Genomic DNA, 72,089 nt, shown 5'->3' with positions numbered 1-72,089 from the left:
TAGAAAAGAAGAAGGAACAATACGGGTCCATGCTAGAAAGAGACAGGTTAATCGCTTTGGGAATATATGGTCTCGTGTTATTTCCAAGCTTAAAAGGGGTTATAAGTCTAGAAGCTGCTGCTGCATTTGTGGAATATGAAAATACTCATATCAACCCTACAACCGCCATATTGGCTGAGACCTTTTTGACCCTCAACCATTTTAGGAAGACGGGGAAAGGCGTAGCGAGATGTTGTATTCAGTTATTATACATCTGGATGGTAAGCCATGTTGAAACAAAGAAGCCGATCTTTAATAATTTTTGGTGGTTTAACCAAAAACCCTTGAAGATAGTGGAGAAAGAAGAATGGGGAAACCTAGGTGATCAAGGTTGGATGAAAAAACTGCAAGAGTTACCTAATAGCAACTTTAATTGGAAGGCCCCTTGGGTTAAGTCGGTTGATGTCATAGTAAGTTGTGGACAAAAATGTTGGGTACCTTTAATTGGGATTACAGGTTATGTCAGCTATGCTCCGGCTCTGGTGATAAGACAATTGGGCGGCATACAACACATCCCAAGAACTGTGGGACTTGCTGAATTTTTCGGGTTTTTTAAGGATCAATCCATGCGAGAAGTGCTCAAGACTATCAAACAAGATTGGAACCATTTGACTGTAATTCAAAAGGAGTCTGAAAGGATGAGAGACCCTAGCTCAAGTGAAGGATATGAAAAGTGGAGGAATGTGACCCCAGCTGCTGCTCCTAAAAAGCCATGTTCTGAAGATAGGCCTTCGCAAATTATAGATGGGTCGTTGAAAAGGAAAAAGGTCAGCAATGAGGAAGACCTTATGAAGCAATTAGAAAGGCTCCAAATAGAATTGAAAAAAAGTAAGGGAGATAAAGCAGCATTAGAAAGTATGATGATGGAAGGAGACAAAATCAGAGTGGGTCTAAATGAACAACTTGAATCTAGAGATGCGAAGATAGTGATGTTGGAGCTGCAGTTGAGCAAAGCAAAGGATGTAATAGAAGAGTCCGAGAAAGAAAGAGGAAGACTAATTTTGGATTCGATGCAAAACAGCTCTGAATTGGAAGCATTGAAATCCGACTTCAACGACTATCAAGAGAATGTTGGGTTCAATCAGGACAGATTCTTGCATGTTCAAGCAGAGTTGTTAGACCGAAATGAGAGGTATGATGAGTTAAACAAGAAATATGTGATGATGGAAAGTAGGCTAGTTGAGCTGCAAGAGTTTGAAAGAAAGGGGAAAGAAGAGGAGCTTGATAAGGCAGATTTGGTAGCTAAGAAAAATGAAATTAGGATGTTGAAGGTGAAGTTTGACAAAGAACGAGAAAAGGTAAAGCAGTTGACCGAAAGGTTGAAAGCTTTAGAAAAACATAAAGAACAGATCGACACCAACAACAATACATTGAATCGGAACAACATGTTGCTTATGGAGAAGATGGCCAAAGTAGACGAGCAAATGGATGAAGCTGCTATTCATGCACGGATCATTAGAGCCAATGCTCGAAGGGTGGGGAGAGACATCTTTCGTTATCGACAAAGCTTGGCTGAGACAGATGCATTCTTAGAAAAAATTGAGAATCGAGGCCTTGCTTTCCTACCAGTGGCTAGAGATATGGATGAAGATGAAGATTGATGTATTTTGGTCCTTTTTGTTTATCCTCTTTCAAGAGAATGTATTAGCCAATATTATGAATGAAAAAGGGGCCTTGACCCATCTTTTTGTGGAAGAAAATCTCCTATAGAGTAAGGATAAGCCTACCAAAGCAGCAACATGAGCAAAACTACTCCTGATAATAAATGTGACAAAAAGAGTCCATGCCCATTACACAAGAAGAAATGCCGGCCATCAATCGATTTTTTTGAAAAAAGCAAACTCATTACATATGCATCATGCATTGTTCTTTACCATACATTCATTACATTTTACCGTTCCAGATCGTGAAACATAGGTCCCCCTTCCAAAGTCCACCACACTAGGCTAAGATCAAGAATGGAGAATGAAGAGAGGGCCATCCTAGAATCCCGCTACCAAAGTGAATTGGAATCCGTAAGGAATGAAGTTGCTCGAATGACCAATCTGCTTGAACAGCTTTTAAGAGCCAAGAACGGGGAGGGAACGTCTACCCAACCACCTATAGGAGCACCACCAGCTCATGCCCCAGGGTTATCTCAGAACTTGGGGGCAGATTCAGTAACGGGGCAGCACTTTGCACCTGCCATTCCCATTCAGCCCCCTCAAGCTCACATCACTGTAGATTTAACCGCAGATGGGCCTTCCGAGAATAGGTCCACTGGTTTTATGAACGATGACAAGATATCAGCTTTGGAAGAAAGGTTGAGAGCAGTCGAAGGAAATGACTGGTTTGACCCCATGCGAGCATCTGAAGTATGTTTGGTACCAAACATCACGGTACCAAAAGACTTTAGGATACCGGAGTTCATAAGGTACACTGGGTTGGAATGCCCAAACACTCACCTTCGATCGTATTGCAATAAAATGGCTGAGGTAATTCATGACGATAAGCTGCTGATCTACTTTTTCCAAGACAGCCTCTCAGGCTCCGCACTAAGCTGGTACATGAGGCTGGATAATGCCAGGATTAAGAAATGGAAAGATTTAGTGGAGGCTTTCCTTAAGCAATACAAGTTCAATTTGGAAATTGCTCCAGATCGAACAAGCCTTATGTCAATGGAAAAGAGAAGCCAGGAGTCAGTAAGGGCTTATGCGCAAAGATGGAGAGACGAGGCCACACATGTGCAACCCCCTTTGATAGAAACGGAGATGGTGACTTTGTTCGCCAATACATTTAAGGCACCCTACTATGAGCATTTAATGGGTAGCTCATCTCAACATTTCTACGATGCTGTACGTGTGGCAGAAAGAATAGAGCAAGGAATTAAGGCTGGGCGCATAGCGGAGCCTTTAGAGAAGAAAGGTTTTATGGGAAGGAAAAGAGAAGGTGACATCAACAATTTGGAAGGCGGGTACAAAGACAAAAAAGTGAATCACCAAAACCCACAAATGCCTACCCATCACATAAACCTTACCAAACCTTTTAACCCCAATCATCAATCAAACAACCAAAACAACCACCAAAGGCCATTTACAAGATACACTTCAGAACAGTTACCTCCATTACCCATGCCATTAAAAGACTTGTATGCTAAATTGTTGAGCATTGGACAGATAGCTCCGGTCCTTCTACCGCCAATCCAACCACCTTTTCCTATATGGTATAAACCCGAACTAACTTGCGAATACCATGCCGGCAATCCAGGGCATGGAATTGAAACCTGCTACGCCTTTAAAAGGAGATTGTTAGAGCTTATCAAAAGGGGGTGGGTATCCTTCGAAGACATGCCCAGCATCAATTCAAATCCATTACCTAATCATGCCGCAAGTAATAGTGGAGTGGGCATGATAGAGGTTGGGAATCAAAGCAAGGTGTTAAAGGTATCCATGAAGGGGTTATATGATATGTTGTTAAAGTCAGGATTTCTCGAGATAAATGTCGAGGGCCATTTGAAGGGATGTGACTATTGTGGTTTCCATGGGACAGAGGGACATCATATTGAAGACTGCACCGAGTTTCGCAAGAAGGTTGCGAAAATGATGACGTTGGGAGAATTGAGGATCGAACCCATGGAAGACAGTCGTGGGGTGAGTATGTTGGAGGGTCAAGATAAGCTGTCCAGAGTATGTAGGGTCCAACCAACGGCTAATGGACCACCAAAATTAATTTTGGCTAAACCTTCCTACACCAAAGGAAACCATAATGCCATGCCTTATAATTATGGTTTTGCTGCCAACATTCAAGCCCCTCTTCCTTTGTTCCAAACTGAAATCAGTGGGTTAACTCGGAGTGGCCGGTGCTTCACTCCCGAAGAGTTGAGGAAGGCAAAAGGCAAGGAAGTGGTAGATCTTGACAAAGCAACAGAAGTTAATAAGCCAGTAACCGAAGAGGAGTCAAATGAATTTTTGAAGTTGATAAAACATAGTGAATACTGTATAGTGGATCAACTAAAAAAGACTCCGGCTAGGATCTCTCTTATGTCTTTGATACTCAGCTCTGAGCCACATCGGAACGCTTTGCAAAAAGTTTTGAATGAGGCGTATGTACCCCAAGACATTGCACAGAAAACCATGGAGCATTTGGTGGAGAGAATCCACGCAACTAATTACCTCTACTTCACGTCTGATGAGCTTGATGCTGAAGGTACCGGACACAACAAGCCTTTATACATTACTGTTAGGTGTAAAGACTGCCTAATAGGGAAGGTGCTCGTCGATAATGGCTCGGCTCTTAATGTGTTGCCAAAGCATATTTTGAAGGAAATGCCGATCGATGCATCTCATATAAAGCCAAGTACCATGGTGGTCAGAGCATATGACGGCTCACCTCGACCAGTAATGGGGATTTTAGAAGTGGAGCTATATGTGGGGCCGCAAATGTTCTTAATAACCTTTCAAGTTATGGATATCCACCCTTCCTATAGTATGTTGTTAGGAAGACCTTGGATCCATGCGGCTGGGGCAGTAACTTCATCATTACACCAATGCTTGAAGTATATCATGAACGGGATGCTGGTGACTGTCAAAGCTGAGGAAACAATCTCCATGATAAAGAATGTAGCCATACCTTTCATTGAAGTGGAAGATTGTAAGGATGATAATATCCATACTTTTGAGATTGTAAATACTGACTGGGTACCTGAAAATACAGTACTAAAAAAGCCAAAGATCTCAGAAGCAGCAAGGATGGCAGCTCATTGTTTCTTGGAACGTGGGATCCCCTTTCTGTGTAATCTTATAACTAAGGTACCAAAATGGGCTAACCTGAAAAAGATGAATTGTGCTGATCAAAGATTTGGGCTGGGATATAAACCTACAAAAGAGGATCATCGATGGGCTGCTAGTCGGAGAAGGGAAAGAAGAATGGCTAGGATTGAAGGGAGAGAGCCTGAAGAAGAGAAGCTTGAAATCCCTCCCCTTAGAGTGACATTCCCAAAAGTTGCATATATAATGCAACCCGATAAAGGAGCAGAAAGCCTTGGTCAACAACTATCAAATATGAGCATAAACACTTTGGAGGAGGATGAAGGGGAAGGAGATGACATGAAGACGGTAGCGGGAGGAAAGGATGAGGCACTGCCACAACTGACTATCCACACCCTGGAAGAAGTCTCTGCTAAAACCTTCATTCGAAAGCTAGCCGATGGCGAGAAGTTTCAAAACTGGGTGACTCAAGAAGCCCCAGTGGTGTTTAAAATGTAAACCAACTTTGTCTGCTTTAACATGCTTTTGTCATTGCTTTTGTTTGCTTTATTTTCCCTAGTTGACAATCAAGGCTCATGATGTCAATTAGATTTTGCCGTTGTCTTTGAGCCCATCTTTTGTTTGAAGTAATGAGATCATGTGTTTTCCAAATTTGTCCCTTTATCTGTGCATTTACACCAAACACTTTCCGCTTTTAGGAACCCTGAAAGCGGATCTTCCCCAACATCACATACACTTAGCATCGAGAATGAATGGCCAAACTTTAACGAACATGTTATCACCATGGAAGGAGAAGAATGGGATGAAAGCAATGTTAAAGAATTTACAAAGTTAGTAGAGCAACATGAACAAACCTGGGAACCAGCTGCGGAAGAACTAGAAACCATAAACGTGGGTAATGATCAGATTAAAAAAGAATTGAAAATAGGGACCTTAATCACTCGTGAGGAAAGAATAAAAATAAAGGCCCTCTTACAAGAATATGTAGATGTTTTCGCTTGGTCCTACGAGGATATGCCTGGTTTGGATAGAAATATCGTCGTGCATAAGATACCGCTGGAGGAAGGTTGCAAGCCAGTCAAGCAGAAGTTGAGGAGAGCTCACCCGGATGTTTGGATCAAAGTTAAGACAGAACTCGAGAAACAATGGAATGCAGGATTTCTGGAAGTAGTCAAGTATCCACAATGGGTATCCAACATTGTTGTCGTACCAAAGAAGGAGGGAAAGATTAGAGTATGTGTGGATTTCCGAAATTTGAATAAAGCTAGCCCCAAGGATGATTTTCCGTTGCCACATATAGATGTTTTGGTGGACAATGCTGCACGTAGTTCCACATATTCCTTTATGGATGGTTTCTCGGGATACAACCAGATAAAGATGGCTCTAGAAGATAAGGCAAAAACGACTTTTGTTACACCATGGGGAACCTTTTGCTACAAGGTTATGCCTTTTGGTTTGAAGAATGCAGGAGCCACTTATCAGAGAGCCATGGTGACTTTATTCCATGATATGATGCATAAGGAAATTGAGGTGTATGTAGATGATATGATTGCCAAATCCAAGAGGGAAGACGACCATGTAAAGGTTTTGAGGAAGTTATTCGAGCGTTTGAGAAAATATGAACTGAAGCTCAACCCTGCCAAATGTTCGTTTGGAGTTAAGTCAGGAAAGTTGCTCGGATTCGTAGTAAGTGATAAAGGTATAGAGGTGGATCCTGATAAGGTGAAAGCCATCCAATCCATGCCATCCCCAAAGACGGAGAAGGAGGTGAGAGGATTCTTGGGAAGATTGAACTATATTGCCAGATTTATAGCTCAGCTAACCACAACGTGTGAACCTGTCTTTCGGCTATTGAGGAAAAAGAATCCTGGGATTTGGAATGAGGAGTGCGAGGAGGCATTCAATAAAATCAAGCAATACTTACAAAATCCGCCTTTGCTTGTTCCTCCTGTATCAGGAAGGCCTTTAATACTGTATTTGACAGTAACTGAAACAGCTATGGGGTGTGTATTGGGTCAGCATGATGAAACTGGAAGGAAAGAGAGGGCCATTTATTACCTTAGTAAGAAGTTCACCGAATGTGAGTCTAGATACACGGTGATAGAGAAACTCTGTTGTGCATTGGTATGGGCGACAAAAAGATTGCGACATTACATGTTGTACCACACCACTTTGTTGATTTCAAAGGTGGATCCACTAAGGTACATCTGTGACAAGCCCTATCTCTCAAGTCGAATTGCCAGGTGGCAAGTTCTGTTGTCAGAATATGACATAGTTTATACAACAAGGAAAGCCGTGAAAGGAAGCGCCATTGCAGACCACTTGGCTGATAATGCGGTGGAAGATTATGAGCCATTAGATTTTGATTTCCCTGATGAAAATGTATTATCAGTAGTGGGAGAAGAGAAGACAGATTGGTGGACCATGTTTTTTGACGGAGCAGTAAATGTTTATGGTAATGGGGCCGGTGCGGTGATCATCTCTCCTGACCAGAAACAATATCCAGTTTCAGTTAAATTGTGTTTTGAATGTACCAATAATACTGCAGAATATGAGGCTTGTATCTTGGGTTTAGAAGCTGCATTAGAGTTGAAGATCAGAAAGATAGATGTATATGGGGACTCAATGTTGATTATCTGTCAGGTGAAAGGAGAGTGGCAAACAAAGGAAGAAAAGTTGAGGCCATACCAGGAATATTTATCCACACTGTCAGAAGAATTCGAAGAGATAAGGTTCACCCATTTAGGAAGAGAAGGGAACCATTTTGCGGATGCTTTGGCCACGTTAGCTGCTATGGCAACAATGGATCTCGGGCATAAGGTACATCCCGTACACATAGACATCAGAAATAACCCAGCTCATTGCTACTCAGTTGAAGGAGAGGTAGATGGAAAGCCTTGGTACTACGATATCAAGAATTTGTTGCAAAATCAGGAATATCCAGTAGGAGCTTCGAAGATGGATAAGAAAACCCTAAGAAGGCTGGCCATGGATTTTTACCTGGACGGGGAGATTCTATATAAAAGATCATTTGACGGAACTTTGCTAAGGTGTTTGAATGAGACAGATGCTAAAAATGCTTTACGGGAGGTGCATGAAGGGATTTGTTCAACTCATGCTAACGGGCATATGGTAGCAAGGAAGATACAAAGGGCCGGTTACTTCTGGATGACATTAGAAAAAGACTGCATCGACTATGTCAGGAAATGTCACAAGTGTCAGGTACATAGTGATAAGGTCAATGCACCTCCAACCCCTCTGATTAACCTAACATCTCCTTGGCCATTTGCGATGTGGGGAATTGATGTGATTGGACCAGTTAACCCAAAAGCCAGCAATGGGCATAGATTCATCCTCGTAGCTATTGACTACTTCACGAAATGGGTAGAAGCCAGTTCGTATGCTCATGTAACACAGAAAGTGGTGAAGAAGTTTATAGAAAAAGATTTGATTTGTCGTTATGGTCCACCAGAAAAGATAGTGACCGATAATGCACAGAATTTCAATAGCAAAATGATCGTGGAGCTTTGCACCAAGTGGAAAATCAAGCATTCAAATTCCTCACCATATAGGCCCAAGATGAATGGTGCCGTGGAAGCAGCCAACAAGAACATCAAGAAAATTATTCAGAAGATGGTAATCACTTACAAGGATTGGCATGAGATGTTGCCGTTCGCTCTCCATGCATATCGCACTGCCGTAAGGACCTCGACAGGAACTACTCCGTATGCTCTGGTATATGGAATGGAGGCGGTGATGCCTTTGGAAGTAGAAATACCTTCGTTGAGGGTTTTAATGGATTCAGGATTAGAAGAAGCTGAATGGGCCAAAGTAAGATATGAACAGTTAAACTTGATCAGTGAAAAGAGGTTGGCTGCAATCTGTCATCACCAACTTTACCAGAAGAGGATGGCCAAGGCATATGACAAGAAGGTCCGACCTCGCATATTCCAGGAAGGAGATCTAGTGCTAAAGAAACTATTGGCCTTACCAGGAGAAGATCGAAGCAAATGGGCCCCAAATTATGAAGGTCCCTATATAGTGAAGAAGGCTTTCTCAGGAGGAGCTTTGAAGTTGTCTAGAATGGATGGAGAAGATCTAGTCAGACCTGTGAATTCTGATTCTGTAAAGAGATATTATGTCTAATGTGTTCAGCTTTCTCCTAAAATTAATAAAGCAAGTTTGGCCATGATTTCTTTGTGTAAAGAACCTTTTTTTTTTCATTGCATGGATCTCACAATGCGTAATTTGTTTCTCTCCGAAAAAATCTCTCGAAAGAATCGGTTTTGTGCATGATTACAAGGAATATATCATAAAACGCTCAAAAATGAAATTTAAGCTCTTCCTAGTAAAAAGGTGACTGAACCAAGCAAACCCTAAAGCTAACCATATGATGAAACCCTACCCCTGATAGCATGTTTCCTTCCAAGATAAGAACAAGGTTTATTAATCCTAATAATGTGCATTTTGAAATGAGGAAAGGCCATCTTTGTCATCCCTTCACTTTCTAAAAATTTTATCCTTTGTAGTCCCCATTTGAGCCGGATTGAGTTTCTTCTTTATAAAAACCCGACTAAGACCACACCCTACACTGGGGGCAATAAGAGATCTTTTGTTAAGGATGAAAACAATGGTGAAAAAAAAAAGAGAAAAAGAAAGGGGTTGACAAAACACAGAAAAAGGAGAGAAAGAAACGAGGACTTAGATATTTGAAAGTTAGAACCCCACAATTGGGGGCAATCCCATGAAAAGAAAAAGAAAAAAAGATGATGGTTTGATAATGCTTGAAGACCAAGAGGAGGATCCTTAAGCGGGCTTCTCCAAATGCAACCTATGAGTCAATTTCAAAAAGAGTGGTCTTAAGTCCTTAAACCCTCAAACACTGTTGAGCCTTAAAGCGTCCTTTTCTTTCATATCCCATAGACATAACCTACATCACAAGCATTCAGAAGTCCTTTCTAATCAAGTGCACATAATTTGGGTTAATAAACGTTGGTCTCATATCTCACAGGATTTGACAAATGAATGATAATCCGTTTTTAGGAAACATTTCCCTTTTCTACACGGTTTCTTCACATAGATACAGATACTTAAAGCTTAAACAGAAGGCCACCTTGGATAAAAGCCTTGGCTTAAAGACAAACCGCAGTCCAGAAACCAAAATAGGATTTGCTTAAAAGAGTTTTTGATGCATATTTTGAAGGTTCCGGTTGTCATGTACAAATTCAAGTCTTTTGAAGGATTTTTTGGAAAAGATTTTGTTGCGTGTTGGAACGAAAACCAAAAAGCCTTTAATTCGAGAAAAACAAATTAAAGCACTGATAAGAGCATGTAAGAAGCAGCGACAAAGCATGCATTTTAGAAAAAGGGTCACCTAATGACAAGGTTGGGGATTTTCTTCCCTGGGATGAGATGGAAAGAAGAGACTTGATGAGAAAGGAATCCAGCATGCCATTGCGAGCACATGAACAAGGTCGTATCAAGAGAGAGTGTCAGAAATTGAAGGAAGTGAGGGGACCTATGCTTCCAAAACAGGTAAGGATGCATGCATGGCATCCAACCACAAAGCATTGCATCAAACATTTTTGTTGACTTGGTAAAAAAAAAAAAAAAAAAAAAAAAAAAAATCCTCAATAGTCCAGCAAGATTAGGGTCAAAGAAAGAATTGTTGATTTGGAGAAACAACAAAGATTCATGGTTTTGACCCTGGAATGGGAAGAAGATGAGATAAACTCTAACATTAGGGAAATCTCAAAGGAATAGGAAGATCAATCAAGAAGAATTTTCAATTCAAACCTTATCATCTTGAAGAAGGAACATATTTATGGTTAAAGGAGATTGCCAGAAGGAATCGCAGGATTAACCACAACAGGATTTTGGTTCTGGTTGAAGGGGATTAGCGAAAGGATCTCAGTTCAACCCAACCACACAGACCTTGGTTATGGTTAAAGGGGATCGACGAAGAGATCTCAGTTTAACCTAATTGGAAAGGATTTGATTTTGGTTCTGGTTGAAGGGGATCAGCGAAGGGATCTCAGTTCAGCCCAACCACACACACCTTGGTTATGGTTAAAGGGGATCGACGAAGAGATCTCAGTTTAACCTAATTGGGAAGGATTTGATTTTGGTTCTGGTTGAAGGGGATCAGCGAAGGGATCTCAGTTCAACCCAACCACACACACCTTGGTTATGGTTAAAGGGGATCGACGAAGAGATCTCAGTTTAACCTAATTGGAAAGGATTTGATTTTGGTTCTGGTTGAAGGGGATCAGCGAAGGGATCTCAGTTCAGCCCAACCACACACACCTTGGTTATGGTTAAAGGGGATCGACGAAGAGATCTCAGTTTAACCTAATTGGAAAGGATTTGATTTTGGTTCCGGTTGAAGGGGATCGGCGAAGGGATCTCAGTTCAGCCCAACCCTACACACACCTTGGTTATGGTTAAAGGGGATCGACGAAAAGATCTCAGTTTAACCTAATTGGAAAGGATTTGATTTTGGTTCTGGTTGAAGGGGATCGACGAAGGGATCTCAGTTCAGCCCAACCACACAGGATTTTGGTTCTGGTTGAAGGGGATCAGCGAAAGGATCTCAGTTCAACCCAACCACACAGACCTTGGTTATGGTTAAAGGGGATTGGCGAAGAGATCTCAGTTTAACCTAATTGGAAAGGATTTGATTTTGGTTCTGGTTGAAGGGGATCGACGAAGGGATCTCAGTTCAGCCCAACCACACAGGATTTTGGTTCTGGTTGAAGGGGATCAGCGAAAGGATCTCAGTTCAACCCAACCACACAGACCTTGGTTATGGTTAAAGGGGATCGGCGAAGGGATCTCAGTTTAACCTAATTGGAAAGGATTTGATTTTGGTTCTGGTTGAAGGGGATCGACGAAGGGATCTCAGTTCAGCCCAACCACACAGGATTTTGGTTCTGGTTGAAGGGGATCAGCGAAAGGATCTCAGTTCAACCCAACCACACAGACCTTGGTTATGGTTAAAGGGGATCGGCGAAGGGATCTCAGTTTAACCTAATTGGAAAGGATTTTGGTTCTGGTTGAAGGGGATCAGCGAAAGGATCTCAGTTCAGCCCAACCACACAGACCTTGGTTATGGTTAAAAGGGATCGGCGAAGAGCTCTCAGTTTAACCTGATTGGAAAGGATTTTTTCGGTTCTGGTTGAAGGGGATCGACGAAGGGATCTCAGTTTAGCCTAGCCACACAAAGATTTTAGTTCTGGTTGGAGAGAATTGCTATAAATGAAGGGTTTCGGATCAACAAAGTTATGAGAAGATCAGTTTCGGAAGTTTACTTTTGTTTATCTTTACAACACTTACTTTGCAAAGTCCTTGCTTCGTAAGCATTGTAAAGAGGGGGCATCTGTTGTAACCCATTTTTGGGTCCCCGCAAAAAAATAAATAAATAGCCAAGGGAGGTTAGAAAAATAACAAAGGGGGGAAGCGCTTAGAAAATGGTCAGAAAATTGGTCCAGGAGGTTAAAAATACAAAGATTGGATTTTTGGCAGTATATTCTTGAAGGATGAGAGCCCTATTTAGAAGGAAAATTTGAATTTTGAGGAAAAAGCCTAAATTTGGAGGTTTATGGACATGATTGATTTTTTAATGGGATTTTTAGGGGTTTGGATTGCGAGAAAAATTGATTTTTAAATCAATTTGGGCTTTAATTAGAAGAAATTTAAGTTCTGGGGCCAAAATATTTTTTTATAAATTTATTAGGCCAAATCAGGGGCTTAATTGCATGAATTTTGAAGTTTAAGGGCCAATTAGGGGCTTAATTGCGAAAATCCGAAACCAGGGACCAATTTGGAAAAGGCGCGAATATAGAGGGAGCTGTATTGAATCGATTCAGGGGCCTAATTGAAGAAATTAGAAGTTTATTGATCAATTAAGGGCTGAATTGCATAAATCAAAGGCCAAGGACCAAAGTGAAAAACGCGGGCAACTATGGGGGCAGGGACCGAAATTGGCAGGGACGCAATTGAAAAGAAAAAGATGATTGAGGGCTGATTTGGAATTTGGCGCGTTCTGGCGCCATTTTTAAATGAAACGGCGCGTTTTATCCAAAACGACGCCGTTTCATACTTAAAAAAAAAAAAAAAAAAAAAAAAAAAAAAAAAAAAAGAGAAAGGCTAAACGGTGCCGTTTTGAACGGCACTGTTCCCCTTTCTTCCCGCCTAACATACAGCAGTAAAGAAGGAAAAAGAATGTATAATTAATGGTGTTGGTCCCTCCAGCCCACCGACCGAAGACATTGGCCGACCACCTACCGCACCGCCGAAACTGAGGGAGGCACGCCTGGACAGCCGCGCCCGACCAGCCGCTGCATGACCCCACGATGAAAAAAAAAACACATGCTCACGGGCTATAAATGGAGGAAGAACAGCAGCACGCAAGGGAGAGAAGGAGGAGAAAAAAAAACAGAGGGGAGGGCTGGCAGTATTGTTGAAAGAAAACCGTGAGGGAGAGAGAGAACTAAGCTTTTTGAAGAGGGACCGAAAGGGAGAAGAAAAAGCTGAGAACAACGTGAGAGAGGGGTTGTAGAAAAGAGGAGGGAAACTGAAGAAGAAGACAGAGGAAGAAAGGGAAAACCAGCCACTGAAACAGAGAAGAGAAAGGGAAGGGACAAGAAAGGAGTACTGGAGAAGAAGAGCAACAGCAGCTGCCACCGCCATCCTGCACCATCGACACTGCCACCGCCACAGCAGAACCGAAGAGGAAGAAGAGGAGCAGAACAGAGAGAGGGAATAACGGAGAAAAACTGACCAAGGTGACGGTGAACAGAAACAGAGGAGAGAAAGAAAGAGGACAGCCGCCGACTACTACACCGCCTCCGCCGCCTCCGCTGCCGCCAGCGTCGCCACCGTTCCAGGTAACTTTCTCCACTGCCATTTTTTTTTGCTTCGGCTTCGGCTTCATCTGCATGCAGAACGTTTACGTTCTGCACCAGATGAAGATTAATTAGCTAGTTACTGTGCTGTGCACAGTAACTGGCTAATTAATTCACGGGTTACTGTGTGCACAGTAACCCCGGTTACTATACACGCTAATTAATTCTCTGGTTACTGTGCGCACAGTAACCCGGTTACTATGTGCACAGTAACCAGCCCATGCATTTGGGCCAGGTTCGGCCCAACCCATGTATTCGGGCCTGACCCGGCCCATTTCAAAAAAAAATCAAAAATATTTGTTTCAGCATTTTTATAATTTTTCCGCGTAATTTTTATGGCATTTTGATTAATATTGGGTGATATTTGTTTTTATGTTGTTAAAAATACAAAAATCTGATTTTCAAATACCCGGTTTTCGTCAAAAACTTCCACAAAAAAATACAAAAAAAAAAAAAAAAAAAAAAAAAAATGTTTTTTGTGCATACGGCCAAGTGTCTCAAAGCTAAAAATTCATATTGTATTTTTCATACAAAAAAAAAATATATATATTTTAGCATGCATTTTGGCTTTAATAACCAGTTTATTAAAGTCAAGAGAATATTGGCCAATATTTCAAAAACAGCAAAAATTTTATTTTTGGACAATAAAACCTGGGGTATGACATTACACGTAATGCATATTCCGGATATTTAATTCTTTTTTTTTTTGGACAATAAAACCTGGGGTATGACATTACACGTAATGCGTATTCCGAATATTTAATTTTTTTTTTGTTTGGACAATAGAACCCGGGGTATGACATTACATGTAATGCATATCCTGGACAATAGGAAACCACCACGTGACTTGGATTTTATTAGACAAAACAATGCAGCCTACCTTAGGTAGGGCGTAGTTGGGGTGCTAACACCTTCCCTTTACGCAACCAGTCTCCGTACCCCATCTCTGAGACCAGTTAGGGTTCCTAGTAACCAGAATACTAGGTGGCGACTCCCAGTCCATTTTTTAGCTTAGAGACAAAGAACTCCTTGTCTCACCATTTTTTCCACGCCAAATAGACACACCACACCATCATGAAGGGTTGGTAGTGGACGATCGCCGCGCCGCCGCACACGTGCGACAACAATGATAATTACTTTCATCTTCTAATATATATAATAAGTTGATACCACTAAATAAAAACATAATAAATAAATTCAACTATAATTAGTTTTGCATTATTTTCCTTCTAATATCAATGGCAAGAAAATACAAATTTCATCTTTTATTTTCAATCCAAATAAACTTTTGGATTATTATTTCCTTAAAATTATAAAATTTTAAGTTTTATACTATTCAAATTATAATTTAAAATTATCGAGTTTATGAAAAAAAAAATTTAACTGAAATTTTTGTTTGGCCGAAATCTACCACTAAACTCTCTCTTTTCTTCGATCGTGTCTCGTATAAGATTTTATAAGGAACAACAATAAAAGAAAATCAAATAAAGATCAATTTGTAAATGAAAATTAAATATAGAAACATCCACTCTCTATAGTGGACTTGTTGCGTGTCCCCTCTCAGCAATCCATTTATTTATTTATTTACACATGACATGGCATTATTTTAATATATATTTTTTAAAAAATATTTAAAACCGCCAAAACATTAATTCATTACAGAAACAAGCAGAAAAGGAGAGACCTCGAGTTCATGTCCTTAAAGTAGCACCTAAGCCTCAAATTAAAACCAAGCTATGAGATGTTCAACTCCTTGCTTTGACAATTGACCAGTAACGAGAGACGTTTCTCTAGCTGAATGAATAATTAATGAAGATGACTGCACTAAATAAGAAGTCAGCATGCTAATAGAACTCATAGTATAGCTACACTAGCTAGATCTCCACAGCATGAGAAGTTTTTACAAGAATGCAGTAAATAAAGCAACTGGCAGTGATCCAACTCTGGATCTCCTGCGGGAAGCAACGAAAGAGTTGCTTCCTCATGTGAAGAATCTGTTCCTTTTTAATATTGCATCAATTACGTAGTCTTTCCAGTCCAGAACTTAGAATGCCTTTTCATTTGGTGCAGCCATTAAGGGTTTTTATATATATATATAAACTTGTTTCATTTCTTCATCTTCCACAGATTTGTATGTTGGGGAATATTGTTAAGAGATTGAGTTTCGTAGGCATCAGCAAGGCAACAGCAAATTTTAGCCAAGCCAACAAAATTGGATTGGGACGAATGGGAACCATGTATATGGCTACCTTTCCTGATGGTAGGTTCCTTGCAGTGAAGAGGATAGTTGACTCTCAGCAGTTTGAGGAACAGATAGTTTCTGAATTGAAAACATTGGGTACATTAAAGCATAAGAACTTACTGCCCCTGTTCGGATTCTGCGTAGAATCAAATACAAGGCTTCTGGTGTACAAGTATATGTCTAATGGAAACCTTTTTGATTGGATACATTCAGTGAAACACCGGAGGAAGACTCTGCAATGGCCTTTGAGGTTGAAAGTTGCGGTTGGGGTAGCAAGAGGCCTGGCAAGGCTCCACCATGGCTGCAGAGGTCAAGTGGTGCATCTCAACATAAGCTCAAAGTGTATTTTGCTTGATAAGAATTTCGAACCCAAGTTATCGAATTTCGGAAAGGCGATGCTGATCACGAGTATGAGCAACACTCCAGGAGTGCATGATGAGTTTTGTGAGCAGCACTGGGATGGATTGTAGCAGAAAGAATTTTTCCTCAAACAGTATTCTTAATGAATGGATTGGTAATCTCTTGAGCACTTCTTATTTTAACGATACCATGGATAGGTTTCTGATTGGGCAAGGATTTGACGATGAGATCTTTCAGCTGCTTAAAGTTGCATGTAACTGTCTTGATTGCATTCCAGATCGAAGGCCGTCAATGTTTCAAGTGTACAAGGACATAAAGGCAATAACCAAGAGAAGTGAAGTGGTTGATGATTCAGAGATCCAAATGCTACTTCTCAAGACTAATCTGTTGCCAGCAAAAACAGGACCGAAGTTAGCAGATCTATATTTTCCTGTTTCTATCATGTTCATAAACCATCATGTAAGAAGCAATAGAATATAATTGTGTCCGGGAATAAGTTGCCAGCATTTTACACTGTAATTCAAACAGAAGATCAATCTGATCAAAATACGCCGATGAGTGAAAATGGTTTGGATAATACTTCCTGATCTTGTGTTGCAATTTTATACTGATAAAATTAGTGTTTTTACGCCGATAAAATATTCTCTGTTTTATGCTATTTTTTGTGGTGGAAGTTGTGAAAACCTCAGATTGAATTTAGGCTTTCCATGACAGTGACCTCGGCTGAAGGTGACTATCCTGCAAAAGGTTAACCGGAGATAGTATAAGAAATGTTTATCGGAGAGAGAGGGTGGTGTAGATGCAGGGTTCGGTTGGACCGAAGCTAGAGAGGGTTCAGTTTGACTTGCCCTGGAGCGGGTTCGGTGATTGAATTTTCTCCCCTCTCCTTTTATTTCCTACCTTCGGTTGTGTTTGGCCAAGAGAGGATGAGGTTGGAAGATGAGGTTTTGGTCAGTTGGGCCATTAACAAGCACTCTCAGTTGGGCTTTTCTTACCTTGTTTAGGCATCAGTTGGGCCATTAACAAGCACTCTCAGTTGGGCTTTTTAGAATTTTTTTCTTGGTGCACCCTCGTAGATTTGTAAATTAATAGCTTCTATGGTTTTGTTATCCCTTGGTTAATTACAACCTGAATTTACTTTAATATGCAAATATATTTTGGTGATTATTCCCTCCATAATAGTTTTTGATAGCTATCTCATTTGGCTGTTGTTAATTGTTGTAGATACACAACTTTTGAAATTATAGCTTAACTAGTTCATGATCAAGACAAAAAAAACAACAGAGTATTAATAATACTTGCCAAAAATCATCTTTTCTCCTTTCTTGAAATAAATGACATTGGTCGAATTGGTGTTGTATAAAAAAGATTTAAGTAAATTAATAAGGAAGTTTGAGACTGAAAATGAGAAAAAAATTGATTGGAAAAAACCTTTAAAGCTGACTTATTCTCTAGCTTGGATTTAAAATTAAATATGTAGAGGTTGTCTTGTTATGATTTAGTTGATTTTGCTTGTCCAGAGGCAACACAAATGATTGTTTAAAAAAAATCTAAAAAGATGAAATTGAAAGGAAAAAAAAGAGAAGAAAAAATAAATAATAATAATAATAATAATGAGAGCTGAATTGTAGGGAAAAAAGAAGAAGAGGAGGAGGAGGAGGAGCTTATAATTTTTCCCAAGTTATTTAGTATAGAAGATGACATTGAGCCAGCTAACTCTAATATATATATTTTTTTGAACGATAATGGGAATCCTCAGTTATATTTATTAATCAATCGAGAATATATTTTTTTCCTTTTTATCATTTTAAGAATACACCCCCATAAACTAATTAAATATGTTCAATCTATGTATGTATGTATATGTGGTAACGACCAAATATATATAATGTGGGCATAAATAATTCAAGTTGTGAACTTAAATAAATTCAGCATAGTTTAATTTGGAGTCATTAACTATAATTACAGTGAAAGTCGTTGTGTCATGGCATGTACTCAACATTCAACTCTCTTCTCACCTGAATGCGAAATTGCAAGTACAGCACAAACAAATAGAATGTTATCCAAAAAATAAAAAACAAATAGAATGTTAAATAACTATTCCAAGCATACACTACATACAGCCGCATAATTTCCCTGTAGCATATGATGGCAAATATCTATGTAGGTCCATTAAAATAATCATTAATTCAAGTTCGCCACATGGGGATTTCTTCTTCAAATGTGTAGTAAAAATGAGATTCATGCATAAGGTATTTCATTTACACACACATATTGACGAGGCGCCATGCATTTTTTATATGGAAAGAACATGCACGAGCAATTTAATTTCAACAGCAACCGATCCTTGAAAGTTTTTTTTGGTGAGCATTTATACTGTTTAAGTTTATTTAACTGTTCAATTATAGACTTTTTCTGTATGAATCGACGTTCGATCCTTGAAACATGCGTGAGCCATTTCAATTTTTCACGATGTAATTAAGACGGAGTCCTCGAAAATTGCCTGACTTTGTGCCCGAAGCCTAACTGATTTCACTCTTCATTGATTTTGGTTTAGCTAATCAGTTACCCACAGCTGGATGGATCATTGTTCTAAATCCATTGATCATTTCTACTATGCTATATCTATTGCATTTTAAAAGGCAAATACACACACACTTTTTTATTTGTTTAATGGATTACCATACTTTTTAGCATGGTTAGTGTAAAATAATCATTTTAATCTAATAGCTTAAGCTGTTAGATGAGCTCCAAGATATAATTTATATTATTCTTTAACACACCCCCTCAAGTGAAAACTCTTTGAACTTAAAACTTTCTCAAGCCCATATTACTTTATGCTTGATTTTTATCAAATAAATAGAGATGATGAGATTTGAACTTGTGACCATTTGATTATCAAGGCTCTGATACTATATCAAATAATTATCCTAACTTAATAGCTTAAACTGTTAGATATTGTCTAAGATATATTTTATATTATTTTCTAACTATTAGAAAACCCAATTCATCACGACTTAATTGTTCAAGAATTAGATCAGGCTAGATTAGTTAGTCTAAGAGTTTGCATGTTAGTATCCATTCAAGATTGTTTTTTAGAAGAATGAAAATATTTCAAATGAAAAAACAACATTAATAAAAAAATTGATTAAAATAAAATCTAATTTAGTTTTATAACTATGCTTTTTAGTATTTCAAGTCTTATCACTCTACAAATCACATAAAACTAATGAAGTAAGCTAATATCTTTTAAAGTTTGAACAAGATTGATTTGACAGTTATGGGAACAAATATAAGTGGTGTCAAGATAAGATGCAAACTTATATATGGGCCTTCCTTTTTTTCTTTAAATTCTGGTTGCGGATCCTAAGGAAACTGGATTGTTTCCCAGATAACTCTATTTCTAGAAAGGAGAAGAATCATCAAGCTATACAGAGGCAATTCCAGCTGGTCAGTTCTTTGTATTTTGTGAAACTTCTTGGTAGCAGATTCTGATAGTGCACCTGGTGTGGCTCCAAATCTGCATCCTTTAGCTGCTTCTTTGATATCTTGGCAACAAATCTGTATATTATAGTTGCAATTTGTTCTTTTCGTTTCTTGGTTTGTTGTTCTTTTCATTGCATAGTTCTGTTTAGGTGAGCTGTAAACAAAATCTCTATGTTCCCGTCATCTATTGGCGTCTTCTAATGCAATATTATGCTTCTTACAAAAAAAGATACGATGCAAACTTTGATTTCTCTTTTTTTACCGTCTTCGATATTGGAAACACAAGACAAGAAACCCATGCGGAAAACTTATTACATGGGCTGGCCTGCTCCGGTCCATGGGGAGGTTACTTGTCACTCTGAGTTACATGAAAACAGTTTCAAGTCTGAATCAGCTATATTAATTTGACGAGAGAAATTGACATAAACATGATAATCACGATACTTATCTCTTGACCCCCTAGGTTAAGTCATTTCGGATTGATTTATTAAAGTTAGGCAAGAATAGGGACCAAATTAAAAGTGGCTACGCACATGCTTTACAAGTGGTTAGTCTTCAAAAAAAGTTGATACATGAACATCAAGTAAGCTACGTCCAGCGCCTTTCACACATCAAGCATTGTTGTGAACGCATGTGTTTGTGTGTGTTTTGAAGACACGCACTAAAAACACACCAAAAGGCCATTCCTTGTCCGTCTATTGTTCAGGCTGATCAGACAGGAATTTTGGTTTTCAAACTATGCATATGGGAATTGAGATTGCATAGTAAATCTTGAATTCGAGTTAAAATATATATATTTTTTATAAAAATCTGGAATAATAAGAGTTTTATTCATTTATCTAGATTCATAAAATATACTTTTTAAAAGACAGAGTTTTCTCCAATAAAAAAAAATATATATTGCACATCCAAAATTTAAATGTAGTATATATATATGATCTCATCTTCTAAGGGTATGATAGAATTAATTTGGTAAGACAAGAAGAAGAAGAATAACAGAGTGGAAAGAATGTTTAAATGCTTGATTGATTCCTTTATTCCTCTTGTTTGCTGCCTAAATAGGCCAACAACCTTACAACTAACAAAGCACGAAAATAGCAATAAAACAGGAAATCCTAACAGATTGGCTCCTAACAGAATAGCTCTGAAGACATGGAGCACCCACTAACAGCCTTTTATTTAGTTGACCAATTCTAGTGCAACAGACACCTTACTCACAATTACTGAAATAATCCTCCTGACTTGGTCCACTTCACTTGTAGCTCCAGGTGTGATTCAACATGTACTCCACGTGTGATTCATATCATTCCCCCTCCCTTGGAGTGACCTTGTCCTCAAGGTCAAAATCTGGATAGGATTTGGACAGTCGCCATAAGTTCTCCCATGTTGCATCTTCACGGCCAGCACCCTTCCATTGAACCAATACTTCAGTTTTTGGTCTATACTTGCCTTTATGAACCACCCTTCGATCCAAAATAACTTCAGGTTCTGGTAAAATGTGGACATCATCTGAAACAGGAGGTAATGACACGATAGGTAATTCGAGCGAACCAAAATGTTTCCTTAGTAAACTCATATGGAACACGTTGTGAATTTGTGCGTCCGCGGGCAAGTCCAACTGATATGCCACAGTCCCTATCTTGGCCATAATTTGGAAGGGACCAAAAAATCGAGGAGACAATTTCAACGAACTCCGAAACGCAACAGATGTTTGACGATACGGCTGAAGACGTAAATAAACATAGTCTCCTACCTCAAAGGAAACCTCTCGTTTGTGACGATCAGCCTGACACTTCATCCGAACTTGGGCAGCAACCAAATTCTTTCGAAGATCACGAAGAATGTCGTCCCTTGAACGCAACATATCATCCATGTCCTGAACCTTGGCAGTACCTGGTATATACGAAACCATAGAAGGCAGGGACACACCATATACAGCTCGAAAAGAGACATTTTTGTTGATGAATGGACTGATGTATTGTAACTGTACTCAGCCCATGGCAGCCACTCCAACCATTTTTTAGGATTATCATATGTGTAGCAGCGAAGATACTGCTCAAGGATACGATTTATTACCTCGGTCTGGCCATCCGACTGAGGATGATAGCTAGAGCTGTAACAAAGAGCAGTGTTGTGCAACTGGAAAAGGGACCGCCAGAAATTGCTGAGAAAGACTCGGTCACGATCACTGACAATTGAGAGAGGCATACCATGTAACCGCACAATGTTAGCAACGAAGGCCTTGGCAATCGATAATGCTGTGTAAGGATGCTTGAGAGGCACAAAATGAGCATATTTTGATAATCGATCGACTACCACCATAATTGTATCGTGGCCTTGGGAGGACGGTAGTCCGTCGATGGAATCCATAGAAATGTCAGACCAAATATGATCCGGAATAGCAAGGGGTTGCAGCAACCCTGCTGGCTTAAGAGTGTCATACTTGCAACGTTGGCAGACCATGCAATTTCGGATGAATTCCTTCACAGTTGTGCGTAACCCTGGCCATATAAAACTTGAGCTGACCCTGTTGATGGTTTTAAGATAGCCAAAATGTCCTCCAACCGGCGAGGAGTGTGCGTCTGCTAATACTGCAAGCAGTAAGGAGGAGTTTGGGCTCAAGTGGACTCTACCATGTTCCATCCAAACTCCATCTCTGAGAAAACAATTGGAGGAACCCTTCGTACTCAAGGTGGCATAGTAAGGATTAACAATTACCTCTTGTTGCAAGGAAGACCACCAGTCTGCGGAGGATAATGTGATGGCCTGAAACTGAAGCAAGGTGACACGAGATAGAGCATCCGGACCTTGATTATCTCTGCCACGTTTGTACAGTATTGTGTAGTCATATCCCATAAGTTTGGGCAGCCATCTAGCTTGAGAAGGAGTAGAAATACGTTGCTCCAGTAAGTATTTTAAGCTTTGGTGATCGGTTTTGATGACGAACGGTTTGCCCAACAAATACGGTCGCCACTTGCGCACAACCTTCACTACTGCCAACATTTCCTTATCGTAAGTTGAGAGTGCCCTTGCCGACCCTTTCAAGGCTTCACTAAAGAACGCAATTGGTTGATCATTTTGTGATAGTATAGCTCCCAGACCTGTCTCGCTTGCATCACATTCAACAACAAAGGGCTGCTCAAAATCTGGAAGTCGTAAAACCGGAGGAGTAATAAGCGTTGTCTTCAATTTCAGAAATGCTTCCTGAGATTCAGTTGTCCACCGAAATCCATCCTTGGTTAAGAGCTGTGTCAGAGGTGCAGCAATTGAACCAAAATCACGGACGAATTTCCTGTAGTATCCTGCCATCCCGAGGAATCCGCGAACCCCTTTTGCTGAAGTCGGCACAGGCCATTGTTGGACTGAATTGATCTTATTGGGGTCTACCGCAACCCCCTCCCATGAAATTCGGTGGCCTAAGTAGTCAACCATTAAAACCCCAAATTGGCACTTGGATGCTTTGACAAACAACTGATGAGTGGTCAGGAGTTGGAGGACCACTTTAAGATGTTGTAAATGCTCGTCCCAAGACTTGCTGTACACCAGAATATCATAAAAAAAAAAAAACCAAGACAAACCTCCGTAAATGAGGTCGAAAAATGTCATTCATTAAATTCTGGAATGTGGCGGGAGCGTTAGTCAAACCGAAAGGCATCACAAGGAACTCGTAATGACCGTCATGAGTGCCGAAGGCAGTTTTAGAGATGTCGTCGTCACAAACCCTTATTTGATGATAGCCAGACCTCAAATCTAACTTCGAAAAATATTTTGCACCTTGCAATTCATCCAATAACTCGTCAATAACTGGAATTGGAAACTTATCTTTAATTGTGATGTCGTTGAGAGCACGATAATCCACGCAAAACCGCCACGAGCCATCAGATTTTTTTATCAACAGAACTGGTGACGAAAATGGACTCCTGCTAGGACGGATGATGCCGGATTCAAGGAATTCACTCACCAATTTTTCTATCTCATTTTTCTGATAATGGGGGTACCGATAGGGCCGCGTGCTGACCGGTGGGTACCCCTGGCCCAATACCATTTAATCCCTCTCTTTTAGCTGAAAATTAGGGACTTAGCCCCCCACCCATGGTCTTCTTTTCCTTGTTTCCAGCCGACATGGAGGCCCCTCCTGATGAGGAGAGCCCCTATTTCTTCTCGTCCCCAGCGATGTCAGAGAAGGGGGATTTGTCAATTTTTGAGGGGGGTCCGAGAGCAGTGGGCAGAGACCCACGGAGTCCCTCACCTTTTGAATTTTCTTCTTCCCCCTCAGCCGGTTAATTCACCTCCCCACGAGCAGCCTCTCGAAATTTTTTTTTTTCCTTTTTCTCACCAGCCTCAGCCGCTCATAGCCTCGGTCAAAAAAAAAAATTAAAGAGAAAACAGGGGCGGCCGCAGCCTCCCTTTCCCTGATCACAAAGGCCGGCCGCCCCCCCCCCCCTTTTACTTTCAAATCCCCAAACAGTCCCCCCTCATTTTCTTCTTCTCAGCTCCTTCACAGCCGCCCCCCTCCTGGGGTTTTGGTTCTGAATTTGTTTTCTCCCTAATTCTTTTCTGTTGAAGCCGCTGGCCAGCCCCCATCCCTTTGATTTTTTTTTTTTTTTTTTCTCTTCTTCCTTCCCCTCCGGCGATCCCACTGCCAGCCTTTCCTCCAACACCGGACAAGTTCGCCTCCGTCAGCAGCAACAACGCCCACAACACCGATCTTCCCTCAACCAACCGCAGATCTGCTCTCCTCCATTCGACCCCCAGCGGCGGCAACAGCAGCGCCGTCCCTCTACTCTCTCAGCCGACAACACAGGCGCCTCTACCACCGACCGCCTCTCCTTCATCCCCGATCTCTTCATCTCCATCAGCACCGAAGCTTTCCCGTGGCAGCTCCGGCCTCCAACACTCCTACCTCAGCCGCCAGAGCTGCCGCTCGAAGAAGAAGGAAAGAACATGCAACAGCTCCACCGGCCACTTATTGCACAGGAGAAGGCAACGAAAACCAAAAAAATAGAGGCCGATCTGCAGATCTAAAAGAGAAGAGAGGCAGATCCGAAAACCATGAAAAAACGAAAATTAAAACAGACTGTTGCGTTTTTTTCGTTTTGCAGGTCATGATCCTCACCACCGGCGAGAAGGTGAAGAGGGGAGCAAGCTGTGGCTGACCCCTTCCTATTCAGTGTTTCTCAGGCGGCGCGTGGACCCACGCTCCGCCAGTGACGGAGGCGCGTGGGAGGACGCGCCGCCGTTGTCCTTGCAGTGGCAGAGGTGTTTCCTTGCAATTTCTGGAGTTTAGGGACTATTTTGTAATTTTGTAAATTATGTAATGTAATTTTTATTTAGTTTGATTTGTTTTTATAATTTGTAATGTGATGTATAAAAAGAACAAAAAAAAAAAAGATGTCAAAGAAAAGAGGAAGTGATAAATAATAATAATAAAAAAAAGAGAAATGTTTGTGTGTGTGTGTTTGTATTTTTTTTTTATATATGTTATTGAATAAAAAAGAAAAAAGGAATTTAAATGTTTATTTTGTTTTGGGCGGGCTGGAACATCAGCCCAGCCCATGCGGCTGGGCTGAGTCCAGCCCTGTTGCATTTTTGGCCGGAACATCAGCCTAGCCCATGCGGCTGGGCTGAGTCCAGCCCTGTTACCAGAGGGCTGGAACACCAGCCCAGCCCATGCGGCCGGGCTGAGTCCAGCCCAAGCTATTTATTATATGTGTATATATATATATTTACACAAGACCAGTATATCAGGTTTCCTAGTAGCCCTCAATGAATTACTAGGTGGCGACTCTAACGAACCAAATCAGCAAAACATAACGAAAAATCGCCAGGCCGATGCCGCGCGCCAGGATTTTTTTTTGGGGTGCGACAGAATGGCGACTCCACTGGGGAAGGTATTGTTTTCAACATTATTGGACTAAGCTTTGCATATTTGATGTGTTTATGTCTTTGCATTTTTTGCTTATTTTATTTTTGTTTTACCCATGCATTTTGTAGAATTGTCTCATGCATCACATAGTGTAATTTTTTAAAGCACACACAAGCTTCAGGTTAGGAGGGGGACTAGCAGCTTACCTTACGACTTTTAGTCAAGGTTTAAGTTTGTGTAAACCCCAACTCTTCGTTGAGTGCTTAGACTGGTAATGGTTGGTACACGTGCCATCTCATTGCCTACAAGCCCCCATATTGCCTCCACGAGGGCGATCACTGGGACAACGAGAGTCCTTTTTTAGAGACCAAGTAGCAAACCTACCCTGTCTCACGTAAAAAGATTAGAACCTGTCTTTAGGATGTATGCTCCGTAGACATTGTTTTGCATCCGAGCAAACCCTTCTTGAAGCATCTTGAACTCCAGACTTATGGGTGACACATTGGTCGTCACTCCGAAAATTTTCATTGTAGAGTTTGAGCAAAAATCATGATTCTTGTTCCATCATACAAGAGTTACGACCATATTGTCACCCCTCGAAGGGCGAGTTCGTCATATAAAGTACATATTCATACATTTATCATGCATGTACCGGGTCGAAAAGTAGGTTCCCCCGCACAAGTTGTGCTGCAAGTGATTGAAGAAAGGATGGAAGTGAAGAAAGATGCTAGATAGAGGCTCATTATCATATTGAGTTTGAGAGCATCAAAGGTGAAGTAGCTGAACTCAGATCTGCTCGAACAAGTGTTGAGCATCAAATGGAAAGATAATGTCTGCACAGTCTTCTGTGGGAACACTGCTTGTCCACGTCCAAGAGAAGTTGTATCTCTCATCTTCCGTCATGAACAATAACAACAATGCCTTCAGTCATCAACTAATGACAACTCTGATTCTTGTCCAGTTACACTGTTAAGTGTTCATCGCCTCCACATCATCTAATGGAACCAAATGACTATTAGCCTCTTGTATATGGTGCATTAGTCTGCTTTGAGGTTACCCCAATTATGAGCTCAATTCAAGTTCAGCAGCATAAGATGGTCTGAAAAACCAGGATCAGACACTGAACTTCTACGTGGTAGAGCTCTCTCTGTAGAGATTTATTTGTGGATCTGCTAATGGGAAATGCAAAAGGAGATGTATTAATTACATATGCTTTGAAACTTTTTCCCACCAGTGGTACGAGCAAAACATTGTACTAGGCAGAGGAGTCAGGCCTGGTCTGAAAATATGAGTAGTCGTCGAACTTCAACGTGGCAGAGCTCTCTCTACAAAAATCTATTTATGATGCTGCAAGTTGAGAGTGCAAGAGAGGATTTACTAATTGCATATGCTACAAATATTTCTCATCAGTTTCAGCACGAAGAAACTGTAGCAGGTTGAAGAGCCAGATTTGGTTTGAAAAAACATTGAGCAGATATCAAACTTCAACATTGCCGAGATCTCTCGGCAGGAATCTATTTGTGGATCTGTAAATGGGAAATCTAAGAAGAGATGCAGTGGTTTCAGATTGTCCACAATTTTCTCCTACCAGTATTGGCATTAAAACGCAAAAGTGGCTGTTTGCTGCACCGTCAATGAGGAATCAAAGAGGAAATAAAGGAGTTGTGGATTCATCAGTTTCTCTTCCAATTTTGACAACATATGATTCCATACATGTTTGTTTTTGCGCACTGTCAGGATTACCTAGACATTGAGAGGTTTCCAACAGTCCTCAACCAACCACAACAACATTGGAAGATTGAAATGATGCTGTGAGGATTTGCTGAAAAACAAGCTATGAAGAGAGGAAAGATTGAAGGATCTGCCATGGATTCCAGAACAATGATGAGAGGTGAATCAGGAGATGACTTTGACAGTGTGAAACTTTAATTATGTGGTCTAGCCAGGTCCCACGGTAGCATCAATTGCTCAAATGTCTTTGCCAAGATGGGACATTCCTCTACCACTTAAGTTTGTCGACCAACATCTGCCAGATTCCAGAATTTTGCTTGACTCCGACAAATCCCATGCAACTACCATTTTCTAGGTGGTATAATCCAAACAAGAGATGCGATGTCATGGTGGGGTCCTCGGCCATTTCAATGGAATAGTTGCAAGAATTCAATTGAATAGTTGTCATGTGAGTTTATGTGCCAGCATCTGCTAGATTCCAGACTTTTGCTAGACTCCGACAAATCCCATGCAACCACCGTTTTCTAGGTGGTATAATCCAGACAAGAGATGTGATGTCATGGTGGGGTCCTCAACCATTTGAAGTGAACAATTGCAAGGATTGCAAGAATTGAGTCTGAAAGTTGGTGAGCAAGAGACAAATGGAGCTTGCAAAGGAGGGTGTCATTGGCTATATTGTCCCCCGAACATCTTCAAAATGACATGTGATCGAAAGTGCTTGGCAAAACACAGATATTGCTAGAAAAGTTGATTTAAGAATGGTGATGAACTTTCAATCATGTGTTATGGAATTCTGCATTTTGTTTTGGGCTCACATCTCATCCTTCAACGAAACATGCCTTGCTTGTCTCTTTGTTGTTTTGAAATCAACAGATGTTTAGCATTTTATTTCTGATAAAATATTTTGATCAAACTCCAACATGTGATAAAGGCTAATCAATCCTGAAGATTAAAAGTGTTTTGATTGCAGAAATGACTCGATGCTTGAAAATGACATGAGGTGACTAAACAATTTTGAACTCATACCTCTTGAAACTGAACCACACATCATATAGCTAAGTTTTAGCAGTATGCATAATGACATGTAGTGGATTCGGTAGTTATGGACTCGTGAATCATGATTCTTACAAGTCCAAATCTTTACACTGGATGGGGTCAAAATTTATCGTTTCTAACCGACCTTGCTTGAAATGAGAAAAGGCCATCTTTGATATCCCTTCACTTTCTAAAAATTATATCCTTTGCAATCCCATTTTGAGCCTGGTGAAATATTTTTCTTTCAAAAAGAAACCCTGACTAGGATCACACCCCACATTGGGGGCAGATGAGAGATATGTTGGAGACATTGATATAATTAATGGATAAAGGGGAAGGCTTAGAACAAAAGTCCAATGATTGAGAGAGAGCTCGAAGAAGACACATAGACTGGGGGCATATAAGAAAGTTTTGAGGAAGGCTGTAAAAAAAAACAGAGAATGAACAAAGGAAGTTGAATTTGCCTTCACTTAAATGCAAGTCAAAGATAAAGGAAGGAGCACGCCTATCAAGTCTATGAAGAGCAAAAGAAATTTCAATCAAGGAAAGGCACAACAAAAGTCAATACTAAAAAAAAGATTAAGCTATAAGCGTTGACTTTTGGTATCCATTATAAAGCCTATGATGTTATCAGATGATTAGGTTGGTTATTCCTCAAGGAAAGGGGGATTTGCATTATGACTTTTGTTAATAGAAGTCTGATCTTTGAGGTTAACAAGGTTATATGTCGTCTCCTCTACAAAGACAACAATAGAAAACAGAGTTGATGAATAGTTGATGTTGATCCTAGGTCTTTGAAACCCTCAAACACCTTTTGAGCCTGTGAAATTCCTTTCTTTCATAGCCATGAACCATAGCCTGCATTACGTGCTTTTAAAAGCCCTTTTTAATCAAGCAAGAAATTTGAACCGATAAATGGCGCTCTCAAAACTTAAAGAGCTTTTCCATAAGGGTCGTGACTTCATGAATTAAGCTACTACTTATTCTGCATGCTGATAAAATAAATGCTAAGAAAAGAAACAACTTTTCTTGATAAAGCCTGAGCATCTTGTTTTTAAAATTCATAAAAATGTCACCTCATCATAGACCATCAAATGATATACCCAATATCAAGGATTCAAATTGATACAAAGAACCATGGAAAAAGCCATTTTAATCCTACAACGGGTCGATTTCTGTTTTCAAAATACAAGACAATCAAAGGACTGTGTATTTCGAATAACGTGTGTTGGGTCTTTGATCAAAAAGCTTGATTTTCAAAAGATTTTCAAAAAGGACATCTCTGATTTCATTTCAACAAACTAGACTTTGAATAGACATGATCTTTGAAATATGAGAGTTGATTCCAGAACAAGAAAGATTATCAAACACAGAAGAACAATGATTGAGTATGCAAAATTGTTGATAGAAATGACATTGAAGTCCTCGACACTCCTTGAAAAGTTGAGCAGCTGGGGGCAATACAGTGGACCTTAAGAAGGAAAACAAACAGTATCCAGATCAGCTGGGGGTAAAGAAAGAATCACATGATGAGTCATCAAAGTCCATCAAAGTCATCCCTGGCATTCACAAAAGCCATTTGGTTGTAAACAAAAGAATGAGCATGTTCAGATCAACTAGGGGCAATGTTGTTCAAAGACAATCCATGATTTAGTAAACTTCAGCAGCAATTGATGAGCAACACTGCACTTGAAGGATATTTTCATATCTTCATCTTGGGTCACCCTCTGAAACATGGCTATGACTCTTGACAGATGTTATCGGGTGAGTGCATTTGAATGAACATCAAACATATGCACACCACCAAGACTGACTGTGGAACAATGCTACACTTGAAGGACAATCTCATATTGTCATCCTTTGAAACATGGTTATCGACAGACGTTACCACGCAACTGCATTGAATGAATGTCAGAAAGGCACCCACCCCGAAGACTGACTGTGTGGGACAATTTGTTTTGAAGCCAGATGAGCACTTCACCGCATGAGTATGGGTGATAGAAGTAGCATCATTGATGAGGCCGAGGCATTTCTTTTCACAATCTGATTAGAAGAGTTGAAAGGAATCTATTGAGAAAACACTGAGCATACAACCATGAGCCTTTGTACTGCAAGCTATGAGATGCATGACTGAATGAGTTCCAAGAAGGCTGATGATAACATGTACTTGAAGAGTACTGTTTCAACTAGAGGCAAGTTCATGACTGATTAACAATCTTGATGGGTATTGGCATGATGCACATAATCAATCAGAGGATAATTCTCAGAAGAAGCCAGGAGAGAAAATCCTTCATGATAAATCAAGCAGTACCACACTTGGGGGCAGGGTCAAGCTTGATAAATGATGCAAGCAGTAATTGTCGAAGACAACCCGGGATGGGCACTGCATTTACAGCTGAGTGGATGGCTAGCACATGAATGAGCCAATACATCGGAAGAACAAAGAAAGCTTTGGGATACAAACAAAGGCACCCTATGATGATGGAGCATCAAAGAGGGGGGGGCCTATATTTCAAATCAGGTAAGGATGCATGCATATCATCTAACCTCAAAAAAAAAAAAAAAAACCATTTGCACATATTTTTGAATTGTTACAGGAAAATCCTTAATGAGGTCCAGCAAGATGGTGGAAAGAGAAAGAAGCATTGTGGTGATGATAATAAAGAATCGGTTTTGATCATGGAATAAAAGGGAATATGGGATGAACCCTACCATTAGAAAATCCCAAAGAAATGAATAGATCAACCTTGCAACCGGGAAGCCTTGAGTTTTCAACCCTTGCAGTCAGGAAACACCGAGTTTTCAAACCCTATGATCGGGAATTATCAGGAAGCACCAAGTTTTCCAGCCCTTCTTCTGTCATCCCCTCAGGACTTCGCCAGGTAAGTCCTATTTTTTACACTTGTCATATCACATTCTTTCCATTTGGGTTGGTCACCCATGACAATGAGACCACACTTTTCATATTTTTTCCATCCGGGTAGGTCACCCATGACAATGAGACCGCACTTCATCTTATTTTTTCCATCTGGGTAGGTCACCCATTACAATGAGACCACACTTCATATTTTTTCCCCCTGGGTAGGTCACCCATAAGAATGAGACCACTCTTCCTCTTTTCCATGTGGGTAGGTCACCCATTATAATGAGACCACTTTTTACATATTCTGTTGTTCCAGTTGAATGAGGTCGTCAGATGGGATCTCATGTAGCTTTGGTTAAAGGGAATCGCCAGATGGGGTTTCAGGTTGACCGAGTTACACACACACCTTGGTTATGGTTAAAGGGGATCGACGAAGGAATCTCAGTCTATCCCAACCACACACAGGATTTTGGTTCTGGTTAAAGGGGATCGACGAAGGAATCTCAGTCTATCCCAACCACACACAGGATTTTGGTTCTGGTTAGAGGGGATTGCCGAAACGAATCTTAGTCTAGCCCAACCCTACACATTCCTTGGTTATGGTTAAAGGGGATCGACGAAGGGATCTCAGTTTAACCTAATTGGAAAGGATTTTGGTTCTGGTTAGAGGGGATTGCCGAAAGGAATCTCAGTCTAGCCCAACCCTACAACATTCCTTGGTTATGGTTAAAGGGGATTCGACGAAGGATCTCAGTTTAACCTAATTGGAAAGGATTTTGGTTCTGGTTAGAGGGGATTGCCGAAAGGAATCTCAGTCTAGCCCAACCCTACACATTCCTTGGTTATGGTTAAAGGGGATCGACGAAGGGATCTCAGTTTAACCTAATTGGAAAGGATTTTGGTTCTGGTTAGAGGGGATTGCCGAAATGAATCTTAGTCTAGCCCAACCCTACACATTCCTTGATTATGGTTAAAGGGGATCGACGAAGGGATCTCAGTTTAACCTAATTGGAAAGGATTTTGGTTCTGGTTAGAGGGGATTGCCGAAAGGAATCTCAGTCTAGCCCAACCCTACACATTCCTTGGTTATGGTTAAAGGGGATCGACAAAGGGATCTCAGTTTAACCTAATTGGAAAGGATTTTGGTTCTGGTTAGAGGGGATTGCCGAAAGGAATCTCAGTCTAGCCCACCCCACACATTCCTGGTTATGGTTAAAGGGGATCGACGAAGGGATTCTCAGTTTAACCTAATTGAAAAGGATTTTTGGTTCTGGTTAGAGGGGATTGCGAAAGGAATCTCAGTCTAGCCCAACCCCACACATTCTTGGTTATGGTTAAAGGGGATCGACGAAGGGATCTCAGTTTAAACCTAATTTGAAAAAGGATTTTGGTTCTGGTTAGAGGGGATTGCCGAAAGGAATCTCAGTCTAGCCCAACCCCACACATTCCTTGGTTATGGTTAAAGGGGATCGACGAAGGGATCTCAGTTTAACCTAATTGGAAAGGATTTTGGTTCTGGTTGAAGGGGATCGGCGAAGGGATCTCAATTCAGCCCAACCACACACACCTTGGTTATGGTTAAAGGGGATCGACAAAGGGATCTCAGTTTAACCTAATTGGACAGGATTTTGGTTCTGGTTGAATGGGATCGGTGAAGGGATCTCAGTTCAGTCTAACCACACAGACCTTGGTTATGGTTAAAGGGGATCGGCGAAGGGAGCCTAATCACGCAGAATCACTAGATGGGATTTCAGGTTCATCGAGCTACACACCGATTTTTGTTCTTGTTAGATCACCAGATGGGATCTCAGGTAAACCCAATCAAAAGGGCAGGTCGCCCGTGAAAACAGACCAATGTGAGTGTATGGGCCGGTCGCCCCTGAAAATAGACCACTTTGAGTATGTGTGGGCAGGTCGCCCGTGAAAACAGACCAGTGTGAGAGTGTGGGACCGGTCCGCCCCTGAAAAATAGACCACTTTGAGAGCATGGGGGCAGGTCGCCCGTGAAAATAGACAAGTGTGGGTGTGTGGGCAAGTCGCCCAAGATATTGAAATCATTTTCCTTTTGTTTTCTTTACAAAGCTTACTATGCAAAATTTTGAGGAATTTTGCTTCGTAAGCATTGTAAAGAGGGGGCAACTGTTGCTACCCAATTTTTGACCCATCTTTTTAATAAATTTTTCGAAAAATCCAAAAATAGTGAAAAACAACAAAAATCCAAAAATATGTTTTTAATATATTTGCAATGTTTTTAGCATTTTCAACCGTCATTTAAAAAAGAATTTAATTTTTTCAAAAGATTTTCAAACGCGTTCGACTTTTCACGCGTCGTTTTTAAAATCATTGATTTTCCTCATCGAGTCGACGTTGATATTGCTCGTTTTCAAAAAAATACAAAAAAACAAGAAAAATCAAATTTTACAAATAAAAAAGAAAAAAAGAAAAAAAAGTTAAGTGACCAATTTTGAGACCCAAATAATATTTTGCAGGGAGTTTTGAATATTGGAGGGGGAGGCAACCTAAGAACTTTTTTTCTCTTCACCCGAAAGCAGCCGCTCCCCCTGGCCCAATACCATTTAATCCCTCTCTTTTAGCTGAAAATTAGGGACTTAGCCCCCCACCCATGGTCTTCTTATCCTTGTTTCCAGCCGACATGGAGGCCCCTCCTGATGAGGAGAGCCCCTATTTCTTCTCGTCCCCAGCGATGTCAGAGAAGGGGGATTTGTCAATTTTTGAGGGGGGTCCGAGAGTAGTGGGCAGAGACCCACGGAGTCCCTCACCTTTTGAATTTTCTTCTTCCCCCTCAGCCGGTTAATTCACCTCCCCACGAGCAGCCTCTCGAAATTTTTTTTTTTCCTTTTTCTCACCAGCCTCAGCCGCTCATAGCCTCGGTCAAAAAAAAAAATTAAAGAGAAAACAGGGGCGGTCGCAGCCTCCCTTTCCCTGATCACAAAGGCCGGCCGCCCCCCCCTTTTACTTTCAAATCCCCAAACAGTCCCCCCTCATTTTCTTCTTCTCAGCTCCTTCACAGCCGCCCCCCTCCTGGGGTTTTGGTTCTGAATTTGTTTTCTCCCTAATTCTTTTCTGTTGAAGCCGCTGGCCAGCCCCATCCTTTGATTTTTTTTATTTTTTTTTCTCTTCTTCCTTCCCCTCCGGCGATCCCACTGCCAGCCTTTCCTCCAACACCGGACAAGTTCGCCTCCATCAGCAGCAACAACGCCCACAGCACCAATCTTCCCTCAGCCAACCGCAGATCTGCTCTCCTCCATTCGACCCCCAGCGGCGGCAACAGCAGCGTCGTCCCTCTACTCTCTCAGCCGACAACACAGGCGCCTCTACCACCGACCGCCTCTCCTTCATCCCCGATCTCTTCATCTCCATCAGCACCGAAGCTTTCCCGTGGCAGCTCCGGCCTCCAACACTCCTACCTCAGCCGCCAGAGCTGCCGCTCGAAGAAGAAGGAAAGAACATGCAACAGCTCCACCGGCCACTTATTGCACAGGAGAAGGCAACGAAAACCAAAAAAATAGAGGCCGATCTGCAGATCTAAAAGAGAAGAGAGGCAGATCCGAAAACCATGAAAAAACGAAAATTAAAACAGACTGTTGCGTTTTTTTCGTTTTGCAGGTCATGATCCTCACCACCGGCGAGAAGGTGAAGAGGGGAGCAAGTTGTGGCTGACCCCTTCCTATTCGGTGTTTCTCAGGCGGCGCGTGACCCACGCTCCGCCAGTGACGGAGGCGCGTGGAGGACGCGCCGCCGTTGTCCTTTGCAGTGGCAGAGGTGTTTCCTTGCAATTTCTGGAGTTTAGGACTATTTTGTAATTTTGTAAATTATGTAATGTAATTTTTATTTAGTTTGATTTGTTTTTATAATTTTGTAATGTGATGTATAAAAAGAACAAAAAAAAAAGATGTCAAAGAAAAGAGGAAGTGATAAATAATAATAAAAAAAAAAAGAGAAATGTTTGTGTGTGTGTGTTTGTATTTTTTTTTTTTATATATGTTATTGAATAATAAAAAAAAAAAGGAATTTAAATGTTTATTTTGTTTTGGGCGGGCTGGAACATCAGCCCAGCCCATGCGCTGGGCTGAGTCCAGCCCTGTTGCATTTTTGGCCGGAACATCAGCCCAGCCCATGCGCTGGGCTGATCCAGCCCTGTTACCAGAGGGCTGGAACACCAGCCAGCCCATGCGGCGCCGGGCTGAGTCCAGCCCAAGCTATTTATTATATGTGTATATATATATATATTTATTATTTTGTTTTTTATGTACATATAATTTAATTTATATGCACAAATATCTAAAGGACAGATAAAAATCATGTTGAATTTTTCATGGAAATGTAGAACATGTATCTACATATAGTCTGGAAAAGTAATAACTGATTTATCAAAGCCTTAGAATTGTGTATTTTTGTTGATGAATGTTTTTTTTATTATGATAAAATTGCAAGAATAAAGAAGAATTTAATATTTTGATTTGATCACGGATAAAGAATCATGAACTTACATGTAAGTTGTATTTTCTAAAATTCGATGAAAGAACAGAATTTTTAAAACTTCTTTAACACATCAAGTCCACAAAGCAGCTTACCTCAGGTAGGGTGCGTTAGGGGTGCTAATACCTTCCCTAACCACAACCAGTCCCTTACCCGCGATCTCTGACAAGACCAGTATATCAGGTTTCCTAGTAGCCCTCAATGAATTACTAGGTGGCGACTCTAACGAACCAAATCAGCAAAACATAACGAAAAATCGCCAGGCCGATGCCGCGGGCCAGGATTTTTTTTTGGGGTGCGACAGAATGTTATCTGTAATAAAATGTTATCTGTAATAAAATACAAGTGGCCTGATTAGATCATCACTCGGTTCTGCGCATGCTGTCAATTTTCCATTTTGTAAGGTTCCCTTGAATGCTTCAGCTTCCATGCTTTGAATTTCTTGACTGGGGACTCTCAAACAGATCGAAATCAAGAAGATTGTTTATGTTCTAATTTTAGGAAAAGATTAATTATAATTACAGTGATAGCAAGTTAAATTCATTAGGTTCTGATGGAGATGAGAAGATTTGCAAAGGTGCTGATTGTGAAGGGATGAGCTTACATCTGTAGAAATGTAAATAGCTATAAAAGAACTGCCCTGCATTTACTTATGAGGAAAGAACAATGTACTTAGTTCACGATTGAGAAGAACAAAGGCTTAAGAAACAAAGAGCTTTGATGATTAAATATAAAGAACAAAGAGCAGAATTGAGTTGTTGGTTAATGCCATCCCAAGTCTTTATTTATAAGGAAAAAGAGAAACATAATTTGAATGGAAAACAATAACAAGAAACGTGCCTGCCTTCTTCTCCTTTATTTAAGGAGATGATTACAAGTTAATTCAATCCTAGATAATCTTAACAAAGAAATCAAAAACATATCCTACACTAGATAATAGTCTCAGCTAAAACAAAGAAATAATACAGCAGTGAATTACTGCTAAGTCTTCTGCTAGCTTAGGTACCAAGCTTCAACACTCCTCCTTGGTTCCAAAGCTAGTCATTCCAATTCTTGCCCTTAGATCTTCAAACCTGGTTTTACCCAACGGTTTGGTGAAAAGATCTGCTAGTTGATCTTCAGAAGTGCAGTAGCATAGTTCCAGTTCTCCTTCTTGTTGAAACTGCCTGATTGCATGAAACTTGATCTTCATGTGCTTGGTTTTATCATGGAAGACAGAATTTTTAGAAATGACTATAGCTGATGTATTGTCACAAAACAATGTTGTGGGATTGTGTTGATTGCAGTCTAAGTCACTTAGCATCTTCCTCAGCCATATTAGTTGTTTTGCTGCTACATAAGCAGCTACATATTCGGCTTCTGCAGTAGAATGTGCCACCACCGATTGTTTCTTTGAATTCCAGCAAAACATACTCTTTCCCACAGCAAAACAGTAGCCTAACGTGCTCATCATTCCTTCATCACTTCCTCCCCAATCACTGTCTGAAAATCCAATAAGATTGATTGAGCTGGACTTCACAAAGTGTATGCCAAAACCTACAGTCCCTCTTAGATATCTTAATACTCTCTTAGCTGCCACAAAGTGATTTTGACTTGGCTCTTGCATGAACCTGGAAAGATAATTCATAGCAAATTGAATGTCAGGACGTGTGGCTGCTAAATACAGCAAACTCCCAATTAGACTCCTGTAGATTTTCCCATCAGCTTTTGGTGAGCCATCCTCTTTCATTAGCTTCTGCCCCTGTATCATAGGAGTGCTTACTGGCTTGCAATTGTTCATTGCAAAACTGTCCAGTATTTTCAAAGAAAAAACCTTTTTGACAAAGAAAGTAATCTTGATCAGTTTTGGGTTTACTTCCATTCCTAAAAAATAAGTCAACAAACCAAGTTCATTCATCTCAAACATGTCTTTCATATTGGTTTTGAATTCCTCTACAAGCTGCTCCTTATCCCCTGTGATTAGTAAATCATCAACATAAACTGATACAATTAGTTTATGTCCAGCAGCATGCTTCACATATAAAGTTACCTCATTCATGCTCCTGTTAAATCCCAAGCTTAAGAGATGATTATCCAACCTGCTATACCAAGCTCTAGGAGCTTGTTTCAATCCATACAATGCTTTCTTCAGTAAATAAACCTTGTTTGTTGAATTAGATTTTTCAAAACCAGCAGGCTGCTCAACATAAATCTCTTCATCTAGCACACCACTCAAAAATGCAGATTTAACATCCAATTGAAATATATACCAACTGTTTTGTGCTGCTAGAGCAAGCAGGAGTTTCATTGTTTCATGTCTGGAAACTGGAGCAAAGGTTTCTGTGAAATCGATCCCTGCCTCTTGTGAATATCCTTTCACTACAAGTCTGGCCTTATGCTTGTTGATCTTTCCATTTGCATTTACTTTTGTTTTGAAAATCCATTTCACTCCAATCATCTTCTTATGAGCTGGTCTGTCAACTAGCATCCATGTTTGATTCTTGTCTATCATTGCAAGCTCCTCCTTCATTGCTGCTATCCAAACTTGAGAGTTCATAGCTTCTTCAACATTTACTGGTTCTGCCTCGGCTACATTGCACCTGCTATAGATATCTGATAGAGATCTTGTCCCTCTTACTGGTTGATCATCACTGTTTTCTGCAGCATCCAAGTCAGTTTGTGGCTCAATATTCCCAGCAACATCTGTTTGTTGATTAATCATGTTTGCATCATCCAACTCATCTTGTTGCATCGGTTTTGATTCTTCATTTGATGAATTTTTCCAGTTCCAAGCTGCATTTTCTACAACTTTGACATCTCTAACAACCACCACTTTGTTAACATTCAAATCATAGATTTTATAAGCTTTAGAATTTGTACTATAACCTATAAGAATCCCTATATCAGCCTTTTTATCAAGTTTCCTTCTTCTGACTTCAGGTTTCAGAACATAACAAATACTTCCAAACACCTTTAAATGATCAATACTGGGTTTAAAACCATACCAGAGTTCATAAGGAGTTTTATCTGCCAAAACTCTTGAAGCCATTCGGTTTATAAGGTATGCTGCTGTGTTTACTGCTTCTGCCCAGAAGTTCAATGGCAACTTCTTCTCATAGAGCAAGCATCTAGCCATCTCCATCAATGTTCGGTTTCTTCTTTCACTTACACCATTCTGCTGTGGTGTGTAGGGAACAGTCAGCTGGTGTTTAATCCCTTCTTTAGCAAGGTATGCTTCAAATTGTCGAGAGGTATACTCTCCTCCATTGTCAGATCTCAAAGTCTTCAATTTGCTTCCTGTTTCTAGTTCAACTGCTGCCTTGAACTTAACAAACTCAGCAAACACATCAGCTTTGGATTTTAGAAAATAAACCCAGCAATACCTGCTAAAATCATCAATAAACAGAAAAAAGTACTTTGAACCATTTAATGATTCATTATGCATAGGTCCACACACATCTGTGTGTACAAGCTGAAGTTTAGATACTGGTCTGTATGCATTTTCTGGAAAAACAGTTCTGGTTTGTTTTCCCAGCTGACAAGCCTCACATATAGTTTGCTGCTCCTGAATATTTGGCAACCCGTGAGCCATCTGCTGGTCAGCCATTCTTTTTAAAGTAGCATAATTGAAGTGTCCCAGCCGTTTGTGCCAAAGAACAGATTCCTTGCACTCATAAGTATTAGCACTTAAACACACTTCATTCCAATTAACATTGAAGCTTCGGTTCATCATTTTTGCAGACAGTAAAAGCATTCCATTTCTATCTTTAATGTCACACACTCCATCATTAAAAACTATTGAATATCCAGATTCAATCAATTGACCCACACTAACTAGATTTTGGTTGATCTTAGGCACATAAAGAACATTTTTAAGAATTTTTGTACCTGACAGTGTTTCTACTACAATTTCTCCTTTTCCTTCAACTTTCACACAGTCTCCATTGCCAATTCTGACTTTAGACAAGTAGCTTCTATCCAAGTCTCTGAATAAGCTTAAGTTTGTTGTCATATGATTAGTGCAGCCACTATCAATGAGCCATGATGAGTCCTTTGTCTCTGCTGAATTACATATGTCCTGAACTGTGACCATGAATAGAAGTTCTTCTTTGACTTCTGAACAATCAGCTACTTGTGCTTGTTGTTCAGTTTCTGTTCTATTTTTGCAGAATCTTTGAATGTGACCAAATTGCTTGCATTTTCGGCATTGAGCATTCTTGAGCCAACCACCATGCTTTACAAGATGATTGGTTTTCTAACAGTATTGCAAGCAGGAAAATGTTCTTTCTTCTCTTTCCCCTTCATCAAACTGTTATTGTTGTTCTGTTGCCAGTTAGCAGATTTCCAGTCTCTCCCTTTTTCTCTTTTTCCCTTCTTGATTATTCTTCTGAAGCATGTTCTTAGCCCGACCCTTATCCTTGTAAACTGCAACAAGAGCTCCTTCACTTGATCCTTCTTGTCTATATGCTTGCCTTTGCTCAACAGCTTGCAACACATTCACCAATTCTTGCAGGCTTATCTCAGAAAAATCTTTAGAATCTTCTAAAGAACAAATTTTATGTTCAAAACTTTTCTGGCAAAACTCACCAGGACCTTTCTCTACAATTCTAGAGTCTGGAAACTCTTCTCCCAAGAGTCTTACTTGATTCCCAAGTTTTGAAATTTGAGAAGAGAAATCTTTGATGCTCTCATTTTCTTTCATCTTCAGACCTTCGAATTGTCTTCTCAGATTCAGAATCTGCATCCTTCTTGATTTCTCATCACCATGGAACTCTGCTTTTAATTTATCCCATGTTTCCTTGGCAGATTCACATGCCATGATCCTCGTGAAGATGTCTTTACTTACAGCATTATGAAGACAAGAAAGAGCTTTGAATCTCTTTGCCTTTTCTTCATTAAAGAACTTCATCTGTGCAATTGTGGGATTGTTACCTAGAGGAGTAGGTTGCCTATCACTTTCCACTATCTCCCATAAATCAAGAGCTTTGAGATAGGTTTCCATTTTTACAGCCCACACACCAAAATTCTGCCCTGCAAACAATGGTGTTTTTGCTGGAAAATTTGCAGAATCGATTGCTTAAAAAAAAACTCACTCAATCTCTCGTGTATCACTCACCAGCCCTCAAAGTAAAAACTTTGATTTATCCTCACAGTACTCTCGTGTTTCTCACTTACAAAGAATCCCTTCAAAGATCAAAAAAACGGCTCTGATACCAATTCTAGAAATGTAAATAGCTATAAAGAACTGCCCTGCATTTACTTATGAGGGAAAAGAACAATGTACTTAGTTCACGATTGAGAAGAACAAAGGCTTAAGAAAACAAAGAGCTTTGATGATTAAATATAAAGAACAAAGAGCAGAATTGAGTTATTGGTTACTGCCATCCCAAGTCTTTATTTATAAGGAAAAAGAGAAACAGAATTTGAATGGAAAACAATAACAAGAAACGTGCCTGCCTTCTTCTCCTTTATTTAAGGAGATGATTACAAGTTAATTCAATCCTAGATAATCTTAACAAAGAAATCAAAAACATATCCTACACTAGATAATAGTCTCAGCTAAAACAAAGAAATAATACAGCAGTGAATTACTGCTAAGTCTTCTGCTAGCTTAGGTACCAAGCTTCAACAACATCAACTTATGAGTTGATTTGAAAAATTATATGATTTTATATTTATTATTCCGAATAACTTTAAAAACCCAAAAACTAATAAAATCAAAATAAAATTGATCTAACTTGGTAATATCAATTAAAATAAAGTTAGATCATGATTTTAATAAATATAAATATTACCACCAAAAAATATTTATTATTGTTAGTTCAAAAATTCAATCTAGCTTGTAGAATAATTAAAATTAAAATTAAACTAACACATTGATAATTATCTGTTTAATTAATATCACTAAACATTCGAGTAATTAAAGCTTTAAATAATTTAATTCTATATAATTCACAAAATTATATCCAATACTCTAAATGCAAAAGAAAAAAAATAGGAAATATAAAAAGATTTATTTTATTTTTTATTTACTATTCTGCCCAATTGAATTTCACGGAAAAAGAATTTGCTCTTTTATCTTGTTTTCCAAACACCAAAAATTAAAACTACCTTAAATTCTTGAATAGTTGTGTAGTTGTTAAGAAAATAAAGACTATATCTTTTCTTCGTAGATACAAAAGAACAAATCAAAGCATTTACAAAGGTACAAATCCACAACACCGTACAGCCCCTCTAATTGCTGTCGTGAGAGAGAAATAGAGTATTTGAAGGCAACAAAGAGATATTCTTATGAATTCTTCACGAAAGCAGGCAATGTCATGTTGAATTCTACGAAGAATTGAATGTACTAACAGAAAACTATACGTTGGGAATATGCATTTTACATGACAGAAATGCAGCTTAGACAGCTTTTTGAACCATTTGGTATTGTGGAGCTTGTGCAGCTGCCTCTTAACCTTGAGACAGGACACTGCAAAGGTTTTGGATTTGTTCAGTACTTTACTCAGCTTTTTTATGGATATTTTCCATTTTATCGAATATCCTTTATGGCGCCTTAGCAAGTCTAAAGTTTAAGGGGTGTAGCGTGGTGGCAAAGGGCTTGAGATCTGCATAGCAGATTTTGAGTTCGAGTCAGGGCGTGCACTTCTTGTAAGAGCCTGAGACAGCCGGGGTTTTACTCGCTTATCTGGGCCCACAAAGTACGCTTTCTGGAGGGTGGGGTTTCCTCGAATCAAAAAAAAAAAAAAAAAAAAAAAAAAAAACCTTAGCAAGTCTAACACTGAAAGTTGTCCTTCAGAAACACGATCGTTCTTTTTATGATGGATTGCTACGTTTCTATCATAATTTGTCTCCTATTTGGAAAGACATTGTTTCTTCTTGTTTTTTCGAACTCATTAGTAGCTGGCAATATTGCTCTCAAGGAAAGTATCTGTTTCGCTGCTGGTAATGGTACTGTTCGAGTTCATTTTTGGAGTGATATTTGGGTGGAAAATCAGAGCATGAGGAGCTTATTCCCTAGGCTGCTTAGTCTTTCTAGCAAGAAGGATGGCTGGATTGCTGATATGGGTGATTTGGAACTTACCATGGAGGAGAGAACTTCATACTGATGAAGTAGACCTGTACGTGCTATTTTTTTTTGGTTAATAGTCAAAATTTTATTAAGAAAAAGGCTACAAAGATAGTAGCCTAACCTACATCAGATGAACAAGCAAAGAAAAGAAAAGCACAAAAATTGTTGCATGAAACAGGGGATAGCAACAAAAAAGAAATAAACAAATCAAAAGAAACTAACTCCTCCCGACTAAACATTCTCTATATTAAGCTCTAAAGAGTTGGAGTCAAGCCTCAGCCATAAAACAATACTTTGGCGCACCATGGAGAAACAGATTTGAAGGTTAGGGGCAACGACATTACAAATAACATCATTTCAATGAAGCTAAAGATTCCAAACAACGCATGAGAAAAGAAGTTGCCATGAGAGATTTTGTTGCTTGCATTTAACCATAGAAAACCATTGGTAGCACATATCATCAACAAATTTTGGAAAAACAATGCAAAAACCTCGATTAGAAAGCAGTTTCATCCATATATTTCAAGAGAAGTGACAGTGAATGAAGAGATAACTTGAAGATTGCAAGCTTTTATTGCAGAAAGCACATCTTGACTCCTGAAAGAAGAGGTAGTCGTGTTGAAATAGAAAATCTCTTGTGGTTACTTTATCTTGGACAAGGAGTCGAAGAAAAAGCTTTATTTTTTGTGGGGTTAATTTTATCTAAGCAGAAGATTGAAATGGGGTTAGTTTTATCCAAACCTGTACGCACTATGATCATCTTATAAAAACACTTTCCCAGGTTCATCTTTTCCCAACATCTGAGGACAGAATGGTGTGAAGACATGAATGCTGATATGGGGTTTGTTTTCTGTTCAATATTCTAGGGAACTGATCCACTCTTATCATGCTGCCAATGCAGCTTTATTTATTCGGAAAGTAGGGAACTTACCCTTCTGTGTCGTGAAATGGAAAGTAAACCAGGGAGGGAGGGCTTGTAAGAGATACAGCTAACAGCTTGTTGTTTTTGTCACTTGTTTCCTTGGCACTAACGACCCTAATGAAGCATAGGTACTAGCTATCTTTTGAGTCTATAAAAAATTGAAATTATTGATTTTTAGATATTTCATCTTATTTTTAAACTACAGTCTTCAAACTTTATCCGGGGTGTTCATGTCTCCACGGGTCAAGTAAATTAACTACATAGGATAATTTATTTTTTTATTTTATAAAAAATATTAAAAATAATATCATTTAAAAAAAAAATTAACAGGTTTTAATTAGATTTTTTTGAACTGACCAGGTAACCAAGATTTTTAATTATGTCACACCGAATCAATTCACCCACTATATATTTCTTTTTTTGAAATTAACTCAGTCCACCCTAGATCTTGGATCACCTGTTAATCTTTTAGGTTGGGCTGGGTTGGATTTTAAAATAATTATTTAAACTTCTTAATTTAAATAAGGATGGAACAAGGTTATTATTTAATCAAAGTTACTAATTTATCTAGGTTATATTGTATATAATAAAGTAGAGAATATAACTCTCGCATAAAGATCAAATAAGGAGTTACAAGAACTAACCAAACTGTAGTGGTTTGGAAATTTTAGTTTTCACTACAACTTTAATTGCAAGGGTCGGGCACAAACGTGCCTCAGGCTCAAGCAATAAACTTCAACTCAATGAGCTATACTTTGCTCACTAAATTGTTTTTTTTTTTTTTTTTTTTCTGGCATAGGAATATTACGATTTCTTCTTAACTGCTTAGTCAACTAGTTCAACTTTAGACTCCTACAAACAGCTAGTAGGCTGAACCATGCCGGAAAGCAACTCCACCAGCATTGATACATGATGCTTCAGCCGGTTTGTTGTCGTAAGTGAGCTTCACATCCTGCAGTTTAATCCCGGTGCACGGATATTTTCTGCTACAATCAAATTTCACGGCAAGTTCGGTGGCTGACGTTCCATGAATGTCTTGATAGGTCACATCGCTGATTTTCACACCGGAAGCCTGTTTAATGCACAAGAAATTAGTAGAAAGATTCAAGTGTATTTTATGTTAATCTTACTTTCATAATTTGATGAAAAGAAAGAGTATAGAGGCAGTAGATTTGACGTACCTGGCCAGGGCAATTCTTGTTGCCGGGGCAATAGTTTTGGTCTATCAAAATGGGATTTTTGACGTTATTCATGACTATATGTTGGAAAAGAATATTTGTAGCAAAACCACTGCTAGGCCTTCCCCAAGTCTTGATTCTCAGTCCATTTTCGGTGCCCGTAAATGTAGTGGTTTTGACTGTAACATCTCGCACACCAGCCTCTTGGGATTCCTTGCCCAAACTTCCAATGCTACATTGACCATGCATTCACACGTTGTTTTATATTCAGTTCCCATAATTAGCAACAAATCAGACATCATGTGCTCATGATAATTGATATGAATGTATAGCTGATGACTACTGGACTGAAATTTTCTTAATTACCTGATTCCATGGCCCGGTCCACATGCTACATTTTCAATCCACAAGTTAGATGTGCCGGGGCCGATAGATACACAATCGTCACCCGTTCCAATCCTTGAATTCAAGATGGTGACAGCGGTTGATGATTGAACGTGAATGCCATCCGTGTTAGGGCTGTTTCCGTCAGCAGAGACTTTTACTCCTTGCAATTTGACGTTTTGGCAGCCATTGATGACAATATGGAACATCTGGCTATTTAATGACGCCAATCCGGTGATTGCAATGTTTTTTGAATTGGAAAATTCAAGTGACTGCACAATAAAAAGATTTAAGACTTTAAGGATAGATTGTTTATTCAACTCTAGTCCAGAGACCAAATTGTAAGATAATTATGTCATGCATGCATGTGATTAGCAAAGTACCGTTGCGCCCTTGGGGCAATGACCCTTGCCGGAGTTCTTGCAAGACCACAGTCCAGCACCTTGACCGTCAAGAGTCCCTCCAGATAGAGTAACTCCATTAACATGCTCAAAGATTAGCCAGTTTTGTGCACTACCTAGGACCCCATAATTTGATGGAGCGACTAGGGTTCCATCTATACGTACCATGATAGCATTATTCTTGCAAGGGCCCTGAAACTTCACTTGACGCAGAGAGAAACTCCCTTTAGGAACAGAGATTGTGGCTGGCCCTGTAGAGGCACATGCTTGTGACCAAGCAGCAGCAAAGGCCTTGGTTGAGTCAGTTTTTCCATCAGGCTTGGCCCCATAACTCAACACACTAAATTGCGCTGCCTTCGCTGAAGGGGAGGCAAGGAAAATGATGGAGAGAAGGGTAAGGAGAAGAGGGCTCATTGGCGGTGGAAGGGATGCCATTATGAGTTAATGCAAGAGATCAGCGGTGGAAACTGAGAGAAAGAGAGGGTTGTGATGGGGCAGTTGAAGCCGTTAAAGATGGTATTTATAGGAAGTTTGGAGGTGGGAATAGATTGACAACAATCAGCGCCGTACTTTCAGAAGTATTTTTGTCTCATTTTTTTGGAGGTTTCTTCACCAAAATACCCTTGAAGCCGATTTGGAGAAGCATTTTTGCCAAAAAATCAAAACCATTGTTGTAAAACCCATCCCAGCTCAACAATTCAAGACTTTACCTTAACCGAGTTTTAAAATAAATTAGATTGAAGTTGGTTTCATCAAGCATGATTGACTTAATAGGTCAATTTTTAAAAAAATATATATTAAAACAACACTGATCAAATTAATTTGCATATCTGATGAACAACCCATGACTTGGGTTTTAAATTGGATTTAATAACTTTGATCAAAACTCTTTAACCTTGTAATTGAACCATCCCATATCTATATAACAAATAAAATCCCATTAGTTGATGACAGAAATGGAAAGAATAGACCATTAGGAGAGGAGAGTAGAGTTGTTATTTGTTGTGTGGCTAAATATATAAAAGAAACAAGCTCTTGAAAAACAACATATCCCATGTGCGAGCTTAGCTACTACTTAGAAACATTAATGATTTGTTCAGAGCCATTAATTACTATACTAAATAATCTTGTTAATTAGAGTGGTTAATTAGGTATTAATGGGTGTTCTTAATTATGGTAAAAAAAATAAATAAATGTGGGTCTAGATTACTTCCTTGATTACCGGATTAAAAAGTCAATGCAAAGTTAAACATGGGTATGAAACCTTTTTCAAAAAGCAGACCAACCCACGCCGTGAGGAGCATGGTGATGTATGGCATTGGTCACCTCGGATCCATTGGGCAAATAAGTACTGAAGTGCTCCGAATAATTTGACCACGCACAAACAAATGACAGGTACAATTCCACTTTTTTTTTTTTTTAATTTTAGATGAGATATATTTTTTTTAAATATTTATAAAAAATAAAAAAAATATTATTATTATATTGATTATATTTTATTTTCAATTCTTTTTTTCTTTATTTTCTTTTAAATTTCATCATCTAAAATTTAATTTTTATATCAACTTTAGTTATCATTCTTTTGGTTGTTATTTATTTTCTTTAATTTTTTTAATTAAATTTTTTATCTATTATATATTATATTAATTTTTTTATTTCTATTTATTTTATGAAATTATATTTTTTAAAAAAAATTCATTATCTTTTATCTGTCAGATTTGATCATCATTTTTTTATTGGTATTTATTTTATTTGAAATAATTTATAAAATTATATATTTTTTAATTTTATCATCTTCTAACTTTTTTTTATTTGTCAAATTCGATCATATTTTTTTATTATTATTTATTTTATTTGAAATAGTTTATGAGATTGAATTTTTTTTTTTTTTCAATTTCATTATCTTTCAAGTTTTTCATATGTTAGGTTTGATCCTTATTTTTTTAATAATTTAAAAAAAAATTAAAACATAAATAAATTATTTTTCATGACATAACCAAACATTAAAAAATATTTTCCAACTTATTTTTTATGACACTATCAAATATAAAAAAAAATAATTTACTTCCATGAAAAACACTTAAAAAAATTTTTCTATAAAATACAATTATTTTGCTTTCAATGATATAAGATGTTATGATTTTACTTTATACGTTAATTAAAATTATGTTTTTTAAATAATTTTAAAGATATATTTTCTAGATAAATTTAATAAATTATATTGCATATTAATTAAGAATTTTGAAATTAAAAAATGTGCGCGCAGGTGTGTCTATATATATAAACATCTCTTATGCACCCTACTACATATTTTCCACAATATGTTATTACTTGATTTATAAAACAATATAATTAACTTTGATTTTTGTATAAAATATTGTCATTATCTGAGTGAAAGGATGATCATTGTCTCTTTGGTAGAATCACAAGCCAGGCATGTATTTTTTATATATATATATAATTCAGGGTGTTTGGATCAATTTACATACATCATAATTAATTTTTTGGATTCATTGAATATTCTACAAGTCCAATAAATAAATAAGATATCACGGAAATGACCAACATGCACAAAAAAAATTAAATCTGGGTGCGAAGAAAAAAAACAAGTTTGTTTTCTCACGATACCATGACCGAACTCAAATACAAAAAAAAAGTAACAAGTCCAGGCATGTACTTTCTTGCTCTTTGTCTTAATTGAGTCATTCACATAGTACATATTATTGTACCATGCATCACTACAAATGTAGCATAAACATGGGAGTTTATGTTTTAGAAGTGAATTTTAATCTATTTTTTTAATAATAATAATTAAACAAGATTTTAACTGGATTACCTGAATTATAAATTAACTTACATTATTTTTTATTTGATTTTAAAAAAAAAAATTCAATCTTGATCAGGTTGGCAGGTCATTGAATTGACCTGCTGAGTTGTACTTGGTGAAATAACTCTTGTTAAATCTTTGTCGAGCCTAACTTGAAAAGGTAATTAATGATGTAATTTCAGATTAAGCACCACTAATATTTTGGTCAAATATTATATAATATTGAAGGATGTAAAACGTGACAGGTGGAGCAAAGAACGGGGGGAAAAGCTGATGCTTCTTCTTTTCGCGTTTTCATCCATCATTACCTTAAATCATGGTTTCTTCCTTAAATTAACTTTTTTCGTATTTCAATTTTTTTGACTATTTAGCCGTAAATATTGCTTGTTGAATGCACGTATTTCTTGTTTTCTGTCACTTTTCTTCTACACGCCGCCTAACTCCACAATTCTACGCTGCCATCTTTATTTCCTCAGTTCATATTTGAATTACCATTAACTTGTTGACCACCCTATTCTTTGGTCCTTGTGTTTTGAAATATATTGCATCCTAGTCCTTCTTGTTTTGAAACTTATAGTTTAGTCTCTTGACTCTTCTTAATAAAATCCCTTCGATGTTAGCTCCATAATGTAAGTTTAGAAAGTTAAAGAAATGGAGTGTTCATCCTTAATGACATATTCTAAAAGTGTGTTTGGCAGTGTGGTAGCGGTTGCTTTTCAAATAGTTTTTTGTGCCGAAATACATGCCAATGATGTTTTTTCATTTTTTAAAAATCATTTTTGACATCAGCACATCAAAACGATTTAAAAAGTACAAACCACACTTAATTTTAATAAACAAAAAAAAATTGAAATTTGATGAAACACCGTTTGAAACGCCATGTTAAACGGTGTGTAAATCTGCTTCACAAGTTGCATATCATTCATTCAATTGTAAAATACGATAAAATAAAATAAAATAAAATAATGCGTGCGTGGCCTTCACTAACCATTTATCCCTCATCCCCCCCCCCCCGTTTTTATTTTTTTATTTTATTTTTTTCATGGGTTCGATTGCTTGATAAATGGACTCCATGAGTTTATGGCATGATTGCTGGGACTGAATTCAAATCAGAGGAAGCCATGTGAGCTGAAATCACTAGCACGTAGACAGGCACAAAGCTCCACATTACCAGGGATTTCAAGTTCATTTCCCACCGTATCCAACGAATGACATCATGTACGATATGTGAGTCAAAAATTATGGACGATCTTATTAAGGCCTTTCTTAGCTATGGTATCTTATCACTCCATTACTAATAATAAAATTACCACTAATTAAGGTAACTAGATCTAGTTATGCTGAAAATCAACAAGTCTGAATCAAAGTATTGTGTAAGGAAATGGTGTCTGGTATATTGTCGTCCGTGTATGACTTCGTAGTCATCGTTTCTATTTGAGTGTAGAAAGAACAAAAAATTATATTTCTTGTATATAATCAGATTTGGAGGCGTAACTTAGTGTTTTAATAATTAGTAATCCTAGTTATTCTACAAAAAGTCTGAGTAGAAGGGTAAATTGTAAATAATAATAACAATATCATCTATAATACACCCTACCTAAAATAAATTGTATTGTTTATTTATCTGATTAACACTAAGGCTTTGTTGTTATTTTTTTTTTTCTAACTATTAATCTGTTTATTTGTTAAAACAAATATATCTTAGTAAGGTAAATTATGATTTTATGGATTCAACCTAACATTTTTATTATATTTTATTATATTTTTTATTTTATTTTCCTTGATACTAGGAATATGTAAGTTTTTAATTTTTAACTATTAAAAGTAAATAAGAGAGAGAGAGAGAGAGAGAGAGAGAGAGAGAGGTTATTTTATTGATTGTGAGCTTTTTTTTTTAACATTGAAAATATATCTTAATTATATAAGTTTGTAAATCCTGATATTAAAAATAAATAATTTGATTTTTTTTAGTATTTTTGAAATTTGGGCGAATTTTTAATGGAAAATTAAAAACTAGTTGTAAAAATCAATTAATTGATTTTTCTAAAAAAAATTCAAAAAATATTTTTTTATTTAAATAAAAAATATGCATGAAAATCATTTTAGAATTTAGCCATATGCAATTTAAAACATAATTTTTTTTAAAGGAGGATTTTTATTGTTGTTCTCTATATTTTTAAAATTGGTTTATTTAATACTAGAAAAGTATTTTGATTATATGTTAACAATTTCAGTATTAAATATAGAAGGATAAAAGTGGTATAAAAAGCCTAAAATTAATTGTAAAATGATTCTCCAAAAATCTAAAAATTGTGTTTTTTCAGTTAAGAATGTGAAAAAATATGTTAGGGTATGTTTTCTAAACACACTCTTAATGGAAAAACACAAATTTAAAAATTATCCTTTAAGACAAGATGTTTATATATATATATATATATAGGATGGATGATTCTTACATAGAAAGTGTATCTCAAATGTTTGGTGCCAATTAGAACTTCTAAGGTAATGAGAGACACTACATTTATTTGTTTAAAGACGGCTCCTCAATCAACCTTCTTGCCTGAGAAAAAAGAAGAACAATGGTTGAATGATGCATCATCTCTTCCCTTCATTAAAGCTCAAATGACTTGTCTCTTATTTTAAATCCTTAAAAATTAGGATTTCAATTAAGTATTTGTGAATTTTCATTCTAGCACTTGAACTTTGAATTTTGGTGCATGTGCCCGCAATTAATAAAATAACCTTTTCAATTCATGAAATCGCACTCTTGACAATGTTGATTAGAATCCTCTAATTTACACGCCTCTATAAATTGATCTTTAGTTTTTAAATTGTACAATGTGATCCTTAGTTGACTATTAAACTTTTAATTTGTCTTAATTTGACTCATGATTTAGTGAATTGCAGTCCCTAAACATACACATATTTTGTAACTTAGTTTTTGATTTTGAATTTCTTTAATCAAACCCTTAATTGACCTTCAAACTTTATTTTATTTGTAATTAAGCCCCCTAATTGACCAATTAACTTATTAAAATTCAAAATTGATCCTCAAAACTTCTAGTTCTTGCAATGTGACCCGACTTAGGCTTCCAAACTTAGTTTTCCTTCAATTAAGTCAATTATACTCATTAAATATTTAATTAAATCATTAAACTTAATTAATCCTTCAAATTTTATCTAAATTAACTTTCAAACTTAATTTTACTTTGGTCTATCAAATGTTCAATTAAGTCCCTGAACTTAATTATTTTACAAGTCTACCCCAATACTCAATATATTTCTTCAATTTGGTCCTAAATTGTCATTGTTTTGTTCAATTAGGCTCTCCATTGATGCATATTGAGTTCCCAAACTTTGCCATCTGGTCCTCTAATTTTTAATTTGTGCGATTAAGTCCCTTTTCAAGCCATTTTTGCCACCTTTAAAATGACTTGTCCATCTGTGACCCTAAAATATTTTTTAATTTTGATTTTTTTCAAAAAGAAAAAATATTTTTTACATAAAAGAATTTTAGGGAATCCAAAATTGGGTCATGACAAATATCAAAGCAGCCCTAAAGATTAACAAGTTCATGCATTTTATTAACTTATTAATGCTGAAAAAGACATTATGCTAAATTGAATTAAATGAGGTCAATGAATAATCTTGATATGGTCATGGCGAGCTGCTATATTATTATATACATACATGATTAATTTCTTAGTTTTGCTAACTATTGACTTTGAGTGATCAGAATGTATTAAATATTATTTAAACAAGTACAGTACCTTAATCCTTTCACATCTCAACAAACACCTTCTTCGATAATATTTTTCGATTTTGAATAGTAATATTGTCGTTATTCTCAAATTAAAAACCCAAATTTGATGGCTGAGTTTGACAAATAGACAGACACAGAATGGCCCTTCGGTGTGACAACTTTTGGTGTGTTTTGAGAACAAAAACTTCCATGTCTTGAACCCCTGTCTTCGGCACACACACTAAACACTTGTGTTGCCATGTTTGATTTGTGAAAGCTAGCTATAATAGCTTAATTGCAATTGCCTTGTTTTAGGGATTCCTTGTTTCAAGCAATTTTCTGGAAAAAAAAAAAAACAAAATTAAACGTGATCATAACTTGGAGGGGTAACGTGATTATCTTGTATAAGAACTCATTTTCTTTTCAACTGGGTGCATGATTAAACGTCGGCCCGCGAAGATCAAACATAAAATTGAAATAAATTGGACTAAATCAAACTGAAAGTAGCTCCCCTTGAGTTAGTGGAGACAGGCCAAACTTGGTATATTGAAGTCTGTTAAAAGAGACACGATAAATATATTGACAACTGATGGATTTCAAATTATCATCTTGACTTGACTTATGGTCCCAAAACTCTCAAGGGCTTCATTGCCAGTGCAATTCATCCTGATGTTGGAAGGTTGTCCCAAGGACGAGAACAAACCTGGTAATTAATTGATGAATCCATTTAATTATGCTTTTAAATTTCAAGATTAATTCAATTCTCAATTGAATTCTAGGGAAAATAATAATTGTATCTATCATCTATTGAAAAATACATAATTAATCAACCCTTACCTTAAAGTTTTTGCCTTTACAATCATAAAAAAAAGAGGAGCCTATTTCTCCTCAAACGACCTTTTTTTCTGTCATAAACTTAATGGTAGTGTTTGATAGATGGGGGACTCAATTAGGAATCGTTTTTGTTTGTGGTTCTAGTGGAGAATTATGTGAAAAATTGAGAGATATATATGTCAGTTCCACAAGCCTGCCCATTAAATGGGTTAGTCTTAAAATTCCATTATTATTATTTTAATTTATAGCTTATTCTCTCTTTTATGTGTATGAACATGAAAATTTTGGGAAATTCATTCCACAAGCCTGCCCATTAAATGGGTTAGTCTTTGCGGAAAAAAACTTCATCTGATTTTGGAAGACTCCCTCTTATTAATTAATTTAAATATTAGTAGCGTTTCAACCTGCTAGGGCTCGCAGTCGCAGGGGGTAGGTTTAATTTTTCTCACATATTTGAAGACTTCTTCACCTTCCATTTATTTTCAAAGCGTAAAAGACCGAAGCGAAATCAAATGAAGGACGGTTGAAATATTGCATCACCACATGGAATCTAAGCTAGTAGCTTATCAACCTTTGAAATATTGCATCAACTTCTTAGAGGAGTGGAAACATTAATTAATTGGCTTGGACAAGTCAAATAAGAGTTCATTTTTTCCTGAAAAAAAATGCTCTAGGGTCACCACTAAATATGCTCCTTCACCATTGAAGCCAAATTGATAATCCATGATTAAGGTTCTAGGTTAAGAGCCTTAGTTTAATTCGTAAAAGAAGTGTTGTTTCAAACAATATTAATAAACTCGATCTAACTTGACAAATTAACTCGATGATCCATTGATTTGAGACAAGGTTATTAATTCCGTTTCGGTAAGTGTTTAATTTTTTTAATTGGAATGGAATGTTTCAGTTTCGAAGTGTTTCGGCGTGCCGTTTCGGAGTTATATTGTTCATATATATATATTCAACAAACATAATTCAAATTCAAGATAAATTAATTATAAATTATGCAATACAAACACAATGCCAAACAAATATAATTTTAAAATTTAAAATATTTCTAAATAGTCAAGATTATATAGATCTTTAACTTAAAGTAATTCAAATTAAACAAAATATCAAAATATTATGAAAGAAAAATGTTTAAACAAAAATATTTTAAATATAAAGTTAGGTCAATGTTATCAAATGGCTAATGGAATCTGAAGCATTCCTTGTTTTGCTCAAATTCCTACAAAGTATAAACATGAAAAAAAAAACAATATGAATATAAACCATATACATTAGTGATAAATATAATTTTTAAAAAATTAATATTATTGTTAATGAAAATAGTAATAATAAATTTCAACATTATTATAAATATCATTGCTATTGAAAATAGTAATGAAAAAGAGCTTTTTATAATCGGGTGGTTTAATTAATGAAATTGAGTAAAGTTCAATTTGATTCAATTGCTTTTTAAGAGTGGAACGGAACATGTGGAATGAAAATTGGAACGTTTCGGGTGGAATTTAGCCGAAAAATCCGAAACGGACCGAGATTTAAAATAAGATGAAATTTGTTCCATTTTTGTTTCCGTTTTTTGAATTGGTATGGAATGTTTCGGTCATTCCGGGCGGAACAGAACGGAATTGACAACCTTGATTTGAGACTTAATATAAGTTAAATTTCAAATTAAATTATATGAGAATTGATCTAGTCAACCAAGTGAGGCAACTCATTATACTGTCAAAATCCATGTTGATTTTTTTAAAAGAATTAAAACCATATTATTTTATTTATTTTTTAAATAAAATAAAAAAATATCATTTTGAATTAATCTAGGTTAACTCGCTTTGTTATTTGTGTTTTGGGAAAGCTAGATTTAATAACATTGGATATAAGTAGCATGATGTCATAAGTGCACAGAAAATGGCCTCCAAACTTACAAGATTGGTTGTTGAATAATTAAGTGGCTCATGTTGTTCAATGTACATGCTAAAGAAAGCTCATAACTGCATATATATACCTCATTTATATATGTGCGTGTGTAAATGGAGCTTCATAGTCACCATTGAAACGATGGAAAGAGGTCACATGCATGCATGGCATTTTAAATTAGATTGTTGAAGAAGAAAGCCCCATGTGATGCACTGTACGATGTAATAATAATTCAATGTCTTCGTCTTATCCCGAGAGTTGTAGTCTATTTGTTGATGTTGTCTTTGCATTTATTTTCAAGATCAGGAGAGTTGAATTTCCAGTGTTATATATATATATATATATATAGATGTTCCGTACAGTTAACATGACCAAGATCATGTGGTAAGTTAATTAGTTTGATACTCCAAAAATACAGGCTGCCTAAAACAGGGAAGCCCTTAAACAAGGCAGCTGCACTTATGACCATACTTGACTTTTCACATCGATATACTTCTTCTAGATAGCAGCTACACAAATGATCTAGCTGGCTACTTTTTCCCCTAGGGGTACGTGGCTAGTTAGTTTTCTATATAATATAGTCTCATCTATTGGATAATTTTTTAAGTTGATATCTGATGATGTTTAAAAAAATTAATAAGTTTAGAAGTAATGCTTATAGTTGTTAAATGTAAGTTCTTTTTGATAAATTTATAAAATCTGAATATTTTTTTAGAGAGAGGATAAGAGAGAATATAATATATTTTTAAAAAGAGATACTCTAAAAAAAATATATGTAATAGAAAATGGATATTATGAATCTTTTTTTAGTCATAAAAATATTAACAATAACTAAAAATAAAACTAGAAAAAATTAAAAAAACAAGTATAGATCAAAATATTATTTTTGCAAGACGGAATATTTGTCTAGCTGTGTTTGTTGAATTTGTTTATTAAAAATTAATATTTTATTCATTCAAATGATATTAAAAATAGACAAGCATATTAAATTGATTAAATAAAATAAAAGTGCAAAAAATATTTATGCAAGGAATATACACATATCATAAATATTATCTGAATTTATTTTAAAAATAAAGTTCTTGTATACAAAAGATAAAAAAAATATATAAATAAATTAGAATAATCCTTTCAAAAATCAAATATGGACAACAAGATTAAAAAAAACAATCTCTATAAAAAAAAAAAAAAGAAGATTAAATAAGCTAAAACAAAATTACAAATGAGGAATATCAATTGAAGCATAAATTTAAAATTTATTTTAAAATTGTCAAGTTGTTGCAACTTAACTCACCAAACTCGTAACTCAAATCATGAACTTAACCGGATTCAATTTATATTTAGCCTAATAAAAAAAGAGGGCCAAAAAGAGCGTAGACTCACGAGTCTATAGTCCTTCGCACTTGGGCCACTGCAATGAAGAGCCTGTAAGTGTTGGCGAGCCCCCAAGATTAAGCCCGCGAGCTTGGATTTATTTTTATGTTTTTATTAATTTTTTAAAAAGTCCCTATTTTTTGAGGAAAAAAAAATAAATCAGTGGCACATCGCCCGCCAAGATAGACGACATACCATCTTGAAGCCGAAATTGTGCAACTAGTCTTTTAGCAAAAACAAAAAAACCCAATTTTCAAGCTATTTCAACCTAAAAACACCTCATCAACACTCTTATAACATCCACAAATCATTCAATCAACTCCAAATGCCTAAAAAAAATAGTCTTTCTTGATTCAAATATGGTTTTTCATGCAACATCGAGACTTTAGAAAACCTTCATGAGACCATTCTCATCTCATGAAACCCTTGGACATCTAGAAAACCTATTTTGGTAGCAGAAAACCCACAATTTTATGTACATTTCTTATTTTTATTCTTTGGATTAAAAGGAGAGACTCGAAGCTGATATCTGTAAGGAAGAGGAGGGGCATGGGTTATAGCTAGACTACAAACTCATAATTAACTCATAAACATTTCTTTGAAAATTACTGTGGTAACTATAGCAAGATTTTTTGTCATTAAACGGAGCAATGGGAGTCTAGGCAAGGATCTTGAAGAGCCTGGTGTGCAAAATGATATGGTTAAAAACGCTACACTCGCAGGTAGCCAAAATGGTTCAAGAACAAAGTCTTGGGGGAGACCTAGTAATGGTTTTGCCAGAGACATTCTTTCCCAACTTGTTGCTATGAACAATGTCCAAAATCCAATTTTCATTGATCAAAATTACTGCCATGAAAATAAAGATTGTCCTGGTCAGGTAACATGAATTCTTAATGATCTGAGACTAACAGTGATTCCATTGGAAGATGTAAAACTCACTTGTAGAAATGGACCAGCTGACTAGCTTTATTGCACCGAATTAATTACTTAAGTGACATTCTTAAAATTTAATGCTCTCTTGATTTCTAAGATTAGCTCCATAGTACAGCAATTTTGAGCAATTATATCTTATAACCCAAAACATTATCCAATTTCCCACATAATTAATTCTTCTCTACTATTCCTACACGTACGTCTCACATGGCTGAATTAACATGAACGAGTGCTCCATACTCAAGAAGAACATGCATGCCTTTTTTGTAAGCCACCCAAGCAAATATTTAAACACCTGGCCAATCAACCAGAAACTCCAATTGCAAAGCAAATTACCCATCTTCTTATATAGTTTATACATGCAAGAAAATGAAAAACTAGACGGTATGATCATATTTTGATGCATATCAAAACATGGGCATGAGGTGTTCTACTCAATCATCTAGTTAATATACGACATACCAGAGGCCTAATCGCATTGAATTTATTCTTAAGCATTTACAGATATTAGCTTAAGAAATTATACAAACAACTCATTGACACCGTACATAACACAAATTACGTTAATTACATGACAACATGAGTGGAACATGCAATTTCACTTGTTTTGTACGACAACAATATTTAATTCGTATGCTAGCTAGCTAGTCCGAAACCATATATATATAAATGGCTTTAAATATATATTGTGTTCATCTAATTCCAATATCTCCTTTTCATCATTTCTTGAAATTGAAACCGTAACGATGGTGAAGATAATACTACTATATTGTGTTCTTTTCCTCTTATTTGCAGCCTCCTACCAAGCATCAAATGTGGTCTACAATGTCGTCAAACTTGGAGCGAAGCCAGACGGCAAGGTCGATTCTACCGAAGCATTTACGAAGGCATGGACGTTAGCATGTAGCTCAACATGGCCAGCCATGGTATATGTTCCTCAGGGGAGTTTCTTGATCAAACCTGTAGTGTTTGGTGGTCCATGCAAGAATAAAATATTGTTCTCCATTGATGGAACAATTGTGGCACCATCAAATTACTGGGTTTTCGGCAATTCTGGATTTTGGATTTTGTTCTACAAGGTCACCGGGGTTACTGTTTATGGTGGCACTATTGATGCAAAAGGAGGTAGCTTTTGGGCTTGCCGGAATGCTGGAAACAATTGTCCACCAGGATCTAGGGTATGCTACTTATTAGTATTCTAATTGCATATCATTGAGGTATGGATAACAAAAGGTCTTTAATTTCTTGATTAATCAATGTTGCAGTCCCTATCATTTGTGGCCTCTAGCAACATCATGGTTAGCGGATTAACATCAATCAACAGTCAAATGTTTCACATTTCTATAGACCATTGCCATAACATTACACTTCAAAACATGAAGATTAGTGCCCCTAGTTGGAGTCCCAACACCGACGGCATACACATGCAATCTTCAACTGGAATTTCCATCACCAACAGTATGATACAGACAGGAGATGATTGCATATCCATAGGTCCTGGCTCCAAGAATTTGAGGATCCATCGCATTGCTTGTGGTCCTGGACATGGAATAAGGTCTATTGATTTTCACTTCAATTTTTTTCTATTTTTCCTGATTGATTAATTCATAATGAGACAAAGCTTCTTCCAAAAGAAAAAAACAATTTTCATTCTAACGTCTTTATAAAACATTCTTTATGCTCTTGCAGCATTGGTAGTCTAGCCCTACATCAAAATGAAGGTGGTGTGGAGGATGTGAAGGTAACGAGTGTTGTTTTCATGGGAACTCAAAACGGAGTTAGGATAAAATCATGGGGAAGACCAAGCACAGGGTATGCTCGAAACGTTGTTTTTGAAAACATTATCATGAAATATGTCTATAACCCAATCATCATTGATCAAAACTACTGCCCTAGTGCCAAAGGTTGTCCTAAGCATAGCTCTGGAGTGAAGATTCTAGTTTTTGTGAAACAAAGACACTTAGCTTGTGTATAAGAATAGCTCTCTTATTATGTTTAGAAAATAACTCAAAACTAAACACTGCAAGCTTTCGTTGTGATCATTGTTACAACTCAACAATGATATTTATATCAATTCTAGTACAGCTTTCCTATTTCTATTAGAACTAGATAACTCCTAATTCTATTAGGATTACATCAAGCCTATCTTATCCTAACTACTCTTGTATAGGATATCTTGGGCTCTCCGTAATGTTGAAGCTTATCCAACATTCTCCCTCTTAAGCTTCAATTTAGCTTCGGTCATGTCTTGAACTCCTATCAAGCTTCTCATTTCTGCAAATTTGATCTTCGCCAATGCTTTAGTTAAGATGTCCGCCTTTTGTTCAACTCCCGGTACGTGTTCCACATCAACAAGTTCCATCTCAATGCACTCTCGTATAAAATGGTAGCGTTTATGAATGTGTTTGCTTTTACCATGAAATACGGGGTTCTTGGTGAGTGCTATTGCTGATTTGTTATCAATCTTGATGATGATATGCTCGGTCTTCCATCCGGTGATCTCACTTAACAGGTCTTGAAGCCAAATGGCTTGTCTGGCTGCTTCCGTTGCTGCCATGAACTCAGCCTCACATGATGAAAGAGCAACCGTATTCTGTTTTTGTGAGCACCAAGTAATTGGTGAGGATCCAAAGAAGAATATATGACCCGTAGTGCTTCTTCCATCATCTTGATCAATATTGTGACTGCTATCGCTGAACCCAATGATTTTCTTTGATCTCCCACGATTAAACTTCAAGCCAAATGCCACCGTTCCCTTCAGATACCGTAGTATGTGCTTCATTATTTCACCATGTGACTTGCGAGGGCTTTGCATATACCTGCTAGCAACTCCAACAGAAAATGCCAAATCGGGTCGTGTGTGTAATAAATACCGTAAGCACCCTACGTTCCTTCTATAACATGTAGGATCTATCTCTGCTTCTTCTTGTGCCTTTGACACTTTCAGTCCAAATTCCATAGGTACTTGAGTTGGATTGCAAGTTTCTAAACCAGCTTCTCTCAAGATCCTTCGCGCATAACCTTCTTGTTTAATTTCGATTCCATCTTCAACTTGTTGTACTTCAATACCGAGATAATAGGTGAGCCTTCCAAGATCTGACATCTCAAACTTTGTTGACATCCCAGCCTTGAATTCACTTATGACTTTGAGAGTGTTGCCAGTCACAAAACAAGTCATCTACGTAAATAGCAACAATGAGAAGAGTTCTTTCCTCTTCCTTGCGATACACGGAAGTTTCTTTTGAGCACCTCTTGAATCCCATCTCCTTCAAGATTTGATCTAATTTTGTGTTCCAAGCTCGAGGAGCTTGTCTCAAACCGTACAATGCTTTCGATAGTTTGTACACCTTGTGTTCTTTACCTTTTACTTCAAAGCCTTCGGGTTGCTCAACATAAACATCTTCTTTTAATTCTCCATGTAAGAATGCTGTTTTCACATCTAAGTGATGAATTTCCCATCCATGCGATGCCGCCAATGCAATCAACAATCGAATAGTTTCAATACGAGCAACTGGTGCAAAAAACTTCATTGAAATCTATGCCGGATTCTTGGACATATCCCTTAGCCACGAGCCTCGCCTTGTATTTGTTGATAGTCCCATCCGCATTTTTTTTTTTTTGAAGATCCACTTGAGACCAATAACTTTTGTCTCACTCGGTTTATCAATTAGAGACCATGTCTTGTTTTTGTTGATAGAATCGATCTCTTCTTTGCATGCTTGTCTCCATTTTGCTGAACCCTTTGCTTCTTTATAATGACTTGGCTCATCATTCATCGAAAGTAGAAGTCTCTCACATTCTACAGAGGCTTGAAGAACATAATCATCAAGGTAACGTGGTTGACTTACTTGACGAGTCGATTTTCTTAGCGGTTGCTCTGTTTGTTGGTGGTGCACATTACTCTCATTATCGTGATTGCTATGAGAGTCTTCGTCTGTGTTGTTGTCGTCTTCATGTTCATGATTATGATGCTCAAGATCATGATGCTCAAGATCATTTAACTCATTGCTTTCGGTTTTGTCATGATCTTGGTGTTGATCATTGGCTATTACCGTGGGTCCTTCTCCTGCATCCACAACTTCACCCCATCTCATGTAAAACATTCCCGGATCCCTCCTTGGTTCGTCTCTTGATTCATTCCAGCTCCATCTTGTCTTCTCATCAAATACCACATCACGACTTACAACAATTTTTCGTGTCGTTGGGTTATAAAGTCTATAGGCCTTGGATCCCGGCTCAATCCCAAGGTGCACTAGTGTCTTTGATCTATCGTCCAGTTTCTTGAGGTTTGTAGCTTCAATTTTTGAGTATGCTACACAACCGAAAACCTTTAAATGTCCTAGGTTCGGTTTCTTCTCTCGCAAGCATTCGTAAGGAGTCATGTTTTCAAGGGCTCTTGTTGGTACCCTGTTGATTACATATGTAGAGTGGCGTACTGCTTCCCCCCATAGATAGTTTGGTACCTTCATTGCCTTGAGAATGCTCCTTGTCATCTCCATCAACGTCCTATTCCTTCTTTCTACTACAACCGTTTTGTTGTGGTGTGTAGGGTGCCGTGAGATGCCTCTTGATCCCGCTTTTCTCGCAAAATTCATGGAACTCCCTTGAAGTGAACTCACCTCCTCTATCAGTTCTAAGAGTTATGATTGTTTTCCCAAGATCCTTCTCTACTAGACTCTTAAATGCCTTGAATCTACCAAACGCTTCACCTTTTTCTTTTATCAAGATTGACCACATGTATCTTGAAAAGTCATCTATGATAACAAATATATATTTGTTGTGAGCAATGGTTGGTGGTGTTATGGGACCACATAGGTCTGCGTGTAGGAGTTCTAGGGGTTTAGAGGCTCGAAACATAGATGTCTTTGGAAAAGATTGACGAGCTTGTTTCCCGACTAAACACGACTCACACAATCTTTTTTCTTCTCTGATTTCCGGCAAGCCATGAACTATCATTTGTTGGGACATAGCTTTGATTGTTTTAAAGCTTATATGTCCTAACCTTGCGTGCCACCTCCAAGTATCGTCTTCTATCCTCGTGTGTAAGCAGACCGGTTTTCCTATTTTTAGACTTATTTTGTAGAGTCTATTGGCTGAACGTATGACCTTTACCAAGAGTCTTCCACTTGGATCATGGAGTGTCAAGTAGTTTTGTCTCATCCTTACATCACACCCGGCTTCCGTAGCTTGTCCTAGGCTTAGGATATTGCTTTTAAGTACAGGAATGTAGTAGATATCGACAACAAGTTTTTGTTCCTCCGTTTTTGCTTTGAAAAAGAATTGAACCTTTCCCTCCTATTTCAACGCAAGATCCATCTCCGAATTTCACCTTCCCTTTTATGTTCTCGTTGAGTTCCAGGAAATAAGTCTTGTTGCCGGTCATGTGGTTGCTTGCTCCATTATCAAGATACCAAACTCCGCCTTCTCCTTCGTTTGTTTCGTACTTCTTTGGTATGACATTTTCTTCATTTAAGAACACAACTTCGTGCATATAAAGGGCTGGATCGGCTTCTTCCGTTTCTACTTTATTTGCTTCTTGTATCCTTTGTGTTCTTTCAGGGCATGTGGAGGCAAAGTGACCAGGTCTATCACAGCGATAACAGATTACTTTTGATCTATCTTTCTTTTCTCTTGTTTGGTTTTTGATCACCTTGAGTTGTTGTCCGTTCTTGTGGGTTGAATCTTCCTCTGCCTCGTCCTCTGTGCCCTCTGTATCCTCTTCCACGTCCTCTCCCTCGTGATGCTGTAAAACTTTGTTGCTCTGAATTTGCGTATAGTAGCTTGCCTTGTGTTTCTCCGTGATTCTCCTCATTGAGAATTCGTTCTTCATAGGCTTTGAGTCTGCCTATAATATCTTCAAATCCTGTTTTGTTCAAGTCCAGAACTTGCTCGAGAGAGGCTATGATTTGGATGTATTTACTTCTTGGCAAACTATTGAGAAATTTCTTCACGAGTTTTGGTTCCTCAATCTTTTGTCCAAGTGAAGTTGACTTTGACGCTAGCTCAGATAACTTACCCGCAAAGTTATCTATTGTATCCGTGTCCTTCATCTTGATTCTTTCAAACTCAGACATTAGAGTTTGAAGTCTTGCTTCCTTGACACGATCAGCACCAAGGTTACGAGTTTTGATTGATTCCCATATCTCTTTTGGAGAGTCTTGTTCGCCTACTTGCAAGATAAGAGTCTCCGGGATGGATTGAAACAATAATCCTATTGCGACATCATTCTTGTGGGATTCTTTTGAACCAGGTTCAATTGTTTCCCATACCTTATGAATTCGCAACAAAACTCTCATCCTCATGGCCCATACTGCATAGTTTGTGGAGTTTAACATGGGGCATTGGATTGAAGAGGGGATGACTTCCTTTGGTTGCGGAGGAGTGGTGTTGTCTCCCATAGTTTGGTTTTCAAGTTGTTTGATCGATTCGCCTACAGCTCTGATACCAATTCTAGTTTTTGTGAAACAAAGACACTTAGCTTGTGTATAAGAATAGCTCTCTTATTATGTTTAGAAAATAACTCAAAACTAAACACTGCAAGCTTTCGTTGTGATCATTGTTACAACTCAACAATGATATTTATATCAATTCTAGTACAGCTTTCCTATTTCTATTAGAACTAGATAACTCCTAATTCTATTAGGATTACATCAAGCCTATCTTATCCTAACTACTCTTGTATAGGATATCTTGGGCTCTCCGTAATGTTGAAGCTTATCCAACAAAGATTAGTGGAGTGACATATAAGAACATAAAGGGAACATCTGCCACACAATTAGCAATGAATTTTGTTTGCAGCTCAAGTAATCCATGTAAAGGACTCAAATTGGAAGACATAAAGCTAACGTATTACAAAAAATCAGCCGCTGCCACATCGTTTTGTAAGAACGCAAATGGGAGCAATAAGGGACTAGTGATTCCCCCGAGTTGTTTGTGAAGACCAAAGTAAATTATTTTCTTCATATTCAAATTCATTTATATTCATTAATAAACTCAAAGAATGTGATTGGATATAATGTATGTGTTATGTATAAAGTAGAAGAAGAATAATATTTTTTTTATATAATAATCATGAAGAATAATATTTCTATCAATTATTGGCTTCTTTTTTCTTTTTCTTTCCTTTCTTTTATTTTCTTTCCAATTCCTTTGTTTTTACAAGTCTATATAAATAAGGTTGCAATTAGTTAGTATACTAGGAAGAACATTTTGGGAATTTATTCTCCAACATAAACATTAATATTGTTGGAAAAGCATTTTGGGAATTTTGTTTTAAAAATGGTTAATAGACACATCAATTTGAGATCAAATTAAAGTAGAGTTCACATACTTTTGAGGTAAAACTTTGTTGGAATTTATTCTCCAACATAAACATTAATATTTCCGCACGTGTACAGCGTCATGATGATCGTTCACTTTCATATATTGTACCTATCTAGCAAATATGTGAAGATAAAAAATTCTTTTCTTTTATCAGTGAAAAAAAAAAATGGAAGTCGCCACCTTGTTTTTTTATTACTAGAAACCCTAATTTGTCTCAGAGAATGGGCACGGGAACTAGTATAAAAATACAAACCAATTTACAAAAAATTGATAGAAAAGTACATGGGATAATCACAAATTTTTTTGAAAATATTTTTTGAACTTTTTTGAAATTTTTTTAGGCTGGGCCGGACCCGGTCCAATGCATTTTGGGTCTAGGCCTATCCAGCTCAGTGAATAGTGGAGAAGCTCTCCACTGTTCATGCAAAATAGTGGAGCAGCCAGGGAATGAAGAAGAAGAAGAAGAAGAAAGGGAAGGGCAGGAGGGTTGACCTCCGGTGCTGCTGGTGGCGGTGGAGAGAAAGCTGACGATGGTTCACGGTGGTTATTACGGCAGCGAACAGTGTTTGCTGTAGTTTTTTTCTTCTTCTTCTCGATGTAGATGCACCAGCCTTTGGTTTTTTCTTTTGATAAATAGGATTACAAACTTATACGTAAGATGTATTTTTTATATTAAAAAAGTTGTTCGTTTTATTTTATTAATTGATCTTAGAATTTATTTACTTGATAAGATCAAAATTTTTTTACCAATGAAGACTTAACTTAAACCTTAGACCACTAACAAGACAATTGTAAAACCTTTAAACCACATCAAACCGCAAAGCAGTACATCTTATGTAGGGTGTGCTAGGGGTACTAATACATTTTTTAATCATAATCAGTTTCCTACCCTTGAATTTCTAACAAATACAAGGACACTCCGAATGCAATATTTTGATACAAAATTCAACGGCTACAATTGAACAACAATATTTGTATCAGTGGGATTTACTGCCACACTCAATCATGTTAGCTTTAATTATAGCTGCTTACATATGGTGTGTTTCACCTTCACCCACTAATCCAAATAATCAAGATAATAATCAATCCTAATTACTATACACAACTCTCAGGCATAAGCACTCCACTGCTGGTTCCACCTATGTTCTTACATGATGATGTTGCTGCTGTATTCATGTAAGTAAGTTTTATGTCTTGTAATTTGATTCCCCTGCAAGGATTACTGGGGCTGCAATCAAATGTCACTGCCTCTGGTGATGCTGATGTTCCTTGTATGTTCCTGTATGTCACTTGACTAATCTTCACCCCAGAACTCTATTAAATTAAACACAACAAATTAATTAGATTCCATCATATGAATTAAGTACACTAATTTGTTAGCTAATTGAAATACTGTAATTAATCACCTGACCAGGACAGCCCTGGTTATTTGGGCAATAATTTTGGTCAATGATAACTGGGTTCTTCACATTTTTCATAATCAAGTTTTGGAACACAACGTTCCTCACAAATCCATTGCTGGGCCTAGCCCATGATTTTATCCGTACACCATTGTCTGATCCACTGAAGATTGAATTTGTTAAGGTTATATTTTCTACACCACCTTCGTTGAATTCCTTGCCTAGACTTCCAATGCTGTAAAAATTTAAGGTACAACAAATGAATCAGTCAATCAATCAGAACCACTTCAGTGTTGTACTGGCTAGGACTCTTAATTTGCAATTAAAACAGTCAAGACATGTTATCATATCTTTTTATCACAAAAGAATATAAATTTTAGTCGAAAACCATCATAGAAATACTGAATTTATCTCCATATCCTTGTCTCTTAGTCTCTTAAACTAAATATGTTTATATCATTTTTTAATACATTTCATCTGTTTGAGGACACTAAAGATGAAAACATAGGTTACCTGATACCATGTCCAGGGCCACACTTAATGCTGCTCATAAGCATGTTCCTGGTGCTTGGACCGATTGATATGCAGTCATCTCCTGTCTGAAGTGTGCTGCCGGTGATTGTAACTCCGGTCGATGTTTGCACGTGAATACCGTCGGTGTTAGGGCTTTGGTCTGGAGCAATTACCCTTACATTTCGGACCAAAACATTGTTGCAACTGTTGATAACAAGGTGCATTGATTGACTGTTGATTGATGTCAGGCCGCTAATCAGGATGTCATTTGCCCAGTTGAATGTTATAGACTGCATTAACAAATTCATCCTGTTGTCAGTTAATTAATACATGAAACCACATGGACATGCCCTGCAATTTTATTTTATTTTCAACGTTAAGGATCTCTAGCATTAATTGAAAATATATATAATGCAACTTGATAAAATTACTAAATTGATTTTAAACTTCAAATGTATGTATGTATATATGTAAACTCACACAACACTTACCCTAGCTCCGACAGGGCAATTCTGTCCAGATTTCCGGCAAGCCCAGAAGCCAGCACCTTTAGCATCAAGGGTGCCACCAAAGACAGAAACTCGATTGACTTTTATGAACAAAATCCAGTACCCTGAGTTGCCTAGAGCACGATAATCTGCAGGAGCTACAAGGGTTCCATCTATCTGAACCGTAATTTTATTCTTGCATGGACCTCTAAACACTGTTGCCTTGAGCAAATACCTTCCTTTAGGCACAGAGATTGTGGATGGAGAAGCTGAGCTACATGCAGCTGACCATGCCTTAAGAAAGGGTTGCGTTGAGTCAGTTTTGCCATCCGGTTTTGCACCAAACTTGATCACATTATAGGATGCAGAAGCTGCATTTGATTGCTGAAAAATGCAGAAAAGGGAGAGTACTACATATGAAACAACAAACTTAGCCATAGAAGAGAGAAATTATGAGCTAGCTAACAAGGCAGTTCAGTTGGATGGTTAAAAAAATGGCAGTTAGGGAAAATATTTATAGGGAGGAGTGTATGGTGGTTTCGTATCCACTCCTCCAAATTGTAGCAGCTAGGGATTGCTGTTGCAAATGATTATTACAAATTAAAATTAATTTAATAAATGTCAATCTTGAACTTTAACAATTTGCACGTCTCCATATGTACTGATAGTGATTATATGTACGGCCACATGCATTCTTATAAGTTACGAGTCTAGATGAAGAAAAATGAACGCATCCCATGTGATAAGTTGTTGAGCACACAAACTGTTTAATTGTAAATTATGATGTTCCACAAGTAATTGATAACATGATTAAATAGTTGGTTGATAATGGCAATATGATCATGCACTTTTATGTTAAGTTGTTAACGAATGAAAGTATATATTTTATGAATGCTGCGTTGCATGTGTGTGTGTGTAAGAGTTAAGGACTCAATGAAGATGATGAACAGCCGCCATCTCCTCCTTTTCCACGTGATGGGTGAGTAATTGCTGCCGGGAATGCTGCCTCTTTTCAAGCTATTTCCGATCATCAATTATCAAATTAGCACTAATACTATTCTCTTTCTTTCTTTTGGTAGATTATTATTACTATTATTATTATTATTATCCTTAGATGGGATTTCGTTTTTGAATTATTTGAAGCACGAATATATCGGGTGATTCTCTACTAGGAGCAAATAAAAATATATTATCAATTGGATCCAACATCTTTCATAACATTAGCTAGCTAACGAAAATTGTTATGTTATTCTTAAAATAAATATCATTGGATAAAATATACACAAACATAAAAGAAAAAATCGCATTTGAATTACAATTATATAAGAATATCTTCTTTTAAGTTAAAAAATTAGTTTCTTTATTTTTATTTTCTATACACAAGATAAAAGAAGAAAATCGCATTCGAATCATAAAAATATTAGAATATCCTCTTTTAAGTTAAAAAAAGAGTTTTTTTTTTTTTTCCTTCTTTATATATCTATTTCTCTGTTTAGTAATTATCACTAATTACTTCTGAAGTAACGTAGCATTTTTCCCCGGTTAACTTCAGCCATTAAAATTTATAATATTTTTTAAAACAAATAGATCCTTGTTTTTCTTCTTTTTTTTAATGATTAATTTCGAAGGAGAAAAAGTCAAGGATGAATTGAGTAACATCCATTAATTAGATGAAAGCCCGATTATACGTTTTCGTCTGGGAATAAACATATCATTTTTCCTTTTCTTTTTTTTTTAGTCAACCAATTAAGATTTGTGCATATAACGTAGGCACATGTACATCCTTCGTACCTTTAATCTATACATCGTGAAGTACGGTGAAATGATAGTTGGTTGACTAATTTTCAGTTTCTTACGTAAGGCTTTGCATGTCTTCATGCTAACTTAGTGATGGCTCGCGGTGGTACTGGCAACGATGGTGGAAGAATGAGTCTTCAAACGGTGGCATTATGCCATTGTTAATAGCGAGAGAAACAAAGAGAGAGAGGCTGTTTTTCTTTTCTTATTCTTTTTTTTTTTTGTTCTTCTGATCTTGCATTTCCTCTTCTTTCCTTTCTTACTCCTTGTTACACGTGTGCGGCGTCACAGCGATCATCCACCACCCTCATCAATGTGTTGAGTGTCTATCTTGGCAAATATAGAAAGACAAGAGATTCTTGTTTTTTATCAGTGAAAAAAATAGAATGGCAGTCACCACCTAGTATTTTAATTATTAGGAACCCTAACTGGTCTTAGAGATCGGAGACTGGTTGCGTAAAGAGAAGATATTAGCACCCCAAATACGCATTACCTAAGGTAAGCTACATTGTTTTATTATCTGATAAAAACTAAGGTCTTGTCGTGTCTTCTAATTTGTGATATGTCTATGGTTTAAGAAAAGTCCTTCTCGGTAAGAAGATTCTTATCTTATCGGATAAAAACCTAGTCGTGCTAACGTCAAATAAATAAACTATCTTTTTAATATCGGGAGTACGTTTTACAAATAAATTCATAATCCCGGATATTAAAAGAAAACAAAATATTTTTTTGGGTGTTTTCAAATATTGGTCTAGTTCTCGTGACTTTAATAAACTAGTTATTAAAGCCAAGATGCATGCTAATACATATTTTTGGAATTTTTGTTGTATGAAAATATGATGTATTTTTTTTTTTAGAGACTTGGCCGTATGCATGAAAACAAAAATATTTTTTTAAAAAAAAAGTTTTGATGAAAAACGGGTATTTTAATACCGCATTTGTATCTTTACGATATAAAAATACAAACCAATATTAAATAAAATTCAGTAACAAAATACACGGGAAAATCACAAATTTCCTGAAAAATATTTTTTTATATTATTTTTATAAGTGGGTTGGACCCAGCCCAAAAAAAAAAATCTAGGTCGAATCCCACTGTTGCATGAACAGTGGCCATGAATTATAATTCAAGCCTATTGTTTATGCAGTGAATAGCGGGGAAGAAAAAGAAGAAGAAGAAGGAGGAGGAGGAGGAAGGCTAACCTGCGATGGTGGTGGTCTAGCTAGCGTGAAGGGCAGCGTGGTGCAAGCGGTGGCAAAGATGGCGGCTGACGATAGCAACAGTCATTGTGGTTGATCCTCCTCTGATGAAGATATGGGTTGGTGGATATGAAGGTGGACAGACCGGTAATGGTGGAGATGTTGGTGGCTGAACGCCACGGTGGAGAGAGGGGGGGGTTCTCTTGGCAGTAGAAACCGGGTGTTGGAGGTTGGTTTTTTGGTCGATTTTGGACCCAAATTTCTCCACCCCTGAGCAATGAAAATAAAATCTATTTATAGGTTGTAGAAGAGAGACACTTTGTCTTTTTTGATGCCAAATCTTGGCCCTTGGATCGACGTGAAAGCATTCCAACCATTGCTTCAAAGAATCAATAATGAACTGTCAGTTTTGTGTAGGAAAATGGTTGGTCGGGTTGGCAACTTTGGGGCAGTGCCATCGCGCCTCTACAACCTCGATCAGCTCGAACAGCTTACACTAGCATGTAGTCAGGTATCACATGATCATTTGCGTGTATGTTTCATCCAATTTTGTGAAGAAACGAAGCACCAAATACCTTGGAAAGATGGTCACCCAACCAACCCTGATTTGTGATTTATTTCTATTTATACTTCTGATTGGTTTCAAACTTTTAATTTTGTTCAATTTTACCTGTGAAGAACTTCAATTTAAACCCTAGATTTCGGCGTATTTTTCCTTTTGATTCTTGATTTCAGATTTCTTCAATCAAGTCCCTAATTGGCCATCAAACTTCAATACCTATGCAATTAAACTCCTGATTTGACATAATCAACTCTCAAAATTCTACCTTCACCCCAGAACTTTAATTTCTTCCAATTAAAACTTAAATTGACTTAAAAATCAATTTTTCTTGTAATCAAACCTTATATAAATTTAATTAAACCTCCAATAAAATTTAATTGAGTCCATAAACATCTGATTTTAGACTTTTTTTCCTCAAATTAAATTTTTCATTATCAACAGGGCTCTTCATCTGTAAAAAAATATACCATCAAATGTTAATCTTTGAATTTTTTAGCCTCATTAACCAACTTCTAGCTATTTTCCGGACGCTATGACTTCCTTTTTTCACTGTTATTATTTTTTTGAATTTTTTTTTTTGTTCAAATAGTTTTTTATTTTTTGGAAGAGAAAATGTGAATTTGGGGAATAAGCCAAAAATGAGTTATGACACTCACCTTTTTTTATTATTATTATTGTTCTTCTCTTCTATTCTCTTATTACCCTCTGTTTTCCTTTGTTCTTTTATCTTTCTTTCTTTTCTTTTTTTTGTCTTCTTTTCTTTTTCTCTATTTTTTTTCTTTTGCACCCCCTCTTCCCTCAATCCCCCATTTTTCTTCTGGTATTTGTAGAGGTATGGGGAGAAAGAGCTACCCTACCCCTGTCTAGTCATGGTCAAGGGGTAAGGTGGTTAGGGCGGCCTCTATACAGTCGTCCACAGGGCTTGGCTCTTCAGGTTTTTTCATCATGGTGGCAGGTCATGAGGGGGTGTTGGTTATGTCAAGGTTTTTAGGCAAGTGGGAGGGGGAGAGAGAGAAATAAATACTGCAAAGGAGGTGAAAAAAAACCTTCTTCCCCTGCCTTTGAGCGTCTAGGGGAGGAAAAAGATACATCGTGCCGTTAAAAAAGCATCGTTTTGTGCTTCTTTTTTATGTGAATAGTGCATTAAATGGCATAATTTTGTACAAAACATGTCAAATTCCAAATCAATCCTTAATTTTTTATTTGTTCATTAATCAAGTCCTCAATTCCAATTTTAATTTTAAGAATCAATTCAATTGCATCCCTGACAAATTCGATCGTTTGCCCTGAAGTTGGCCGCCTTTTTAACTTTAGTTCTTGGTTTTGAATTTGTATATTTTGACCTTTAATTGATCAATAAACTTTCAATTTCTTTAATTTAGCCCCTGATTCAGTCAATTTCAGCCTTTATATTTAAGCTCCTTTTCCAGTTTGGTACTTAGTTTTGGATTTCTTCAATCAAATTCCTAA

General features: G+C 37.4%; 3 protein-coding genes and 1 pseudogene across 3 annotated transcripts; 2 read left to right on the top strand and 2 right to left on the bottom strand.

Moving 5' to 3' along the window:
• Nucleotides 1-2,840: 2,840 nt before the first annotated feature.
• LOC140954883 (uncharacterized) lies at nt 2,841-17,044 on the top strand. Its single transcript, XM_073405867.1, has 7 exons — nt 2,841-5,278; nt 5,483-8,006; nt 8,202-8,420; nt 8,535-8,814; nt 15,861-16,398; nt 16,490-16,751; nt 16,982-17,044. Exons 1-7 carry the CDS (start codon nt 2,841-2,843, stop codon nt 17,042-17,044), a joined length of 6,324 nt encoding a protein of 2,107 aa, XP_073261968.1.
• Nucleotides 17,045-44,338: 27,294 nt separating this feature from the next.
• On the bottom strand, nt 44,339-46,210 carry LOC118056110 (polygalacturonase-like; annotated as a pseudogene).
• An 11,872-nt stretch (nt 46,211-58,082) lies between these two features.
• Nucleotides 58,083-64,273, top strand: LOC118056081 (polygalacturonase-like). Its single transcript, XM_035068184.1, has 4 exons — nt 58,083-58,514; nt 58,602-58,891; nt 59,026-59,275; nt 64,064-64,273. Exons 1-4 carry the CDS (start codon nt 58,083-58,085, stop codon nt 64,271-64,273), a joined length of 1,182 nt encoding a protein of 393 aa, XP_034924075.1.
• A 1,175-nt stretch (nt 64,274-65,448) lies between these two features.
• Nucleotides 65,449-67,524, bottom strand: LOC118056083 (polygalacturonase). The gene is made up of 4 exons (XM_035068187.1): nt 67,064-67,524; nt 66,573-66,862; nt 66,066-66,294; nt 65,449-65,973 (listed from the first exon to the last, which is right to left on the bottom strand). Exons 1-4 carry the CDS (start codon nt 67,496-67,498, stop codon nt 65,755-65,757), a joined length of 1,173 nt encoding a protein of 390 aa, XP_034924078.1. The 5' UTR covers nt 67,499-67,524; the 3' UTR covers nt 65,449-65,754.
• Between the last annotated feature and the right edge of the window lie 4,565 nt (nt 67,525-72,089).

The sequence above is a fragment of the Populus alba genome, chromosome 17 (genome assembly GCF_005239225.2).
Source record: "Populus alba chromosome 17, ASM523922v2, whole genome shotgun sequence".
NCBI lineage: Eukaryota > Viridiplantae > Streptophyta > Magnoliopsida > Malpighiales > Salicaceae > Populus > Populus alba.
This window is presented reverse-complemented; position numbering and strand designations above follow the sequence as displayed.

Excerpts from the sequence above, each read along its gene's own strand:
- LOC140954883 (XM_073405867.1), top strand. The coding sequence starts at position 2,841 with ATGGGTAGCTCATCTCAACATTTCTACGATGCTGTACGTGTGGCAGAA. Across the intron at positions 8,421-8,534 it reads AGAAAATTATTCAGAAGATG|GCGGTGATGCCTTTGGAAGT; the intron begins GTAATCACTTAC and ends TATGGAATGGAG. Across the intron at positions 8,815-15,860 it reads ATGGGCCCCAAATTATGAAG|GCATCAGCAAGGCAACAGCA; the intron begins GTCCCTATATAG and ends TGAGTTTCGTAG.
- LOC118056081 (XM_035068184.1), top strand. The coding sequence starts at position 58,083 with ATGGTGAAGATAATACTACTATATTGTGTTCTTTTCCTCTTATTTGCA. Across the intron at positions 58,515-58,601 it reads ATTGTCCACCAGGATCTAGG|TCCCTATCATTTGTGGCCTC; the intron begins GTATGCTACTTA and ends TCAATGTTGCAG. Across the intron at positions 59,276-64,063 it reads GCTCTGGAGTGAAGATTCTA|ATTAGTGGAGTGACATATAA; the intron begins GTTTTTGTGAAA and ends TATCCAACAAAG.
- LOC118056083 (XM_035068187.1), bottom strand. The coding sequence starts at position 67,498 with ATGGCTAAGTTTGTTGTTTCATATGTAGTACTCTCCCTTTTCTGCATT. Across the intron at positions 66,295-66,572 it reads GGCCCTGGACATGGTATCAG|CATTGGAAGTCTAGGCAAGG; the intron begins GTAACCTATGTT and ends AAATTTTTACAG. Across the intron at positions 65,974-66,065 it reads ACCAGGGCTGTCCTGGTCAG|AGTTCTGGGGTGAAGATTAG; the intron begins GTGATTAATTAC and ends TTAATTTAATAG.